Here is a 60,948-nt window from a genome sequence, read left to right as displayed (position 1 = left end):
GTCCTCAAGGGGTTAATAACTTCAGCATTACAACCGATGGTGTCAGATCATAAAAATTGACTTTTTTTCCCTATGTAATACCACCATCCCGCCAGCAGATGGCAGTGTGTGAACAAGGCGCGGCTCCGCTCTCGGCCTCACCCCTGTCTTCAAGATCCAGACGCTTAAGCTGTCACAATAATTGCCTGTTACCGGACTTCACGAATATTCCCCTCCTAATTATCCCGACCACTTAGCGGGTTTTCTAGTTTTCTATCGTGCTCAATTCTGCTCTCATCTAGAGCTGAAAACTTCTCGTTTTGTGTCAGGCACTTTACTTAGTCGCCTCAAAGGTGGGTCCTCCAAAGAGCACCCGGGTGATGTCATTCTTTGTGGTGGCCGCAGTGGCAAGATGGCGGCGGAGAGGAAGCTGCTGGGCGCTGACCGGGGGGAGGCACCGGGAGTGGGGGGCGAAGAAGACGAGGGGCAGAGTCTGTGGTGAGGAGGAGGCTGCTCTGCAGGGGGGAAACACGGCGCCATGAGGGGAGTGAGCGCCCACTGCCACACCGGGGGATGCCATTACCATAGAGACTGCTGATAATGGGGAGGGGGCTGCTGCCCTGGACACGACTGACAGCTTCAGGTGCCGGACGGGGCTCTGCCTGCATGCTGGGGGTTGTAGTCCTTGCTGGCATTCTGGGACTTGTAGTTCTATGTGGCTGGTAAGCCTTGTATCAGTGATGTCACTAGAGGAATGTGTGTGTGATATATATATCTATCCAGCTGCTGGGTAATGTGGTCCTTTCTGTCTGAGGGTCCCCCATTACCTTTTTTATTTTCCGGCCTGGACCACTGTATTGGGGGCATGTTCTCTGAAATTTCCTTTTTGGGGTCTGTACAACTTTCTAAACATTTTATTCATTTTTTTTTTAGGGGGAGGCAGAAAATCTGAGATTGTCGTCGTCATTGACCGTACGGGATAAATATTGTGATATTTTATTAGTTTGGACGGTTACTAAATGTAGCATTTTTTTAATATATATATACTTTTTTTTACATATTATTAAAAAGGGCTCTCCGACAGTAAATTCTTCTTCATCTTCATTATTTTTTTTTAAAGCCGTGGATTGGCTAAAAATAATAAGCGGAGGCATGTCAGCCGTCCAGCGCCCGTGCGGATCCCATGCAGCACTGTCTACCCTGTGTGATCTGACGACGCGGTCACCTGACCAACGCAGCAAATTGCAGGCGGGCTGCGCTGGATTCGTGGGGGCGCTGGAAGGTGATCACTATTTTTAATCCTTTCCTAAACAAAACAACTTACCATTGAACAACCCTTTTAACGTTCCCTGATTGATATATATCAATCATATATATACATCAATTAATAATAATAAAAATATATATGAATGAATATAATTTTTTTTTTTTTTTCCTATTCGTCCCTCTAGGAGACTTGCAATCACCCACCCCCCAATCTTCTGTGAATTCAGTAACAGGCTCATGGGTGTACAAACATGGCAGACACTGGGGTCTTCAATGGGACCCCCAGCTGCTGTGCCAGTACCCAGTGTGGGTGTGTAATCCATACCGTTCGCCATACTTAGACTAAGTCGTCCTATCTTTGGTTTCTCATAATTCACTTATTGTGTGAGGTTTGTCTTTGTATTGTGCATTGGTCTTTTTTTATGCAGTGACCTCCCAAAATTGCATTGAAGTATAGTAATCTTGGGGTGGGGGGGTTGAAGAAGACGACCCCTGTTACTAACTTATGGTAGAAATGCAATCTGATCTAGGGGAAAGGGGGGATTTTCAATGTTTATAAAACTGACTCAAATCCAGTAATCCAGGGGTTGCAAAACTACAACTCCCAGAATGCCCTGCATGCTGAGGATTGTAACTCCATGCCAGCTGTTGGATCTGTCATTGGAACAATGTGTTTTTGTTTATTTAGAGGGATGTCCCATAATAGGCCGCAATGTCAAGTTGGTGGGATCTTTGTCGGACCTCCAACAATTGCTAAAATCATTTAAGTGGATGCCACCCCTTCCTTTATCTTTTTTTTGGGACTGCAGGGGAAAGCTGAGCGCATTCTCTGGCAGTCCCATAGAGAAGGGGCGCTAGTGCTTTTTTCCGATGGTGCATTTCAGAGGCCCATTCTTGGCATTATTGGGGTCCCAGAAGTCAGATCCCAACCACTCTGCAAGTTATCACTTACTCTCTGGATGTCTGATAACGTGTAGCATTGAGAGAAACCCTCATTAGCCTAAGGCTGACTTCAGTGAGTCAGATCGTGGCCACAACGCCGACCCTAAGGGCTTCATTCTACATAAGATGTAATTTAATAAAAAAAAAATCAAAATAAGATAAGTCAATTGGAAATAACCTGCTTGCTTATGGTTTCCATGTGTGAAAAGTCTTATTCATTCTCGCACGGGGAAAAAAAAATTATATTTTGGATCAGATTTTCATCAATGTTTGGTCTGTGACAATTTTTATTATTGGCGTTTCATGGGTGATTTTCTTAACCCCCCCCCCCAAAAAAGTGCAATATTAATAACAATTGTCAGCCATGCTCTGACTGATTTTCATGGACCCATAGATGTATATGGGTAATTTTTGCTCAGTGGCTCTGATCCAGCACCGATGTGTTATTTTTTTTTTTTTTTGAATGGGTAGAGGCGACATAATCTGCAAAAAAAGACCCAAAACGTGCAGATAAAACCCCATAGATTATACTGGGTTCATGTTCTAACCTTGATGATCAGTTGTCTGAATGAGACCTAAAGTTTTTTGTGCATTGTAAACTTTTTTTTGAGTCGTTCTGATGGGTAATCACGTGGTCTGATGCCAAATATGATCCAGAACAGATTTACTTCTCATCAGCTCCTGTTTTATTGAATCGTTTATGATATAATTGCATCAAAAAAGGAAAAAGTTATTTCTCCAGATAACAGTCGTTCCTTCCTAAATACGGAGTCTGTACCACTCCCATCAGCGTTTCCTACAGTCCCAGACTCATCCTGTTCCTTTACGGCCGTCTATAGATCACTGCCGCCCTCTACGCTTGTCAGCCGGGCATTTACCAACAGTTTAAAAGTTGGTCAAACTTTTTCTGTCTGCTTCTGGGAAAGCTGGGTGACACGACATCTTCCACCAGTCTCCTTTTTCCTTCATTCAAAGCTTAAATAATTAAGAAAAAAACTTTTTTAACTAGGAACTGACATTGGGTTCTTCTGCTCCAGAGTCAGGAGAGCAGACAGGTCTCCTTAGGGTGGCACATTTTTATGGCCGCTTAATCCACAACTTTTTTATTTTTCCCAGCGTTGAGAATATTACTTTACAGTTCTGCATTCTCTTGACTGATGTTTTCACCAAGCTCACAACTTTAATCCTTCCTGCCCAGGGGAATACCACACCCTGGTTTGTCCGGGCCTCAGCGATTGTACTGCTTTCTGTCATGAGGCTTTTTATGGCATCTGTGAGTAAGTGTCAGGATAAGTTCCCACGTAGCAAATTCACTGCTAATTTTATTTTTTTGGGGAAGGAAAATTGCATATTTCATCACACGGGCAAAATTGCTGCAACAAAATTTTGGCTGCTATGGAAAATCTGCAACCTCATTCCTGTATGCCTAGAGCTCGGAAAATCATCAGTAAAGTCCTTGGGTGGTCCGACTCCATTTCCAGCTTTATACCTTACAAGATGTGACCCCCCCCTCTAGGAGCTCAGCGCTCTATTTCTTAAGTAGGAGACTCTTTAAGACCCGCATTATACATCAGCAATGAGCTGGGGAGATGCACTGCGGATATTGCTGCGCTGATTAATAAAATATGACCTCCGGCTCCCTCTGCATTTAAAGAAATACATCGGCTTTTAAGGTTCTGTCCTGTGAGTATTCGGTAAATCACGGTGACCTGAAACATCATCCGTTTCTGGAATTCATCAACACCATTAAATATTGCTCTAAACAAAACATAACCCCCATCTTCTTGTTTTTCTGTGCAGGTCATCTATTCTCAGCGACGTCTCCACCCGGGCACGGAACAAGCTCCCCTGCGGGAAAAATATTCTGGTGTTTGGTGAGTGGTGTCCTGTCTACCTCATACAAACCCCCCCCACTCAAAAAATGTGATATATAGGTAATGACAGATGTTATATCTGACTGTGGAGAGGGAGACCTTATGTTGGAGCGATTGCTGATTTTGCTGCAGATTTCATCCTCCATGGCAAAGGGTGCAATTCGCAGGGAAAATCCATAAAAACAATTGACGTGTTGCAGATTTAAAAACCGCGTTACGTGGTAATTTCCATGTAGATTTTTTTTTTTATTATTGAGCATTGAACTTAGCAGACATAAATGACTTTGGGGGTGCGACAACCATCAGGAGAGGCTTTCAGTCTCCGACCTGAGGACATTTGTCTAATTTTTTTTCTCTTTCGGTCAATGCAGGGGAAGATGGATCGGGAAAGACGACTCTGATGGCAAAGCTGCAAGGAGCGGATCATAACAAGAAAGGACGAGGCCTGGAGTATTTGTATCTGAGTATTCACGATGAGGACAGAGACGGTGAGTAACCATCCACACCGCTAATCAGCGAAGGGTGCTGTGGTTTGTACATAGGTCCTTATTTGTTCGGCTTCCTTCATGCATCTGAAAGATCTCCGCGTGCGATCACTGAAGGAAACTTTCTCGCTTACTTTCAGAGGCTAAAGAAACCCCTGTCGTGCTCCTTACAAGATACAGCTGTATATGACTTGTTCATGATCAGGAGAGGTATTCAGTCACTGCTTATAGACAGGAATATGTCAATTCACTGACAGAGGGAAGTAACGCTTCCCCATTCATTCATCCCACCCCCCGACCAATATAAATCACAGAAGGGGGATTACAACTCTCCAGCTGTTGTATAACTACAACTCCCAACATGCTCTGAACTATGCATGGTCTTACCGAATGCGTCTGATATTAAAACTATATGTATCCTGCATCGCTGGGTTCGCAGTCTGGTGACACCTCACGGTTTGGTTTTCGATCTCTCATTTTAATTTTACGGAAAATGGAAAAATATTCCAGCACTTCCTTCCTTATTGATCTTATTTTGTCTCATATGACGATTAAATCTAAGAAATGTATGAAAAAAAGCAATGTCCCCTTCGTCCTGCTCCTAAATTTACTGTGCCTGACTATAAGACAACTGGCTGCAGCAGGAGCCTCCCCCCTTTTTGCTCCGTCTGCAGCAGTAAGGTAAGATTTGTGGTTGAGGCCCTTTAAAAATGACACATTTCTGCTCTAGGTGTGACTGGCATGTCTCGCATAGTTCACAGCTTCATTGCATTTGTGTCATGTGACGGTGCGGGGAGGGGGCGGTATAGGGATGGCGAGGGGTGCAGGACTCGGGGACGGCTGTGGGCGCAAGGTGCGGGGACAGGCAGGACACGGTCACAGCGCAGGGCTCGGAGGGGACAGAGCGGGGCGGGGACAATGCTTTTTCATAGTTCTTTGCACCCTCTCTCTGCGCTGTAGTAGTCGCGGCAGACATCTTGTGTCTTTCTACGTGCAGACGTTTATTTGCATAATCGAGGAGCATCAGCTTCTATTTCCGTGACTCAGACTATTTGCAGCTTGCACTATGCGGCTTGCCTTCTCTCCGCACCTCCTTGCCAGCTATTTACGGCACCCGTCGGTGCCAAGCGGCAGCTGCGTGACAAATTATGGATGATATTGTCCAAAGACAATGAGCGCTTTTACTCCGGGTTCCAGCTCATTGCTCGGCTGCCAGGCTCAGAGCTAATTTCTATGTAAACACGAGAATATATCCATGTTCTGCTGCTGAGAAAGCGCTAATCGTGGCGGAAAGCAAATCCGGAATTCCTGCGATTGCATCTCTGCCGAATGGAGGAACGAGGCCGATCTGATCTCGGGCCTGGTTAGGAGAGTCCTAGAGATCTTCACACATCATTGGTTTTGGTACTGAGCTTCTTTCGGCTTTTTTCTTTCAGATCACACGCGCTGCAATGTTTGGATCTTGGACGGAGATCTGTACCACAAAGGCCTTTTAAAGTTCGCCCTTTCTGCGGACACAATCCGCGACACGCTGGCTGTGTTTGTAGGAGACATGTCCAGGCCGTGGACGATAATGGAATCGCTGCTGAAGTGGGCCAGCGTCTTACGAGACCACATAGACAAGCTGAAGATTTCACCCGAAGAGATTAGAGACATGGAACAGAAGAGTAAGTGTCTCAGGAAGGGATCAGATCTTATTAAAGAGTATCTTAACAAGTAAGAGGGGCAGTCACAAACTCCTGGAGATGCAGCTTCTTCACTGCTATGGTTGGGACCACAAGGTCGGTCATGTTGCGTCCTGCTGCTGGTAAAGAAAGCAGCCATGTTTTTCTAATCCAGAACAACCCACTTTAACATCATACTTTGCAGAGTCTTAAAATGCCAGTTTTGGTGAGACTCTACTCCATCATGAGTGGAAGATCGGTAAGGGGCTCCCATACAAAATGAATAGCTGTTGGACGAAAAATGGTGCAACCAATTATTCGGCCAACATCTATCCTTCACCACTTACAACATGCTTTGCTGTGTTTTCTATTTCCATACGTCTGGTGGGGCTTATCTCGCCAAGAACAAAAGGGTCAACAGTCCAAAATCAGACCTGCCGGATCCTAATCTCCTTCAACATCATGTGTCGGGGGAGAGACAGGAGACCCCATACACATTACTATCTGCTGATATCGTCAGGATCGTCCGATGTCAGTCTAATGTATATGGGGGCCTTAAGGCTATGTGCCCACAATGCAGAAATGCTCAGGATTTTTTCCTGAGTGTTTCTGCATCTCCCTGGCAGAAAAAAAACGCATGCAGATTGTACATGCAGATTCCTGCCAGGGACATGCGGATGTGAAGCGTTCTTCACATGCATTTCCGCATGCGGGTTGACAAGCGCTTTCCAAGCGATTTTAGCATCACTTGGAAAGTGCTTGTCAACTTGGTCACACTATATAAATCCATGCAAACAGCATGGATTTATATAGTGTGACCGAGAGAATGTCAAAAAATAAAAAAATTAATATATACTTACCCTCCGATGGCCCGCGCTGGCTTGCTTCACCGTCCCGGCAGCGGTGGATTGAAGGACCTGCCGACGTCAGTGTCGCGTGACCCGTCACATGACTCTGACGTCAGCGCAGGTCCTTCATTCTATCGCGAAGTGCCGGGAAGCAAGGAGGAGCGCAGCGCGGGCCGCCAGAAGGCAAGTATACAATTATTTTTTATTTTATTATTTTTTTACAGCTTTTTTAATGGTACCTGGGTGTGGATGAGACTCTCCTCTCCTCTACACCCGGGTACCATCCGCACATTAGAACACGCCAATTACGCAAGTACAGATGCAGTCTTGCGGAATTGGCGCGTTCTAATGCAAGTCAATGGCGGCGAAAACGCAGCACTTCCGCAAAATAATTGGTAGTACTGCGTTTTTTTCCGCAGCGGAAATTTCCGCAGCATGTGCACAGCACATGCGGATTATCATTGGGGGACATGGCAGGCCTTCTACCATGCGTTTTTTAAGCGTTTCTGCAGCGTTTTTGCCGCTGCGGAAACGTTTAAAAACGCATCGTAGGCACACAGCCTAAGAATGATTGTCCTTGTTGGCTTTCCACGTGACTGATCCTTTTGTTCTTATTGAAGATAAGCTGCGGATAGTGGCTTAAGGCCCCGTCACACTAAGCGAGATCGCTGCTGAGTCACAAGTTTTGTGATGCAACAGCGACCTCAGCAGCGATCTCGCTACGTTTGACATTTAGCAGCGACCAGGCTCCTGCTGTGAGATTGCTGGTCGTGTCGGAATGGCCTGGACCTTTTTTTGATCTTTGAGGTCCCGTTGGGTAGCATGCATCGGTGTGTTTGACACCTTACCAACGACCTCAGACACAGAAACATAGGCGTGCATACAGTTATACAGATCGTTACGGGTTGCTGCGTCGTTGGGAAGATCTGACTGTTTGACATCTCACCAGTGACCACATAGCGACGAAGCAGCGATCCCTGACAGGTCATATCATTGTCGGGATATCTGTAGCGTCGCTTAGTGTGACGATGCCTTAATTCCACAGTCCCTACTGAGAACACATGCACGGCCCACAAGCGTTAATGTGTATATGGGATTGGCAGGTTTAGCGGCCCCGTCAACTGGGCGCCTGGCGGCCCCGTCAACTGGGCGCCTGGCGGGCCCGTCAACTGGGCGCCTGGCGGGCCCGTCAACTGGGCGCCTTGTCCTCGCGGACCAAGCTTGTAGTAAGTCATTGCTTCATGTTCCTGTGGAATAGAGGAGGCAATGAGGTGGGAAACGTCTTGGCGGGAGCATTGTCTGCGCTGTGTACTGAAGGAGGTAGAGTTACCGCTGAGAATATTCCCTTTCACTGGAACCTGATCGGTCTCTTTTTCACCTAATCTGAGCCCGGACTCCTCCAGCTTCTGGGCATATAAGGGGTTGTGCCTTTTTGTTAGGAAATACTCCTGTTGCTTTGAAATAACACTCTTCTTACCGACTACCTTACGACACTTCCCAGATCCCCCTTTAAACCTGGGTTGACGACCAATATGGCTGCCCATGTGTTCCGCATACTAGAGTGCGGCGATCCTTCCCCTCTGCCTGTAGCCAAGCCGGGTGACCACCGCTCTGACAGCTGGTCACGTCATGTGCCCTTTAAGACGCCATCCTCCCGATGTTCCTGCCTGTGCGTCTGGGTGTGGCGGAGCCTTCCTTGGGGTTTCACACCCCGGGTGCATCTCGCACATGTTTACGCTGGGCCCGGACGCTGCTTGGCAGTCGCTGTTTTGATCCGCGGACAAAGAACATTCCTGCAGATGTCTGGGGCAGCATGTGATTCATCTGGAGACGTGAATACAGACGTTTCTCATTCATCAGGACATCGCCGCAATTGCCAATAAGCAATTGTCCAGTAGCATTATCCCTTCATTCATTTTCATGTGTGAACAATCAATTCCGCCAATGGAGAATGAAGATTTCATGGCTTATTAACTGGGAAATGATCTGTAGAGAAAAGTAAACTGCGGCTGTGCAGCACTGCAGCCTCCTGGGCTTGCTGGGAGTGTTAGTTCTGCACCTGCTGCAGATTGATTCATCTGGGATTTTACTAACTTGGCCAAGAGCAAGGAATATTTGCCGTTTGTTAGAGGTGCAAAAGTTGGATTAAGGGACAGAATTGGAACATTTAGTTCCTCCCTTTAAGTAGTGGCGTCCAATCTGGTGATATCTCTCTTCCTCCTATAAATCCTCGGTGACAAATATGTGTGAAATCATTAAGGTGAAGTAATTTCCCAGCAAACACTGATATTCCCGCGGCCGTCGGCACGTGTCTCTGTGCAAATACTTGCATGTTTGCCTTTGGCGAGCGGCCAGGTCGTTCCATCCTCCCAAAGTAAACTGATCGTATATTGTCTCTGGGTGACGTCACGCCGCTGGTGCAATATATAAATGACTCCATGTCCTCATTCTGGTTTTCGGGGGGGGGGCTAAATTTGGATGTGACTCCCAGTGCGCGCATCCCGTTAATCAGTATTGGATCTATGTGCAATACTGATTATTGGGGGGTACACTGGTGGGTCTGCAGCTGTGCCACTTGCAGGCAGGAGACCTTAATGCATGCGGCTCCAAATTTTGCATAATTTCCAAAAATCTTTGCTTGCTGTTATTGAATGGAAACTATACTGTACATTACAAGGCAGAGCACAGCTAAGCAACATGGGAAGAGCAAGATGGCGGCGTCTCCTCCCGGCTGGATTTCTATGTCCACTCATCTATACGGGCGACATCCTACACCACTGAGGATGAATGAACATGGCTGTGTGTGCAGACGGGGGGGGGGGGGGGGGGGGGAGACACCACCTGCCCCGTCCATCCTCACAATGACATGTCCTGTGGTTGGCACAATGTAGGGTCCTCCTTTGTGTGGCATAGCTGATGGTCTCTAGCACATGGGGGTCCTCTGTGAATGTCTCCATTGTGTGGACATGCTAATTGCACAAATGTGCTGGGCGCTTATTTGCATCTCTTAAAGGAGAAGTGTCTCTTCTTTTGACAATTGCTGCAGGGCTTTCTTCATGATTTTCTGCCAGCGTCCCCCCCCCCCCCCCATTAGTGGGTCTCTGTGATGTCTCCTCCTTGAAGTTTTTTTAAAATAACTTTTTTTTTTTTTCTTTCCAGTCATTAAGGATTTTCAAGAATATGTGGAACCAGAAGACGCCTCCTCGGGGTCCCCGCAGAGGAGAGGTCCGACGTCATCGGTCACAGATGACGAGAATGTCGTTTTGCCGCTCGGAGACAATATTCTCACTCACAATCTCGGCATGCCGGTGCTGGTCGTGTGCACCAAGGTCAGTCCTGTGTGTGACACAACACGGGGGGGGGCTGTCCAACAGCATAGGTAAATGAGAGGTCCTGGGGACAGTGTCATCTACCTGTCCTGTATGAACAGATATGATACCTGGCGATGCCATAGTAAGCACTGCTGGAAAACCCCTTTAAGCTCCTGGGTTCATTAACAGGTTTTCTTCGGACAACCCCTTTTAAATGGAAAGCAATGTGTGTGAGGAAGACCCATCTGCCCATTTAGTCTAGTGACGCCTGCCCAAACCCATGAATCAAAACCCCAGCAAGTCTGAAGTGGGGTCTCATCCAGCCAGCCAAGTCCTGCTGTGTACTGATGAGGGGCAAGTACCCTGAGATAGCTGCCTGCAGATAGGAGTCTGCCGGGAGCCGGACATAACGTACAGCGTCCTGTCATGTGCAGTCCACGTACAGATCCAGCACGGCCTCACTATGTCCGCTCAGGCTCTCCAGGTAATCTGCTCTCCTGTCTTTTCAGTGTGACGCAGTCAGCGTGTTGGAGAAGGAGCACGACTACAGAGACGAGTATTTTGACTTCATCCAGTCTCACATCCGGAGGTTCTGCCTGCAGTGTATCCTGTCACTGAGCTGACACTTCAGTTATCATTCACATAATGTACATACTCCAGAGCTGCACTCACTATTCTGCTGGTGCAGTCACTGTGTTCATACATTACATTACTGATCCTGAGTTACATCCTGTATTATACTCCAGAGCTGCACTCACTATTGTGCTGGCTCAGTCGCTGTGTACATAAATTACATTACTGATCCTGAGTTACATCCTGTATTATACTCCAGAGCTGCACTCACTATTGTGCTGGTGCAGTAACTGTGTACATACATTACATTACTGATCCTGAGTTACATCCTGTATTATACTCCAGAGCTGCACTCACTATTGTGCTGGCTCAGTCGCTGTGTCCATACATTACATTACTGATCCTGAGTTACATCCTGTATTATACTCCAGAGCTGCACTCACTATTCTGCTGGTGCAGTAACTGTGTACATACATTACATTACTGATCCTGAGTTACATCCTGTATTATACTCCAGAGCTGCACTCACTATTGTGCTGGCTCAGTTTCTGTGTACTTACATTACTGATCCTGAGTTACATCCTGTATTATACTCCAGAGCTGCACTCACTATTCTGCTGGTGCAGTCACTGTGTACATACATTACATTACTGACCCTGTACTGATCCTGAGTTACATCCTGTATTATACTCCTGAGCTGCACTCAGTATTCTGCTGGTGTAGTCACTGTGTACATACATTACATTACTGTTCCTGAGTTACATCCTGTATTATACTCCAGAGCTGCACTCACTATTCTGCTGGTGCAGTCACTGTGTACATACATTACTGATCCTGAGTTACATCCTGTATTATACTCCAGAGCTGCACTCACTATTCTGCTGGTGCAGTCACTGTGTACATACATTACTGATCCTGAGTTACATCCTGTATTATACTCCAGAGCTGCACTCACTATTCTGCTGGTGCAGTCACTGTGCACATACATTACATTACTGATCCTGAGTTACATCCTGTATTATACACCAGAGCTGCACTCACTATTCTGCTGGTGCAGTCACTGTGTACTTACATTACTTATCCTGTACTGCACCAGCAGAATAGTGAGTGCAGCTCTGGAGTATGATCTTGTTATCCCCTATTTGCTGCCATGTCTTTCCTTAATTGATCGTGACAGATGGAGCCGCCTTAATTTATTCTTCAGCGAAAGAAGAGAAGAACTTGGATCTTCTGTACAAGTACATTGTCCATAAGACGTATGGCTTCCACTTCAGCTCGCCTGCCATGGTGGTGGAGAAGGACGCCGTGTTTATGTAAGATTTCTCCTGTATCTCATGTCTGTGGTCCGCTCACCATAATACTCCTCCATGGTATAGGCTGAAGCCGTAGTGTGTGGCAATGAAGAGCATCTCCTTCCAGAGTCCCTGGGGTCAGAGATGGCGTCTTCCCCATTGTCTGTGCAGGTTCTGTGCTGCCCTGTGCTTCTTGTTAACCCTTCCTATTGACTCTCTCATTAGTCCTGCTGGCTGGGACAACGAGAAGAAAATAGGGATTTTGTATGAAAATTTCACAAGCGTCAAACCTGAAGATGCCTTTGAAGACTTTATTGTAAAGCAGCCTATAAGAAAGGTAGGGGGTCTCCTCTTCTGTGTGTCGCCCTCTTCTGTGTGTCACCATGAACTAGTCTTAGTGTCGGGTGCTTTCCTTCCCACAGCTTGTCCATGACAAGGAGGTGGCGGCAGAAGACGAGCAGGTGTTCCTGATGAAGCAACAGGTATGTGCTATCACACAGGTGATATACAGGTGTCTTATAAGGTGTAATTCTTGACATTTAGCAGATACATTCACTTAAGCCCCCTTCTCACATAGCGAGATTGCTAGCGAGATCGCTGCTGTGTCACGGTTTTGGTGATGCAACAGCGACCTCACCAGCGATGTCACTATGTGTGACACTTTGCAACGATCAGGCCCCTGCTGTGAGGTCGCTGATCGCTGCAAAGTGTCCTGGACCATTTTTTGATCGTTGCTGTCCCGCTGGTCCGCACACATCGCTGTGTGTGACCAGCGGGAGCAGCGATCAGGCTGGTAACCATGATAAACATCGGGTTACTAGGGGCACACGCGCACCTAGTAACCCGTTGTTTATCATGGTTACGAGCCTGCTAAAGTGAGCGGTAACCTCCCGCTCACTGTAGCAGAGTGGTAACCATGATAAACAAGTGGTTACTAGGAGCGCGTGTGCCCCTAGTAACCCGATGTTTATCATGGTTACCAGCCTGCTCCTGCTTCAGCAGGTTGGTAACCAAGAGCAGGACATCGTGGAAAGATTCTTTCCACGATGTCGCTGCTCCCCTGATCGTTGGTGAGCCTGTCTGTTTGACAGCTCCCCAGCGACCACATAGCGACGCAGCAACGATCCCTGACAGGTCGGATCGTTGCAGCGTTGCTAAGTGTGACGGGGCCTTTAGAAAGGTAATGGGGTTGTTTGACTTTATAAAGGCATTGTCTGCTCTGACCACGGTGCCCTGGTGTGTCTTTGGTGGTCCCGGGCATGACAGGATGTGATGACTTCCTTTTCTTTTGAGGCCTGTGATTGGCAGCAGCGATCATTGGATTTGTCTCTAGTCGTGTCTGCCATTGAAAATGCTGCATATAAAGGCAGCACTATATCTCCCATTCCCAGATCATAGTATCACCTGGTAGATTTGCCTCTCAGGTGTCTGGGAAAGCTGAATATCCTCCACGTTGGGCGCAGTGATAGCCATATTGGTTAATGATCGGCTTTTATACTTGAAAGAGGTTGAATATTTCTTTGCCATTAACTACTAAGTCCTCTGATTAATTTTTTCTCTTTTTCATAGTCCCACTTGGCAAAGCAACCGGCCACTCCGACAAGAGCCTCGGTGAGTATATAGCCTGTGCCAGCATTTAAAAAAAAATATATATATATTATAATCCGTTGCTGCTTTTGTAAGTTTGCCCACTGACAAAGACATGAACAGTCTATAATGTTAAGGGTAGGTTAATTTTAACATTGAGAGATAGAATATCCCAAGAAAAATCAAGAAAATCACATTGTATAAATTTATTTTCATTTTACAGTGAGAAATAAGTATTTGATCCCTCTGGCAAACAACACTTAATACTTGGTGGCAAAACCCTTGTTGGCAAGCACAGCAGTCAGACTTTGTTCGTAGTTGATGAGGGTTGTGCACATGTCAGGAGGAGTTTTGGTCCACTCCTCTTTGCAGATCATCTCTAAATCCTTCAGATTTTGAGGCTGTCGCTTGGCAACTCGGAGCTTCAACTCCCTCCATAAGTTTTCTATGGGATTAAGGTCTGGAGACTGGCTAAGCCACCCCATGACCCTAGTGTGTTTCTTTTTGAGCCACTCCTTGGTTGCCTTGGCTGTATGTTTTGGGTCATTGTCTTGCTGGAAGACCCAGTCACGACCCATCTTCAATGCTCTTACTGAGGGAAGGAGGTTGTTGGCCAAAATCTCGTGATACATGACCCCATCCATCTTCCCTTCAGTATTGTGCAGTCGTCATGTCCCCTTTGCGGAAAAGCACCCCCAAAGTATAATGTTTCCCCCACCATGCTTCACGGTTGGGACGATGTTCTTCGGGTTGTACTCATCCTTCTTTTTCCTCCAAACACGCCGAGTTGAGTTAATGCCAAAGAGCTCAATTTTTGTCTCATTTGACCACATTACCTTCTCCCAATAACTCACAGAATCATCCAGGGGTTCATTGGCATACTTCAGAGGGGCCTGCACATGTGCCTTCTTGAGCGGGGGGACCTTGCGGGCACTGCAGGATTTTAAACCTTTAAGTCGAAATGTGTTACCAATGGTTTTCTTAGTGACTGTGGTCCCAGCTGCCTTGAGATCATTAACAAGTTCCCCTCGTGTAGTTTTAGGCTGATCTCTCACCTTCCTCATGATCCAGGATACCCCACGAGGTGAGATTTTGCATGGTGCCCCAGATCGAAGTCGATTGACAGTCATTTTGTATTTCTTCCATTTTCTTACTATTGCACCAACAGTTGTCTCCTTCTCCCCCAGCGTCTTACTTATGGTTTTGTTGCCCATTCCAGCTTAGTGCAGGTCTATGATCTTGTCCCTGACATCCTTAGAAAGCTCTTTGGTCTTGCCCATGTTGTAGAGGTTAGAGTCTGACTGAGTCTGTGGACAGGAGTCTTTTATACAGGTGACTATGTAAGACTGCTGTCTTTAATGGATGTAACAAGTTGATTAGGAGCGTCTAACTGGTCTGTAGGAGCCAGAACTCAATGGTTTGTAGGGGATCAAATACTTATTTCTCACTGCAAAATGCAAAAATATTTATCTAATTTATACAATGTGAATTTCTTGATTTTTTTTTTTTTTTTTGGATATTCTATCTCTCAATGTTAAAATTAACTTACCCTTAAAATTATAGACTGTTCATGTCTTTCAGTGGGCAAACTTACAAAAACGGCAAGGGATCAAATAATTATTTCCCCCACTTTATATATTTATTGTTATTTATTATAAAAATATTTAATATTTTATATTATTTTATATAAATACATATTTAGGCTGAGTTCACACGATGCGTTTTTCATGCGTTTCCGCGGCGTTTTTGCAGTTGCGTAAACGCCGCGGAAACGCATGAAAAACGCATGGTAGAAGGGCAGCAATGTTCCCCAATGGAAATCCGCATGTGCTGTGCCCATGATGCGGATTTTTCCGCAGCGTAAACGCTGCGGTCAAAAATCCGCAGCATGTCAATTAATTTTGCGGAAACGCTGCTCTTTTGCCGCCATTGACTTGCATTAGACCGCATGGAATCCGCATCACTGTATATGTTGATGCGCTTTTCATGCGGTCTAATGTGCGGATGGTACCCGGGTGTGGATGAGAGGACTCTCATCCACACCCAGGTACCAAAAGAATAAAATAAAAAATATATATATTCTCACCTTCTGACGGCCCGCGCTGCGTCCTGCCGGCTTCCCGGGCACTTCGCGTTTGAATGAAGAAGGACCTTCGCTGACGTCAGAGTCATGTGACGGGTCACGTGACGCTGACGTCGGAAGGTCCTAAAGTCTTCACTGCCGGCAGCCGGGACCGATGAAGCAGGACACCGGGGGCCATCAGAGGGTAACGTATAGATTTATTTTTTATTTTTTGACATCACACACTATATAAATCCATGCCGGTTGCATGGATTTATATAGTGTGAAGTTGACAAGCACTTTCCAAGTGATGCTAAAATCGCTTGGGAAGCGCTTGTCAACCCGCATGCGGAAATGAAAGTGAAGACCGCTTCACATCCGCATGTCCCTGGCAGGAAACCGCATGTACAATCCGCATGCGTTTTTTCCTGCCAGAGAGATGCAGAAACGCTCAGGAAAAAATCCTGAGCATTTCTGCATCGTGTGCACATACCCTTATTATGTTTTATTTGTGTGTGTTTTAATATACATACATACATATGTGTGTGAGGGGAAAAAAAATGTACATGTATTGTATAGTTGTAATAATATAAATATAAATATATATATATATATATATATATTAGTACAGACCAAAAGTTTGGACACACCTTCTCATTTAAAGATTTTTCTGTATTTTCATGACTATGAAAATTGTACATTCACACTGAAGGCATCAAAACTATGAATTAACACATGTGGAATTATATACTTAACAAAAAAGTGTGAAACAACTGAAAATATGTCTTATATTCTAGCTTCTTCAAAGTAGCCACCTTTTGCTTTGACTGCTTTGCACACTCTTGGCATTCTCTTGATGAGCTTCAAGAGGTAGTCACCGGAAATGGTCTTCCAACAATCTTGAAGGAGTTCCCAGAGATGCTTAGCACTTGTTGGCCCTTTTGCCTTCACTCTGCGGTCCAGCTCACCCCAAACCATCTCTATTGGGTTCAGGTCTGGTGACTGGAGGCCAGGTCATCTGGCGTAGCACCCCATCACTCTCCTTCTTGGTCAAATAGCCCTTACACAGCCTGGAGGTGTGTTTGGGGTCATTGTCCTGTTGAAAAGTAAATGATGGTCCAACTAAACGCAAACCGGATGGAATAGCATGCCGCTGCAAGATGCTGTGGTAGCCATGCTGGTTCAGTATGCCTTCAATTTTGAATAAATCCCCAACAGTGTCACCAGCAAAGCCCCCCCCACACCATCACACCTCCTCCTCCATGCTTCACAGTGGGAACCAGGCATGTAGCGTCCATCCGTTCACCTTTTCTGCGTTGCACAAAGACACGGTGGTTGGAACCAAAGATCTCAAATTTGGACTCATCAGACCAAAGCACAGATTTCCACTGGTCTAATGTCCATTCCTTGTGTTCTTTAGCCCAAACAAGTCTCTTCTGCTTGTTGCCTGTCCTTAGCAGTGGTTTCCTAGCAGCTATTTTACCATGAAGGCCTGCTGCACAAAGTCTCCTCTTAACAGTTGTTGTAGAGATGTGTCTGCTGTTAGAACTCTGTGTGGCATTGAACTGGTCTCTAATCTGAGCTGCTGTTAACCTGCGATTTCTGAGGCTGGTGACTCGGATAAACTTATCCTCAGAAGCAGAGGTGACTCTTGGTCTTCCTTTCCTGGAGCGGTCCTCATGTGAGCCAGTTTCTTTGTAGCGCTTGATGGTTTTTACAACTGCACTTGGGGACACTTTCAAAGTTTGCCCAATTTTTCGGACTGACTGACCTTCATTTCTTAAAGTAATGATGGCCACTCGTTTTTCTTTACTTATCTGCTTTTTTCTTGCCATAATATAAATTCTAACAGTCTATTCAGTAGGACTATCAGCTGTATATCCACCTGACTTCTGCACAACACAACTGATGGTCCCAACCCCATTTATAAGGCAAGAAATCCCACTTATTAAACCTGACAGGGCACACCTGTGAAGTGAAAACCATTTCCGGTGACTACCTCTTGAAGCTCATCAAGAGAATGCCAAGAGCATGCAAAGCAGTCATCAAAGCAAAAGGTGGCTACTTTGAAGAACCTAGAATATAAGACATATTTTCAGTTGTTTCACACTTTTTTGTTAAGTATATAATTCCACATGTGTTAATTCATAGTTTTGATGCCTTCAGTGTGAATGTACAATTTTCATAGTCATGAAAATACAGAAATTTCTTTAAATGAGAAGGTGTGTCCAAACTTTTGGTCTGTACTGTGTATATATATATATATATATATATATATATATATATATATATATATATATATATATATATATATATATATATATATATATATATATATATATATATATATATATAAATAATTTCTTTCTTTCCCCATTATAAAAAATAAAAAAATTAAACTCCCAACTTTTTATTTTGATTACACCTACACTCCCCCCCCCCCCCCCCCCCTCTCAAAAATAACAATATAAACAAAATTATGTATTTACTCCCCTCACACTGCTCAGTTGACAAAAAAAGTAAAAAAAAAATGTTCTGGGTTTTTTTTTCCACAAAGTTCTGAATTTATTAAAACTATACAAGTTTGGTATAGCCGTTATTGTACCGACCTGCTGAATCATGTTTCTGTAAAAGCAAAATATTAAAAGCAGTGATGAACTGCCTTAGGTTTTTGTTCCCCTTGGTACCCCATGTATACTATGTAGTAAAGTGAATAGTGTAATTCCAAAAAATTAAAAATGGCTGTCTCTCTACGGGGATTAAGCTAATGTGTATGGGGGGCTTTAACAGCTGCTATACATCATTGGGTCAGCAAACCTGCACTGAGCATTATGGATGTCTCATGCAGTCCTGGGGGTCCGTCGTCCTGTTTTGGCCCCACGTTATGTTTCGTTCTCGCTGATCAGAATCTAGCGAGATCTTTCAGTATTTTTAATTTCTGTGTCTCGGCCAAGTCTCCTTATATATAGAAAGTCTGCAGGCGATGGAACCGCTCATGTCTCGCCTGGTTGTGTATTGTTGGCTTTATGCCAATTAGGTGATCTCCTGAGGGCCGAGTAGCATGACGGTCACAAGATTTGGGGTGCAAGGACTAAACAAGAACCGTCATTCAAAGTTTTAACCCCTTCTTTGGTTTTTGATGTTCGCAGTGAAACATTGTGTCGTTGATTGTTTTGTCCTTTTTATTACAAGTGACAAGAAACTCATTAAACTCGTACATTATTTTGCCTTTTAGGAGTCTCCAGCCAGAGCTCCCACAGGATCCCCCCGAACTCCAGGTCGCACCGGACCCACCGCCGTGCCCAGCTCTTCACCAATGGCGGCTGTCAAAAAGCCGGACCCTAATATTAAGAGTAATTGTCGTGCACACTCTTGGTCCTCCCAATCCATGATATTCACTTGTACCCAAAAACTGGTTAGCGATGTCCAGAATGGCAGCCACAGTTTCTCAATCCCCTACCAGCTTCATGCACTCCTTCCTCTAGAGGTGTTGAGCGTCTGGGGACGTCTTCAGGAAGGGGCACATCTGGCCATGCACATTAGATGGCTGTCGGATACACGAGCCTTTGGCCGACGGCCATCATTCCCGACTCCCATACGCTCGGACAGTCAATCTTATGCTCTTTATGAGAGAGCCGGAGTCAGACTCCAATGTATCGTCTGTCAGGGAAGAGTCGGGAGACCCCCATATAGTGACCGTGCCTTATCCATACTTGCCCCTCATTAATATACAGCATTAGAAGACTTTTTACATTTTTCTCTCGGACGTCAGAAGCAGCCGGTGACCTGGTTCTGTAATCTTCCCTGGTGCATTACATACATTTGTCATTGACTCCTAGCGAGAGGTTTCTCCGTCCGGCCGGGGATGCAGCGTTTCCTCCTCCCTGGCTCGATCATGTATTCATGCCTGCGTTCTTACAGACTCGTGTATTTTTAGCACTTGTGAATAATGGATGCATCGATGTTAAACACGTGTTAATACAGGTTGAACGTGGAGGTCTCTGAAGCCCTGAGATTGTATAATTCATAGGCTGCGGATACTGAGGTTAATGCAATCTCCTTTTAATGCAAAAAGACTAGTAGCGTTGTGCTGAAAGTAGTTGAAGACCTTAGATAGGTGATTGCATAGATGAGGCCTTCCGATAGGCTGTCAATTCCCTCCAGAATTGCATTATGTTTTTGATCACCGTGATACCCCATGTAGAATTGTATTCACCGTGATACCCCATGTAGAATTGTATTCACCGTGATAGCCCATGTAGAATTGTATTCACCGTGATAGCCCATGTAGAATTGTATTCACCGTGATAGCCCATGTAGAATTGTATTCACCGTGATAGCCCATGTAGAATTGTATTCACCGTGATAGCCCATGTAGAATTGTATTCACCGTGATAGCCCATGTAGAATTGTATTCACCGTGATAGCCCATGTAGAATTGTATTCACCGTGATAGCCCATGTAGAATTGTATTCACCGTGATAGCCCATGTAGAATTGTATTCACCGTGATAGCCCATGTAGAATTGTATTCACCGTGATAGCCCATGTAGAATTGTATTCACCGTGATAGCCCATGTAGAATTGTATTCACCGTGATAGCCCATGTAGAATTGTATTCACCGTGATAGCCCATGTAGAATTGTATTCACCGTGATAGCCCATGTAGAATTGTATTCACCGTGATAGCCCATGTAGAATTGTATTCACCGTGATAGCCCATGTAGAATTGTATTCACCGTGATAGCCCATGTAGAATTGTATTCACCGTGATAGCCCATGTAGAATTGTATTCACCGTGATAGCCCATGTAGAATTGTATTCACCGTGATAGCCCATGTAGAATTGTATTCACCGTGATAGCCCATGTAGAATTGTATTCACCGTGATAGCCCATGTAGAATTGTATTCACCGTGATAGCCCATGTAGAATTGTATTCACCGTGATAGCCCATGTAGAATTGTATTCACCGTGATAGCCCATGTAGAATTGTATTCACCGTGATAGCCCATGTAGAATTGTATTCACCGTGATAGCCCATGTAGAATTGTATTCACCGTGATAGCCCATGTAGAATTGTATTCACCGTGATAGCCCATGTAGAATTGTATTCACCGTGATAGCCCATGTAGAATTGTATTCACCGTGATAGCCCATGTAGAATTGTATTCACCGTGATAGCCCATGTAGAATTGTATTCACCGTGATACCCCATGTAGAATTGTATTCACCGTGATACCCCATGTAGAATTGTATTCACCGTGATACCCCATGTAGAATTGTATTCACCGTGATACCCCATGTAGAATTGTATTCACCGTGATACCCCATGTAGAATTGTATTCACCGTGATACCCCATGTAGAATTGTATTCACCGTGATACCCCATGTAGAATTGTATTCACCGTGATACCCCATGTAGAATTGTATTCACCGTGATACCCCATGTAGAATTGTATTCACCGTGATACCCCATGTAGAATTGTATTCACCGTGATACCCCATGTAGAATTGTATTCACCGTGATAGCCCATGTAGAATTGTATTCACCGTGATAGCCCATGTAGAATTGTATTCACCGTGATAGCCCATGTAGAATTGTATTCACCGTGATAGCCCATGTAGAATTGTATTCACCGTGATAGCCCATGTAGAATTGTATTCACCGTGATAGCCCATGTAGAATTGTATTCACCGTGATAGCCCATGTAGAATTGTATTCACCGTGATAGCCCATGTAGAATTGTATTCACCGTGATAGCCCATGTAGAATTGTATTCACCGTGATAGCCCATGTAGAATTGTATTCACCGTGATAGCCCATGTAGAATTGTATTCACCGTGATAGCCCATGTAGAATTGTATTCACCGTGATAGCCCATGTAGAATTGTATTCACCGTGATAGCCCATGTAGAATTGTATTCACCGTGATAGCCCATGTAGAATTGTATTCACCGTGATAGCCCATGTAGAATTGTATTCACCGTGATAGCCCATGTAGAATTGTATTCACCGTGATAGCCCATGTAGAATTGTATTCACCGTGATAGCCCATGTAGAATTGTATTCACCGTGATAGCCCATGTAGAATTGTATTCACCGTGATAGCCCATGTAGAATTGTATTCACCGTGATAGCCCATGTAGAATTGTATTCACCGTGATAGCCCATGTAGAATTGTATTCACCGTGATAGCCCATGTAGAATTGTATTCACCGTGATAGCCCATGTAGAATTGTATTCACCGTGATAGCCCATGTAGAATTGTATTCACCGTGATAGCCCATGTAGAATTGTATTCACCGTGATAGCCCATGTAGAATTGTATTCACCGTGATAGCCCATGTAGAATTGTATTCACCGTGATAGCCCATGTAGAATTGTATTCACCGTGATAGCCCATGTAGAATTGTATTCACCGTGATAGCCCATGTAGAATTGTATTCACCGTGATAGCCCATGTAGAATTGTATTCACCGTGATAGCCCATGTAGAATTGTATTCACCGTGATAGCCCATGTAGAATTGTATTCACCGTGATAGCCCATGTAGAATTGTATTCACCGTGATAGCCCATGTAGAATTGTATTCACCGTGATAGCCCATGTAGAATTGTATTCACCGTGATAGCCCATGTAGAATTGTATTCACCGTGATAGCCCATGTAGAATTGTATTCACCGTGATAGCCCATGTAGAATTGTATTCACCGTGATAGCCCATGTAGAATTGTATTCACCGTGATAGCCCATGTAGAATTGTATTCACCGTGATAGCCCATGTAGAATTGTATTCACCGTGATAGCCCATGTAGAATTGTATTCACCGTGATAGCCCATGTAGAATTGTATTCACCGTGATAGCCCATGTAGAATTGTATTCACCGTGATAGCCCATGTAGAATTGTATTCACCGTGATAGCCCATGTAGAATTGTATTCACCGTGATAGCCCATGTAGAATTGTATTCACCGTGATAGCCCATGTAGAATTGTATTCACCGTGATAGCCCATGTAGAATTGTATTCACCGTGATAGCCCATGTAGAATTGTATTCACCGTGATAGCCCATGTAGAATTGTATTCACCGTGATAGCCCATGTAGAATTGTATTCACCGTGATAGCCCATGTAGAATTGTATTCACCGTGATAGCCCATGTAGAATTGTATTCACCGTGATAGCCCATGTAGAATTGTATTCACCGTGATAGCCCATGTAGAATTGTATTCACCGTGATAGCCCATGTAGAATTGTATTCACCGTGATAGCCCATGTAGAATTGTATTCACCGTGATAGCCCATGTAGAATTGTATTCACCGTGATAGCCCATGTAGAATTGTATTCACCGTGATAGCCCATGTAGAATTGTATTCACCGTGATAGCCCATGTAGAATTGTATTCACCGTGATAGCCCATGTAGAATTGTATTCACCGTGATAGCCCATGTAGAATTGTATTCACCGTGATAGCCCATGTAGAATTGTATTCACCGTGATAGCCCATGTAGAATTGTATTCACCGTGATAGCCCATGTAGAATTGTATTCACCGTGATAGCCCATGTAGAATTGTATTCACCGTGATAGCCCATGTAGAATTGTATTCACCGTGATAGCCCATGTAGAATTGTATTCACCGTGATAGCCCATGTAGAATTGTATTCACCGTGATAGCCCATGTAGAATTGTATTCACCGTGATAGCCCATGTAGAATTGTATTCACCGTGATAGCCCATGTAGAATTGTATTCACCGTGATAGCCCATGTAGAATTGTATTCACCGTGATAGCCCATGTAGAATTTTATTTGTTCACCGTGATAGCCCATGTAGAATTGTATTCACCGTGATAGCCCATGTAGAATTTTATTTGTTCACCGTGATAGCCCATGTAGAATTTTATTTGTTCACCGTGATAGCCCATGTAGAATTTTATTTGTTCACCGTGATACCCCATGTAGAATTTTATTTGTTCACCGTGATACCCCATGTAGAATTTTTTTCAGTATACTTTGCTCTAAAGTGAATAGTGTAATTCCAAACTATTCCTTGTCCCCCATTATAGAAGTGTTGGTTTGTTTCAGGAGAGAAAAAAAAAAGTAACCTGTTGTACAATGTCCGGTATCGCGGACAGCGGTGTTCCCACGTGCTGCACATCTGCAGATATGTATAGTGCAATCCATGGTATGTAATCTACATTTATAGGATTCTCTAATGCTGTATCCATTGTGTTCTTATTAGATGCCGCAGCCAGCGAAGGAGTCCTGGCCAGTTTCTTCAATAGTCTGTTGAGTAAAAAGACAGGATCCCCCGGTAGTCCAGGAGGGCCGGGGTCTGCTCCGAACTCTGGCAAGAAAGCAGGTAGGCTAAATATCGCTTTCAAGTAGTATCCAGGTGATTCCTTTATCTTAGATATTTGTAGCATTTGCACAGGATATATATACACTGTATGGAGAAAAGTATCATCACACACGTCTTAAATCAGTGAATTCAGGTTTTTCATTCAGGCCTATGTGAAGTCACCGAATGCTGAGGAAGATAGTGAATAATCAATGGCTCCATAACGATAGAGGCCAAACCTTGTCTAGTATAACATCAGCACAAACACTGCGTCCCTGCCGGGAGCTTTATATCCGAACAGCTGCATGCAGCCTTACATCACCAAGCACAATGTAGAGCATTGGATGTAGTGGTGTAAGGCCACCAACACTGAACTCTGGTTTTGGAAGCTGCCATGTCTAGCAGAACAGGTGATTAGTAGTCCACATGGCTTCCATCATTGCTGCCATTTCTCCCCGAATTGTGAATGATGGATGTACCTAGTTATACAGAGAATATGTCACCAGCTCCTGCAGCCTCTGTCCAACCTCTTAGGTGCCACCGTCAGTAGTGACCTTAGTGTTTAGGTTGTCACTTTCCCAGATGGCAGATGGATTCTCACGGCTCCTAGGGGGCTTAATGAACATCTCCCTTGGGGGGGGGGATCGGTCCCATCCACTTTAATAAAAAGTTATTCTCTCGTTCTGTACAGGACAGAAGCCTGTGCTGACCAATGTCCAGGAGGAGCTGGACAGAATGAGCCGCCAGCCGGACACCGTGTTAGCCAATTCTTCCCCGACGGAGAACGAGGCCTGACGCAGCTCACGAAGCAAACTCTTACGCCACACTTTATGTAAATGACCAAATAATAACATGTATATTGGACTTAATGATGCAAAGGCTGCTCCGACACAGCGGATACTGTAGGTTTTGTCATGGAACGAGACGTGGGGGCGCGCTACTAGCCCGATTCCACAGTGTTATGTGCCCACCTACGTGAAGCTTGCCTTGAAATATTCCACCCCCTCCAGAGCAGAAAGCGGCTAGTCTAGGTCCGGTCTCTGCACCTATAAAGCACGGGTTGCATCCTGTAAGGCTCGGGTAGTCAGACTATGGTGGTAGAAGCTGCCGGCCCCCGTGGACGGAGAAGGGATGTTGGATCACAAGACGGTGCTGCCGGCTGCGGCGTAGGAAAGCGTAGGTAGGAAGAACTAGCGGAGCCACCGGCCTCTTATACATTTAACCCCCTCCTTTCCTGCGGGATGCTTTTTGCAGATAGGTTTATTAACATATGGCTTTCCAACGGTTTCGGGAAATCCTTTTTGCTTTTTTATTTTACTTTGTATCGGCTGAAGCAAAGAGGAATCAAGGGCAGCATATAAGGTTTTCGGGGGGGTCCGGGTATGGTGGCGATCAGTCGTTCCAAGTGCCTGGAGCGGTTTCAGGATGTGCCACTAGGAGGCGCTTGGAGGATTTCTGCACTTTTATAGAAATAAAATATATATTATATTATTTGCAAGTGCCGTCGGTCCTGACGTCCAGATCCCCCACTGCGCGTTATAAAGTGGGGCTGATTCCGGCCGTGATTGTGTTGTTTTTTTTGTTTTTTTTTTGCCATGGACTTTAAATTTTTTTTTGGATACGGCAGAGAGAAGCGAGGCGAGAACTTCTGCATGTTGTATTGCAGGGTGTGGTATGGGAGCTCCTCATTACTGGGCCGCAATGCAAAGCACTACGGGAAAATATTGCTGCAGGTTTCCTTAAGACAAAACCACTTTGGGCTTCTTTGTCTTGCCTTACACCACCTCCCCCCGGTAAAGAATTTTATATTAATTTATTTATTTTAACATCGACGTTGGCAGGCCATTAAACCTATTACTTGCAGTTTCAATAAATGGTAACAACCGATTTGTAGATTTAATTTTTTTTTTGTATGTCTCAGTGCACCACAAGAAGCCCCTTTACCCTGTTCTCTGGGTCTTTACCTCCATCATTTATGCCCCCCAATCACAGACTGGCATCGGCCGAACACGCCACTCACCAGAGCTGGCGCGGCGGTGTATAGGAGAACCAGCGTTTGTCCGGCCGTCATCTAATGTGCATATGGAGGCTTTAGATTTCTTTTCTCGTGGGTTGTCAGTGTATAATTATTGCATTATTTGTGGTCTCTTATTTGGCACTTTGCTGGGGCATCTGATGCTCAGATACACTGCCTAGCGTTTCAGCACAGTAGGAAAACTCACCATCGTGGGCTCGGGTAAAAGGGCCGCCAATCAGCAGAAGAATGGCAAATGCTGAATCGGCAGGACGAGCTCGGTGCGGAGGCTGAATCGGCAGGCGAGCTCTGTGCACAGGGTGAATCGGCAGGGCGAGCTCTGTGCCGAGGCTGAATCGGCAGGCGAGCTCTGTGCACAGGGTGAATCGGCAGGGCGAGCTCTGTGCACGAGGCTGAATCGGCAGGGCGAGCTCTGTGCACGAGGCTGAATCGGCAGGGCGAGCTCTGTGCACGAGGCTGAATCGGCAGGGCGAGCTCTGTGCACGAGGCTGAATCGGCAGGGCGAGCTCTGTGCACGAGGCTGAATCGGCAGGGCGAGCTCTGTGCACGAGGCTGAATCGGCAGGGCGAGCTCTGTGCACGAGGCTGAATCGGCAGGGCGAGCTCTGTGCACGAGGCTGAATCGGCAGGGCGAGCTCTGTGCACGAGGCTGAATCGGCAGGGCGAGCTCTGTGCACGAGGCTGAATCGGCAGGGCGAGCTCTGTGCACGAGGCTGAATCGGCAGGGCGAGCTCTGTGCACGAGGCTGAATCGGCAGGGCGAGCTCTGTGCACGAGGCTGAATCGGCAGGGCGAGCTCTGCAGGATTTGTGTCCTGTTGATAATATTTATGTGAACGGTAGAAATAAAGCCTCATCTCGTATCCTCGTTATTGCGGCACTGATTCGGCACACATTTCTCTTGGCCGGAGGCTGCAGTGTCCCTAGTGTCAGAACATACAAAGCAGCGACACAGCGAGGCCCCGACCTGCCAGTCCTCATGTGGGCAGCGAAGAGTTGGGTACATTTGCTCCACTTTGCCGCTCATCCTCTGCTGTGTGGATCCAGATGACGAACCCCAAAGGAAGCTGCTCGTGACCTCGATAAAGGGAAGAGAATCGAAAAGATCCCAAAATGTTGCTTTTTTTTAACCTTTGCAGATGTTGCCCTGGACCCGAGTACCAACCAGTAGGGGCATTTTGTAGCCTCGCCCTTGGCAGTAAAAGCAACTGTAAATCAGGATATCCTCCATCTTTGACCCCTCTAGACGGGAATCACTACATCTCTTGTTTGTCACGTTACCTTTGTGCCCTATGCAATGAATAGAGATTGGGCACCGCTGAGAATGCATTTAATGCCAGTGATTGGGAACAAGGCCGTCGCTCACTTGTTTCGATACAATTTTAATTAAAATTGTATCACGTGACCCTCCTCAATACAGGGTGACACCAGTAACGATGATCAGTCCTGATCTTATTACGGAACAACACTGAATTTTCCCCAAATCACTTATTTAGAGCAGGCCTCTGTGTGGCGTAATGGCGCCTCCTGCTGACAAATAAAATAAATGCAGCTAATTCTATTTCAGTATCAAGTAATCTGACTGCACCTCATAATCTGATGGAGTCACTGGTTCTGAGTTACCTCCTGTATTATACTCCAGAGCTGCACTGACTATTCTGCTGGTGGAGTCACTGTGTACATACATTACATTACTGATCCAGAGTTACATCCTCTATTATACTCCAGAGCTGCACTCACTATTCTGCTGGTGCAGTCACTGTGTACATACATTACATTACTGATCCTGAGTTACATCCTGTATTATACTCCAGAGCTGCACTCACTATTCTGCTGGTGCAGTCACTGTGTACATACATTACATTACTGATCCAGAGTTACATCCTCTATTATACTCCAGAGCTGCACTGACTATTCTGCTGGTGGAGTCACTGTGTATATACATTACATTACTGATCCTGTACTGATCCTGAGTTAGATCCTGTATTATACTCCAGAGCTGCACTCACTATTCTGCTGGTGCAGTCACTGTGTACATACATTACATTACTGATCCTGTAATGATCCTGAGTTACATCCTGTATTATACTCCAAAGCTGAACTCACTATTCTGCTAGTGCAGTCACTGTGTACATACATTACATTACTGATCCGGAGTTACATCCTGTATTATACTCCAGAGCTGCACTCACTATTCTGCTGGTGCAGTCACTGTGTATATACATTACTTTACTGATCCTGAGTTACATCCTGTATTATACTCCAGAGCTGCGCTCACTATTCTGCTGGTGCAGTCACTGTGTACATACATTACATTACTGATCCTGAGTTACATCCTGTATTATACCCCAGAGCTGCACTCACTATTCTGCTGGTGCAGTCACTGTACATACAATACATTACTGATCCTGAGTTACATCATGTATTATACTCCAAAGCTGCACTCACTATTCTGCTGGTGCAATCACTGTGTACATACATTACTTTACTGATCCTGAGTTACATCCTGTATTATACTCCAGAGCTGCGCTCACTATTCTGCTGGTGCAATCAATGTGTACATACGTTACATTACTGATCCTGAGTTACATCCTGTATTATACTGCAGAGCTGCACTCACTATTCTGCTGGTGCAGCCACTGTGTACATACATTACATTACTGATCCTGAGTTACCTCCTGTATTATACACCAGAGCTGCACTCACTATTCTGCTGGTGGAGTCACTGTGTACATATATTACATTACTGATCCTGAGTTACATCCTCTTTATACTCCAGAGCTGCGCTCCATATTCTGCTGGTGCAATCGCTGTGTACGTACATTACATTACTTATCCTGTACTGATTCTGAGTTGCATCCTCTTTATATTCCAGAGCTGCACTCAATATTCTGCTGGTGCAGTCACTGTGTACATACATTACTGATCCTGAGTTACATCCTCTTTATGCTCCAGAGCTGCACTCATTATTCTGCTGGTGCAGTCACTGTGTACATACATTATATTACTGATCCTGAGTTACATCATGTATTATACTCCAGAGCTGTACTCACTATTCTGCTGGTGGAGTCACTGTGTACATACATTACATTACTGATCCTGTACTGATCCTGAGTTAGATCCTGTATTATACTCCAGAGCTGCACTCACTATTCTGCTGGTGCAGTCACTGTGTACATACATTACATTACTGATCCTGTAATGATCCTGAGTTACATCCTGTATTATACTCCAAAGCTGAACTCACTATTCTGCTAGTGCAGTCACTGTGTACATACATTACATTACTGATCCGGAGTTACATCCTGTATTATACTCCAGAGCTGCACTCACTATTCTGCTGGTGCAGTCACTGTGTATATACATTACTTTACTGATCCTGAGTTACATCCTGTATTATACTCCAGAGCTGCGCTCACTATTCTGCTGGTGCAGTCACTGTGTACATACATTACATTACTGATCCTGAGTTACATCCTGTATTATACCCCAGAGCTGCACTCACTATTCTGCTGGTGCAGTCACTGTACATACAATACATTACTGATCCTGAGTTACATCATGTATTATACTCCAAAGCTGCACTCACTATTCTGCTGGTGCAATCACTGTGTACATACATTACTTTACTGATCCTGAGTTACATCCTGTATTATACTCCAGAGCTGCGCTCACTATTCTGCTGGTGCAATCAATGTGTACATACGTTACATTACTGATCCTGAGTTACATCCTGTATTATACTGCAGAGCTGCACTCACTATTCTGCTGGTGCAGCCACTGTGTACATACATTACATTACTGATCCTGAGTTACCTCCTGTATTATACACCAGAGCTGCACTCACTATTCTGCTGGTGGAGTCACTGTGTACATATATTACATTACTGATCCTGAGTTACATCCTCTTTATACTCCAGAGCTGCGCTCCATATTCTGCTGGTGCAATCGCTGTGTACGTACATTACATTACTTATCCTGTACTGATTCTGAGTTGCATCCTCTTTATATTCCAGAGCTGCACTCAATATTCTGCTGGTGCAGTCACTGTGTACATACATTACTGATCCTGAGTTACATCCTCTTTATGCTCCAGAGCTGCACTCATTATTCTGCTGGTGCAGTCACTGTGTACATACATTATATTACTGATCCTGAGTTACATCATGTATTATACTCCAGAGCTGTACTCACTATTCTGCTGGTGCAGTCACTGTATACATACACTACTGATCCTGAGTTATATCCTGTATTATATTCCAGAGCTGCACTCACTATTCTGCTGGTGAGGTTACTGCGTACGTACTGATCCTGAGTTACATCGTGTATTATATTCCAGAGCTGCACTCACTATTCTGCTGGTGCAGTCACTGTGTACGTACGTTACATCCTGTATTATACTCCAGAGCTTCACTCACTATTCTGCTGGTGCAGTCACTGTGTACGTACGTTACATCCTGTATTATACTCCAGAGCTTCACTCACTATTCTGCTGGTGCAGTCACTGTGTACATACATTACATTACTGATCCTGTACTGAACCTGAGTTACATCCTGTATTATACTCCAGAGCTGCACTCACTATTCTGCTGGTGCAGTCACTGTGTACGTACGTTACATCCTGTATTATACTCCAGAGCTGCACTCACTATTCTGCTGGTGCAGTCACTGTGTACATACATTACATTACTGATCCTGAGTTACATCCTGTATTATACTCCAGAGCTGCACTCACTATTTTCCTGGTGCAGTCACTGTGTACATACATTACATTACTTATCCTGTACTGATTCTGAGTTACATCCTGTAATATACTCGAGAGCTGCACTCACTATTCTGCTGGTGCAGTCACTGTGTACATACATTACATTACTGATCCTGAGTTACATCATGTATTATACTCCAGAGCTACACTCACTATTCTGCTGGTGCACTCACTGTGTACAGGCATTACATTACTGATCCTGAGTTACATCCTGTATTATACTCCAGAGCTGCACTCACTATTCTGCTGGTGGAGTCACTGTGTACATACATTACATTACTTATCCTGTACTGATCCTGAGTTACATCCTGTATTATACTCCAGAGCCGCACTCACTATTCTGCTGGTGCAGTCACTGTGTACATACTTTACATTACTGATCTGTACTGATCCTGAGTTACATCCTGTATTATACTCCAGAGCCGCACTCACAATTCTGCTGGTGGAATCACTTTGTACATAAATTATATTACTGATCCTGTACTGATCCTGAGTTACATCCTGTATTATACTCCAGAGCAGCACTCACTATTCTGCTGGTGGAATCACTGTGTACATACATTACATTACTGATCCTGAGTTACATCCTGTATTATACTCGAGAGCTACACTCACTATTCTGCTGGTGCAGTCACTGTGTACATACATTACATTACTGATCTGTACTGATCCTGAGTTACATCCTGTATTATACTCCAGAGCTGCACTCACTATTCTGCTGGTGCAGTCACTGTGTACGTACATTACATTTCTGATCCTGTACCGATCCTGAGTTACATCCTGTATTATACTCCAGAGCTGCACTCACTATTCTGCTGGTGGAATCACTGTGTACATAAATTACATTACTGATCCTGTACTGATCCTGAGTTACATCCTGTATTATAGTCCAGAGCTGCACTCACTATTCTGCTGGTGCAGTTACTGTGTACGTACATTACTGATCCTGAGTTACATCCTGTATTATACTCCAGAGCTGCACTCACTCTTCTGCTGGTGCAGTCACTGTGCACATACATTACATTACTGATCCTGAGTTGCATCCTGTATTATACTCCATAGCTGCACTCACTATTTTGCTGGGGCAGAGCCTGTGTACATTCATTACATTACTGATCCTGAGCTACATCCTGTATTATACTCCAGAGCTGCACTCACTATTCTACTGGTGCAGTCACTGTGCACATAGATTACATTACTGATCCTGAGTTACATCCTGCATTATACTCCAGAGCTGCACTCACTATTATGCTGGTGCAGTCACTGTGTACATACATTACATTACTGATTCCGTACTGAACCTGAGTTACATCCTGTATTATACTCCAGAGCTGCACTCACTATTCTGCTGGTGTACTCACTGTGTACAGGCATTACATTACTGATTCCGTACTGATCCTGAGTTACATCCTATATTATACTCCAGAGCTGCACTCACTATTCTGCTGGTGCAGTCACTGTGTACATACATTACATTACTGACCCCGTACTGATCCTGAGTTACATCCTGTAGTATACTCCAGAGCTGCACTCACTATTCTGTTGGTGCAGTCACTGTGTACATACATTAAATTACTGATTCCGTACTGATCCTGAGTTACATCCTGTATTATACTCCAGAGCTGCACTCACTGTTCTGCTGGTGCACTCACTGTGTACATGCATTACATTACTGATCCTGAGTTACATCCTGTATTATACTCCAGAGCTGCACTCACTATTCTGCTGGCGCAGTCACTGTGTATATAAATTACATTACTGATCCTGTACTGATCCTGAGTTACATCCTGTAGTATACTCCAGAGCTGCACTCACTATTCTGCTGGGGCAGAGCCTGTGTACATTCATTACATTACTGATTCTGAGTTACATCCTGTATTATACTCCAGAGCTGCACTCACTATTCTGCGGGTGCAGTCACTGTGTACATACATTATATTACTGATCCTGTACTGATCCTGAGTTACATCCTGTATTATACTCCAGAGCTGCACTCACTATTCTGCTGGTGCAGTCACTGTGTACATACATTACATTACTGATCCTGAGTTACATCCTGTATTATACTCCAGAGCTGCACTCACTATTCTGCTGGTGCAGTCACTGTGTATGTACATTACATTATTGATCCTGTATTGATCCTGAGTTACATCCTGTATTAAACTCCAGAGCTGCATTCACTATTCTGCTGGAGCAGTCACTGTGTACATGCATTACATTACTTATTCTGTACTGATCCTGAGTTACCTCCTGTATTATACTCCAGAGCTGCACTCACTATTCTGCTGATGGAGTCACTGTGTACATACATTACATTACTGATCCTGTATTGATCCTGAGTTACATCCTGAATTATACTCCAGAGCTGCACTCACTATTCTGCTGGTGCAGTCACTGTGTACATACATTACATTACTGACCCTGTACTGATCCTGAGTTACATCCTGTATTATACTCCAGAGCTGCACTCACTATTCTGCTGGTGCAGTCACTGTGTACATACATTACATTACTGATCCTGAGTTACATCCTGTATTATACTCCAGAGCTGCACTCACTATTCTGCTGGTGCAGTCACTGTGTACATACATTACATTACTGATCCTGTACTGATCCTGAGTTACATCCTGTATTATCCTCCAGAGCTGCACTCAATATTCTGCTGGTGCAGTCACTATGTACATACATTATATTTCAGATCCTGATTTACCTCCTGTATTATACTCCAGAGCTGCACTCACTATTCTTCTGGTAGAGTCACTGTGTACATACATTACATTACTGATCCTGTATTGATCTTGAGTTACATCCTGTATTATACTCCAGAGCTGCACTCACTATTCTGCTGGTGCAGTCACTGTGTACATACATTACATTACTGATCCTGTATTGATCTTGAGTTACATCCTGTATTATACTCCAGAGCTGCACTCAGTATTCTGCTGGTGCAGTCACTGTGTACATACATTACCTTACTGATCCTGAGTTACATCCTGTATTATACTCCAGAGCTGCACTCACTATTCTGCTGGTGCAGTCACTGTGTACATACATTACATTACTGATCCTGTACTGATCCTGATTTACATCCTGTATTATCCTCCAGAGCTGCACTCACTATTCTGATGGTGCAGTCACTGTGTATGTACATTACATTACTGATCCTGTATTGATCCTGAGTTACATCCTGTATTATACTCCAGAGCTGCACTCACTATTCTCCTGGTAGAGTCACTGTGTACATACATTACATTACTGATCCTGTATTGATCCTGAGTTACATCCTGTATTATACTCCAGAGCTGCACTCACTATTCTGCTGGTGCAGTCACTGTGCACATACATTACATTACTGATCCTGTAATGATCCTGAGTTACATCCTGTATTATAATCCAGAGCTGCACTCACTATTCTGCTGGTGCAGTCACTGTCTACATACATTACTGATCTTGAGTTACATCCTGTATTATACTCCAGAGCTGCACTCACTATTCTGCTGGTGCAGTCACTGTGTACATACATTACATTTCTGATCCTGTACTGAAGCTGAGTTACATCCTGCATTATACTCCAGAGCTGCACTCACTATTCTACTGGTGCAGTCACTGTGTACATACATTACATTACTTATCATGTACTGATCTTGAGTTACATCCTGTATTATACTCCAGAGCTGCACTCACTATTCTACTGGTGCAGCCAGTGTGTACATACATTACATTTCTGATCCTGTACCGATCCTGAGTTACATCCTGTATTACACTCCAGAGCTGCACTCACTATTCTGCTGGTGGAATCCCTGTGTATCTAAATTACATTACTGATTCTGAGTTACATCCTGTATTATACTCCAGAGCTGCACTCACTATTCTGCTGGTGCAGTCACTGTGTACATACATTACATTACTGATCCAGAGTTACATCCTCTATTATACTCCAGAGCTGCACTCACTATTCTGCTGGTGCAGTCACTGTGTACATACATTACATTACTGATCCTGTACTGATCCTGAGTTACATCCTGTATTATACTCCAGAGCTGCACTCACTATTCTGCTGGTGCAGTCACTGTGTACATACATTACATTACTGATCCTGTACTGATCCTGAGTTACATCCTGTATTATACTCCAAAGCTGAACTCACTATTCTGCTAGTGCAGTCACTGTGTACATACATTACATTACTGATCCTGAGTTACATCCTGTATTATACTCCAGAGCTGCACTCACTATTCTGCTGGTGCAGTCACTGTACATACATTACATTACTGATCCTGAGTTACATCATGTATTATACTCCAAAGCTGCACTCACTATTCTGCTGGTGCAATCACTGTGTACATACATTACTTTACTGATCCTGAGTTACATCCTGTATTATACTCCAGAGCTGCGCTCACTATTCTGCTGGTGCAGTCACTGTGTACATACATTACATTACTGATCCTGAGTTACATCCTGTATTATACTGCAGAGCTGCACTCACTATTCTGCTGGTGCAGCCACTGTGTACGTACATTACATTACTGATCCTGAGTTACCTCCTGTATTATACACCAGAGCTGCACTCACTATTCTGCTGGTGGAGTCACTGTGTACATATATTACATTACTGATCCTGAGTTACATCCTCTTTATACTCCAGAGCTGCGCTCCATATTCTGCTGGTGCAATCGCTGTGTACGTACATTACATTACTGATCCTGAGTTACATCCTGTATTATACTCCAGAGCTGCACTCACTATTTTGCTGGTGCAGTCACTGTGTACATACATTACATTACTTATCCTGTACTGATTCTGAGTTGCATCCTCTTTATATTCCAGAGCTGCACTCAATATTCTGCTGGTGCAGTCACTGTGTACATACATTACTGATCCTGAGTTACATCCTCTTTATACTCCAGAGCTGTACTCACTATTCTGCTGGTGCAGTCACTGTATACATACACTACTGATCCTGAGTTATATCCTGTATTATATTCCAGAGCTGCACTCACTATTCTGCTGGTGAGGTTACTGCGTACGTACTGATCCTGAGTTACATCGTGTATTATATTCCAGAGCTGCACTCACTATTCTGCTGGTGCAGTCACTGTGTACGTACGTTACATCCTGTATTATACTCCAGAGCTGCACTCACTATTCTGCTGGTGCAGTCACTGTGTACATACATTACATTACTGATCCTGTACTGAACCTGAGTTACATCCTGTATTATACTCCAGAGCTGCACTCACTATTCTGCTGGTGCAGTCACTGTGTACATACATTACATTACTGATCCTGAGTTACATCCTGTATTATACTCCAGAGCTGCACTCACTATTTTCCTGGTGCAGTCACTGTGTACATACATTACATTACTTATCCTGTACTGATTCTGAGTTACATCCTGTAATATACTCGAGAGCTGAACTCACTATTCTGCTGGTGCAGTCACTGTGTACACACATTACATTACTGATCCTGAGTTACATCATGTATTATACTCCAGAGCTACACTCACTATTCTGCTGGTGCACTCACTGTGTACAGGCATTACATTACTGATCCTGAGTTACATCCTGTATTATACTCCAGAGCTGCACTCACTATTCTGCTGGTGGAGTCACTGTGTACATACATTACATTACTTATCCTGTACTGATCCTGAGTTACATCCTGTATTATACTCCAGAGCCGCACTCACTATTCTGCTGGTGCAGTCACTGTGTACATACTTTACATTACTGATCTGTACTGATCCTGAGTTACATCCTGTATTATACTCCAGAGCCGCACTCACTATTCTGCTGGTGGAATCACTTTGTACATAAATTATATTACTGATCCTGTACTGATCCTGAGTTACATCCTGTATTATACTCCAGAGCAGCACTCACTATTCTGCTGGTGGAATCACTGTGTACATACATTACATTACTGATCCTGAGTTACATCCTGTATTATACTCGAGAGCTACACTCACTATTCTGCTGGTGCAGTCACTGTGTACATACATTACATTACTGATCCTGCGTTACATCCTGTATTATACTCCAGAGCTGCACTCACTATTCTGCTGGTGCAGTCACTGTGTAAGTACATTACATTACTGATCTGTACTGATCCTGAGTTACATCCTGTATTATACTCCAGAGCTGCACTCACTATTCTGCTGGTGCAGTCACTGTGTACGTACATTACATTTCTGATCCTGTACCGATCCTGAGTTACATCCTGTATTATACTCCAGAGCTGCACTCACTATTCTGCTGGTGGAATCACTGTGTACATAAATTACATTACTGATCCTGTACCGATCCTGAGTTACATCCTGTATTATAGTCCAGAGCTGCACTCACTATTCTGCTGGTGCAGTTACTGTGTACGTACATTACTGATCCTGAGTTACATCCTGTATTATACTCCAGAGCTGCACTCACTCTTCTGCTGGTGCAGTCACTGTGTACATACATTACATTACTGATCCTGAGTTGCATCCTGTATTATACTCCATAGCTGCACTCACTATTTTGCTGGGGCAGAGCCTGTGTACATTCATTACATTACTGATCCTGAGCTACATCCTGTATTATACTCCAGAGCTGCACTCACTATTCTACTGGTGCAGTCACTGTGCACATACATTACATTACTGATCCTGAGTTACATCCTGCATTATACTCCAGAGCTGCACTCACTATTATGCTGGTGCAGTCACTGTGTACATACATTACATTACTGATTCCGTACTGAACCTGAGTTACATCCTGTATTATACTCCAGAGCTGCACTCACTATTCTGCTGGTGTACTCACTGTGTACAGGCATTACATTACTGATCCTGAGTTAAATCCTGTATTATACTCTAGAGCTGCACTCACTATTCTGCTGGTGCAGTCACTGTGTACATACATTACATTACTGATTCCGTACTGATCCTGAGTTACATCCTATATTATACTCCAGAGCTGCACTCACTATTCTGCTGGTGCAGTCACTGTGTACATACATTACATTACTGACCCCGTACTGATCCTGAGTTACATCCTGTAGTATACTCCAGAGCTGCACTCACTATTCTGTTGGTGCAGTCACTGTGTACATACATTAAATTACTGATTCCGTACTGATCCTGAGTTACATCCTGTATTATACTCCAGAGCTGCACTCACTGTTCTGCTGGTGCACTCACTGTGTACATGCATTACATTACTGATCCTGAGTTACATCCTGTATTATACTCCAGAGCTGCACTCACTATTCTGCTGGTGCAGTCACTGTGTACGTACATTACATTTCTGATCCTGTACCGATCCTGAGTTACATCCTGTATTATACTCCAGAGCTGCACTCACTGTTCTGCTGGTGGAATCACTGTGTACATAAATTACATTACTGATCCTGTACCGATCCTGAGTTACATCCTGTATTATACTCCAGAGCTGCACTCACTATTCTGCTGGTGGAATCACTGTGTACATAAATTACATTACTGATCCTGTACTGATCCTGAGTTACATCCTGTATTATAGTCCAGAGCTGCACTCACTATTCTGCTGGTGCAGTTACTGTGTACGTACATTACTGATCCTGAGTTACATCCTGTATTATACTCCAGAGCTGCACTCACTCTTCTGCTGGTGCAGTCACTGTGTACATACATTACATTACTGATCCTGAGTTGCATCCTGTATTATACTCCATAGCTGCACTCACTATTTTGCTGGGGCAGAGCCTGTGTACATTCATTACATTACTGATCCTGAGCTACATCCTGTATTATACTCCAGAGCTGCACTCACTATTCTACTGGTGCAGTCACTGTGCACATACATTACATTACTGATCCTGAGTTACATCCTGCATTATACTCCAGAGCTGCACTCACTATTATGCTGGTGCAGTCACTGTGTACATACATTACATTACTGATTCCGTACTGAACCTGAGTTACATCCTGTATTATACTCCAGAGCTGCACTCACTATTCTGCTGGTGTACTCACTGTGTACAGGCATTACATTACTGATCCTGAGTTAAATCCTGTATTATACTCTAGAGCTGCACTCACTATTCTGCTGGTGCAGTCACTGTGTACATACATTACATTACTGATTCCGTACTGATCCTGAGTTACATCCTATATTATACTCCAGAGCTGCACTCACTATTCTGCTGGTGCAGTCACTGTGTACATACATTACATTACTGACCCCGTACTGATCCTGAGTTACATCCTGTAGTATACTCCAGAGCTGCACTCACTATTCTGTTGGTGCAGTCACTGTGTACATACATTAAATTACTGATTCCGTACTGATCCTGAGTTACATCCTGTATTATACTCCAGAGCTGCACTCACTGTTCTGCTGGTGCACTCACTGTGTACATGCATTACATTACTGATCCTGAGTTACATCCTGTATTATACTCCAGAGCTGCACTCACTATTCTGCTGGTGCAGTCACTGTGTATATAAATTGCATTACTGATCCTGTACTGATCCTGAGTTACATCCTGTAGTATACTCCAGAGCTGCACTCACTATTCTGCTGGGGCAGAGCCTGTGTACATTCATTACATTACTGATTCTGAGTTACATCCTGTATTATACTCCAGAGCTGCACTCACTATTCTGCGTGTGCAGTCACTGTGTACATACATTATATTACTGATCCTGTACTGATCCTGAGTTACATCCTGTATTATACTCCAGAGCTGCACTCACTATTCTGCTGGTGCAGTCACTGTGTACATACATTACATTACTGATCCTGAGTTACATCCTGTATTATACTCCAGAGCTGCACTCACTATTCTGCTGGTGCAGTCACTGTGTATGTACATACATTATTGATCTTGTATTGATCCTGAGTTACATCCTGTATTAAACTCCAGAGCTGCATTCACTATTCTGCTGGAGCAGTCACTGTGTACATGCATTACATTACTTATTCTGTACTGATCCTGAGTTACATCCTGTATTATACTCCAGAGCTGCACTCACTATTCTGCTGGTGGAGTCACTGTGTACATACATTACATTACTTATCCTGTACTGATCCTGAGTTACCTCCTGTATTATACTCCAGAGCTGCACTCACTATTCTGCTGATGGAGTCACTGTGTACATACATTACATTACTGATCCTGTATTGATCCTGAGTTACATCCTGAATTATACTCCAGAGCTGCACTCACTATTCTGCTGGTGCAGTCACTGTGTACATACATTACATTACTGACCCTGTACTGATCCTGAGTTACATCCTGTATTATACTCCAGAGCTGCACTCACTATTCTGCTGGTGCAGTCACTGTGTACATACATTACATTACTGATCCAGAGTTACATCCTCTATTATACTCCAGAGCTGCACTCACTATTCTGCTGGTGCAGTCACTGTGTACATACATTACATTACTGATCCTGTACTGATCCTGAGTTACATCCTGTATTATCCTCCAGAGCTGCACTCAATATTCTGCTGGAGCAGTCACTATGTACATACATTATATTTCAGATCCTGATTTACCTCCTGTATTATACTCCAGAGCTGCACTCACTATTCTTCTGGTAGAGTCACTGTGTACATACATTACATTACTGATCCTGTATTGATCTTGAGTTACATCCTGTATTATACTCCAGAGCTGCACTCACTATTCTGCTGGTGCAGTCACTGTGTACATACATTACATTACTGATCCTGTATTGATCTTGAGTTACATCCTGTATTATACTCCAGAGCTGCACTCAGTATTCTGCTGGTGCAGTCACTGTGTACATACATTACCTTACTGATCCTGAGTTACATCCTGTATTATACTCCAGAGCTGCACTCACTATTCTGCTGGTGCAGTCACTGTGTACATACATTACATTACTGATCCTGTACTGATCCTGATTTACATCCTGTATTATCCTCCAGAGCTGCACTCACTATTCTGATGGTGCAGTCACTGTGTATGTACATTACATTACTGATCCTGTATTGATCCTGAGTTACATCCTGTATTATACTCCAGAGCTGCACTCACTATTCTCCTGGTAGAGTCACTGTGTACATACATTACATTACTGATCCTGTATTGATCCTGAGTTACATCCTGTATTATACTCCAGAGCTGCACTCACTATTCTGCTGGTGCAGTCACTGTGCACATACATTACATTACTGATCCTGTAATGATCCTGAGTTACATCCTGTATTATAATCCAGAGCTGCACTCACTATTCTGCTGGTGCAGTCACTGTCTACATACATTACATTACTTATCATCTACTGATCTTGAGTTACATCCTGTATTATACTCCAGAGCTGCACTCACTATTCTGCTGGTGCAGTCACTGTGTACATACATTACATTTCTGATCCTGTACTGAACCTGAGTTACATCCTGCATTATACTCCAGAGCTGCACTCACTATTCTACTGGTGCAGTCACTGTGTACATACATTACATTACTTATCATGTACTGATCTTGAGTTACATCCTGTATTATACTCCAGAGCTGCACTCACTATTCTACTGGTGCAGCCAGTGTGTACATACATTACATTTCTGATCCTGTACCGATCCTGAGTTACATCCTGTATTACACTCCAGAGCTGCACTCACTATTCTGCTGGTGGAATCCCTGTGTATCTAAATTACATTACTGATCCTGAGTTACATCCTGTATTATACTCCAGAGCTGCACTCACTATTCTGCTGGTGCAGTCACTGTGTACATACATTACATTACTGATCCAGAGTTACATCCTCTATTATACTCCAGAGCTGCACTGACTATTCTGCTGGTGGAGTCACTGTGTGCATACATTACATTACTGATCCTGTACTGATCCTGAGTTACATCCTGTATTATACTCCAAAGCTGAACTCACTATTCTGCTAGTGCAGTCACTGTGTACATACATTACATTACTGATCCTGAGTTACATCCTGTATTATACTCCAGAGCTGCACTCACTATTCTGCTGGTGCAGTCACTGTACATACATTACATTACTGATCCTGAGTTACATCATGTATTATACTCCAAAGCTGCACTCACTATTCTGCTGGTGCAATCACTGTGTACATACATTACTTTACTGATCCTGAGTTACATCCTGTATTATACTCCAGAGCTGCGCTCACTATTCTGCTGGTGCAGTCACTGTGTACATACATTACATTACTGATCCTGAGTTACATCCTGTATTATACTGCAGAGCTGCACTCACTATTCTGCTGGTGCAGCCACTGTGTACATACATTACATTACTGATCCTGAGTTACCTCCTGTATTATACACCAGAGCTGCACTCACTATTCTGCTGGTGGAGTCACTGTGTACATATATTACATTACTGATCCTGAGTTACATCCTCTTTATACTCCAGAGCTGCGCTCCATATTCTGCTGGTGCAATCGCTGTGTACGTACATTACATTACTGATCCTGAGTTACATCCTGTATTATACTCCAGAGCTGCACTCACTATTTTGCTGGTGCAGTCACTGTGTACATACATTACATTACTTATCCTGTACTGATTCTGAGTTGCATCCTCTTTATATTCCAGAGCTGCACTCAATATTCTGCTGGTGCAGTCACTGTGTACATACATTACTGATCCTGAGTTACATCCTCTTTATACTCCAGAGCTGCACTCATTATTCTGCTGGTGCAGTCACTGTGTACATACATTATATTACTGATCCTGAGTTACATCATGTATTATACTCCAGAGCTGTACTCACTATTCTGCTGGTGCAGTCACTGTATACATACACTACTGATCCTGAGTTATATCCTGTATTATATTCCAGAGCTGCACTCACTATTCTGCTGGTGAGGTTACTGCGTACGTACTGATCCTGAGTTACATCGTGTATTATATTCCAGAGCTGCACTCACTATTCTGCTGGTGCAGTCACTGTGTACGTACGTTACATCCTGTATTATACTCCAGAGCTGCACTCACTATTCTGCTGGTGCAGTCACTGTGTACATACATTACATTACTGATCCTGTACTGAACCTGAGTTACATCCTGTATTATACTCCAGAGCTGCACTCACTATTCTGCTGGTGCAGTCACTGTGTACGTACGTTACATCCTGTATTATACTCCAGAGCTGCACTCACTATTCTGCTGGTGCAGTCACTGTGTACATACATTACATTACTGATCCTGAGTTACATCCTGTATTATACTCCAGAGCTGCACTCACTATTTTCCTGGTGCAGTCACTGTGTACATACATTACATTACTTATCCTGTACTGATCCTGAGTTACATCCTGTATTATACTCGAGAGCTGCACTCACTATTCTGCTGGTGCAGTCACTGTGTACACACATTACATTACTGATCCTGAGTTACATCATGTATTATACTCCAGAGCTACACTCACTATTCTGCTGGTGTACTCACTGTGTACAGGCATTACATTACTGATCCTGAGCTACATCCTGTATTATACTCCAGAGCTGCACTCACTCACTATTCTGCTGGTGGAGTCACTGTGTACATACATTACATTACTTATCCTGTACTGATCCTGAGTTACATCCTGTATTATACTCCAGAGCCGCACTCAATATTCTGCTGGTGCAGTCACTGTGTACATACTTTACATTACTGATCTGTACTGATCCTGAGTTACATCCTGTATTATACTCCAGAGCCGCACTCACTATTCTGCTGGTGGAATCACTTTGTACATAAATTATATTACTGATCCTGTACTGATCCTGAGTTACATCCTGTATTATACTCCAGAGCAGCACTCACTATTCTGCTGGTGGAATCACTGTGTACATACATTACATTACTGATCCTGAGTTACATCCTGTATTATACTCGAGAGCTACACTCACTATTCTGCTGGTGCAGTCACTGTGTACATACATTACATTACTGATCCTGCGTTACATCCTGTATTATACTCCAGAGCTGCACTCACTATTCTGCTGGTGCAGTCACTGTGTAAGTACATTACATTACTGATCTGTACTGATCCTGAGTTACATCCTGTATTATACTCCAGAGCTGCACTCACTATTCTGCTGGTGCAGTCACTGTGTACGTACATTACATTTCTGATCCTGTGCCCATCCTGAGTTACATCCTGTATTATACTCCAGAGCTGCACTCACTATTCTGCTGGTGGAATCACTGTGTACATAAATTACATTACTGATCCTGTACCGATCCTGAGTTACATCCTGTATTATACTCCAGAGCTGCACTCACTATTCTGCTGGTGGAATCACTGTGTACATAAATTACATTACTGATCCTGTACTGATCCTGAGTTACATCCTGTATTATAGTCCAGAGCTGCACTCACTATTCTGCTGGTGCAGTTACTGTGTACGTACATTACTGATCCTGAGTTACATCCTGTATTATACTCCAGAGCTGCACTCACTCTTCTGCTGGTGCAGTCACTGTGCACATACATTACATTACTGATCCTGAATTGCATCCTGTATTATACTCCATAGCTGCACTCACTATTTCGCTGGGGCAGAGCCTGTGTACATTCATTACATTACTGATCCTAAGCTACATCCTGTATTATACTCCAGAGCTGCACTCACTATTCTACTGGTGCAGTCACTGTGCACATACATTACATTACTGATCCTGAGTTACATCCTGTATTATACTCCAGAGCTGCACTCACTATTCTGCTGGTGCAGTCACTGTACATACATTACATTACTGATCCTGAGTTACATCATGTATTATACTCCAAAGCTGCACTCACTATTCTGCTGGTGCAGTCACTGTGTACATACATTACTTTACTGATCCTGAGTTACATCCTGTATTATACTCCAGAGCTGCGCTCACTATTCTGCTGGTGCAGTCACTGTGTACATACATTACATTACTGATCCTGAGTTACATCCTGTATTATACTGCAGAGCTGCACTCACTATTCTGCTGGTGCAGCCACTGTGTACATATATTACATTACTGATCCTGAGTTACCTCCTGTATTATACACCAGAGCTGCACTCACTATTCTGCTGGTGCAGTCACTGTGTACATATATTACATTACTGATCCTGAGTTACATCCTCTTTACACTCCAGAGCTGCGCTCCATATTCTGCTGGTGCAATCGCTGTGTACGTACATTACATTACTGATCCTGTGTTACATCCTGTATTATACTCCAGAGCTGCACTCACTATTTTGCTGGTGCAGTCACTGTGTACATACATTACATTACTTATCCTGTACTGATTCTGAGTTGCATCCTCTTTATATTCCAGAGCTGCACTCAATATTCTGCTGGTGCAGTCACTGTGTACATACATTACTGATCCTGAGTTACATCCTCTTTATACTCCAGAGCTGCACTCATTATTCTGCTGGTGCAGTCACTGTGTACATACATTATATTACTGATCCTGAGTTACATCATGTATTATACTCCAGAGCTGTACTCACTATTCTGCTGGTGCAGTCACTGTATACATACACTACTGATCCTGAGTTATATCCTGTATTATATTCCAGAGCTGCACTCACTATTCTGCTGGTGAGGTTACTGCGTACGTACTGATCCTGAGTTACATCGTGTATTATATTCCAGAGCTGCACTCACTATTCTGCTGGTGCAGTCACTGTGTACGTACGTTACATCCTGTATTATACTCCAGAGCTGCACTCACTATTCTGCTGGTGCAGTCACTGTGTACATACATTACATTACTGATCCTGTACTGAACCTGAGTTACATCCTGTATTATACTCCAGAGCTGCACTCACTATTCTGCTGGTGCAGTCACTGTGTATGTACGTTACATCCTGTATTATACTCCAGAGCTGCACTCACTATTCTGCTGGTGCAGTCACTGTGTACATACATTACATTACTGATCCTGAGTTACATCCTGTATTATACTCCAGAGCTGCACTCACTATTTTCCTGGTGCAGTCACTGTGTACATACATTACATTACTTATCCTGTACTGATCCTGAGATACATCCTGTATTATACTCGAGAGCTGCACTCACTATTCTGCTGGTGCAGTCACTGTGTACACACATTACATTACTGATCCTGAGTTACATCATGTATTATACTCCAGAGCTACACTCACTATTCTGCTGGTGCACTCACTGTGTACAGGCATTACATTACTGATCCTGAGCTACATCCTGTATTATACTCCAGAGCTGCACTCACTCACTATTCTGCTGGTGGAGTCACTGTGTACATACATTACATTACTTATCCTGTACTGATCCTGAGTTACATCCTGTATTATACTCCAGAGCCGCACTCAATATTCTGCTGGTGCAGTCACTGTGTACATACTTTACATTACTGATCTGTACTGATCCTGAGTTACATCCTGTATTATACTCCAGAGCCGCACTCACTATTCTGCTGGTGGAATCACTTTGTACATAAATTATATTACTGATCCTGTACTGATCCTGAGTTACATCCTGTATTATACTCCAGAGCAGCACTCACTATTCTGCTGGTGGAATCACTGTGTACATACATTACATTACTGATCCTGAGTTACATCCTGTATTATACTCGAGAGCTACACTCACTATTCTGCTGGTGCAGTCACTGTGTACATACATTACATTACTGATCCTGCGTTACATCCTGTATTATACTCCAGAGCTGCACTCACTATTCTGCTGGTGCAGTCACTGTGTAAGCACATTACATTACTGATCTGTACTGATCCTGAGTTACATCCTGTATTATACTCCAGAGCTGCACTCACTATTCTGCTGGTGCAGTCACTGTGTACGTACATTACATTTCTGATCCTGTACCGATCCTGAGTTACATCCTGTATTATACTCCAGAGCTGCACTCACTATTCTGCTGGTGGAATCACTGTGTACATAAATTACATTACTGATCCTGTACCGATCCTGAGTTACATCCTGTATTATACTCCAGAGCTGCACTCACTATTCTGCTGGTGGAATCACTGTGTACATAAATTACATTACTGATCCTGTACTGATCCTGAGTTACATCCTGTATTATAGTCCAGAGCTGCACTCACTATTCTGCTGGTGCAGTTACTGTGTACGTACATTACTGATCCTGAGTTACATCCTGTATTATACTCCAGAGCTGCACTCACTCTTCTGCTGGTGCAGTCACTGTGCACATACATTACATTACTGATCCTGAGTTGCATCCTGTATTATACTCCATAGCTGCACTCACTATTTTGCTGGGGCAGAGCCTGTGTACATTCATTACATTACTGATCCTGAGCTACATCCTGTATTATACTCCAGAGCTGCACTCACTATTCTGCTGGTGTACTCACTGTGTACAGGCATTACATTACTGATCCTGAGTTAAATCCTGTATTATACTCTAGAGCTGCACTCACTATTCTGCTGGTGCACTCACTGTGTACATGCATTACATTACTGATCCTGAGTTACATCCTGTATTATACTCCAGAGCTGCACTCACTATTCTGCTGGTGCAGTCACTGTGTATATAAATTACATTACTGATCCTGTACTGATCCTGAGTTACATCCTGTAGTATACTCCAGAGCTGCACTCACTATTCTGCTGGGGCAGAGCCTGTGTACATTCATTACATTACTGATTCTGAGTTACATCCTGTATTATACTCCAGAGCTGCACTCACTATTCTGCGGGTGCAGTCACTGTGTACATACATTATATTACTGATCCTGTACTGATCCTGAGTTACATCCTGTATTATACTCCAGAGCTGCACTCACTATTCTGCTGGTGCAGTCACTGTGTACATACATTACATTACTGATCCTGAGTTACATCCTGTATTATACTCCAGAGCTGCACTCACTATTCTGCTGGTGGAATCACTTTGTACATAAATTATATTACTGATCCTGTACTGATCCTGAGTTACATCCTGTATTATACTCCAGAGCAGCACTCACTATTCTGCTGGTGGAATCACTGTGTACATACATTACATTACTGATCCTGAGTTACATCCTGTATTATACTCGAGAGCTACACTCACTATTCTGCTGGTGCAGTCACTGTGTACATACATTACATTACTGATCCTGCGTTACATCCTGTATTATACTCCAGAGCTGCACTCACTATTCTGCTGGTGCAGTCACTGTGTAAGTACATTACATTACTGATCTGTACTGATCCTGAGTTACATCCTGTATTATACTCCAGAGCTGCACTCACTATTCTGCTGGTGCAGTCACTGTGTACGTACATTACATTTCTGATCCTGTGCCGATCCTGAGTTACATCCTGTATTATACTCCAGAGCTGCACTCACTATTCTGATGGTGGAATCACTGTGTACATAAATTACATTACTGATCCTGTACCGATCCTGAGTTACATCCTGTATTATACTCCAGAGCTGCACTCACTATTCTGCTGGTGGAATCACTGTGTACATAAATTACATTACTGATCCTGTACTGATCCTGAGTTACATCCTGTATTATAGTCCAGAGCTGCACTCACTATTCTGCTGGTGCAGTTACTGTGTATGTACATTACTGATCCTGAGTTACATCCTGTATTATACTCCAGAGCTGCACTCACTCTTCTGCTGGTGCAGTCACTGTGCACATACATTACATTACTGATCCTGAGTTGCATCCTGTATTATACTCCATAGCTGCACTCACTATTTTGCTGGGGCAGAGCCTGTGTACATTCATTACATTACTGATCCTAAGCTACATCCTGTATTATACTCCAGAGCTGCACTCACTATTCTACTGGTGCAGTCACTGTGCACATACATTACATTACTGATCCTGAGTTACATCCTGTATTATACTCCAGAGCTGCACTCACTATTCTGCTGGTGCAGTCACTGTACATACATTACATTACTGATCCTGAGTTACATCATGTATTATACTCCAAAGCTGCACTCACTATTCTGCTGGTGCAATCACTGTGTACATACATTACTTTACTGATCCTGAGTTACATCCTGTATTATACTCCAGAGCTGCGCTCACTATTCTGCTGGTGCAGTCACTGTGTACATACATTACATTACTGATCCTGAGTTACATCCTGTATTATACTGCAGAGCTGCACTCACTATTCTGCTGGTGCAGCCACTGTGTACATATATTACATTACTGATCCTGAGTTACCTCCTGTATTATACACCAGAGCTGCACTCACTATTCTGCTGGTGCAGTCACTGTGTACATATATTACATTACTGATCCTGAGTTACATCCTCTTTATACTCCAGAGCTGCGCTCCATATTCTGCTGGTGCAATCGCTGTGTACGTACATTACATTACTGATCCTGTGTTACATCCTGTATTATACTCCAGAGCTGCACTCACTATTTTGCTGGTGCAGTCACTGTGTACATACATTACATTACTTATCCTGTACTGATTCTGAGTTGCATCCTCTTTATATTCCAGAGCTGCACTCAATATTCTGCTGGTGCAGTCACTGTGTACATACATTACTGATCCTGAGTTACATCCTCTTTATACTCCAGAGCTGCACTCATTATTCTGCTGGTGCAGTCACTGTGTACATACATTATATTACTGATCCTGAGTTACATCATGTATTATACTCCAGAGCTGTACTCACTATTCTGCTGGTGCAGTCACTGTATACATACACTACTGATCCTGAGTTATATCCTGTATTATATTCCAGAGCTGCACTCACTATTCTGCTGGTGAGGTTACTGCGTACGTACTGATCCTGAGTTACATCGTGTATTATATTCCAGAGCTGCACTCACTATTCTGCTGGTGCAGTCACTGTGTACGTACGTTACATCCTGTATTATACTCCAGAGCTGCACTCACTATTCTGCTGGTGCAGTCACTGTGTACATACATTACATTACTGATCCTGTACTGAACCTGAGTTACATCCTGTATTATACTCCAGAGCTGCACTCACTATTCTGCTGGTGCAGTCACTGTGTACGTACGTTACATCCTGTATTATACTCCAGAGCTGCACTCACTATTCTGCTGGTGCAGTCACTGTGTACATACATTACATTACTGATCCTGAGTTACATCCTGTATTATACTCCAGAGCTGCACTCACTATTTTACTGGTGCAGTCACTGTGTACATACATTACATTACTTATCCTGTACTGATCCTGAGATACATCCTGTATTATACTCGAGAGCTGCACTCACTATTCTGCTGGTGCAGTCACTGTGTACACACATTACATTACTGATCCTGAGTTACATCATGTATTATACTCCAGAGCTACACTCACTATTCTGCTGGTGCACTCACTGTGTACAGGCATTATATTACTGATCCTGAGCTACATCCTGTATTATACTCCAGAGCTGCACTCACTCACTATTCTGCTGGTGGAGTCACTGTGTACATACATTACATTACTTATCCTGTACTGATCCTGAGTTACATCCTGTATTATACTCCAGAGCCGCACTCAATATTCTGCTGGTGCAGTCACTGTGTACATACTTTACATTACTGATCTGTACTGATCCTGAGTTACATCCTGTATTATACTCCAGAGCCGCACTCACTATTCTGCTGGTGGAATCACTTTGTACATAAATTATATTACTGATCCTGTACTGATCCTGAGTTACATCCTGTATTATACTCCAGAGCAGCACTCACTATTCTGCTGGTGGAATCACTGTGTACATACATTACATTACTGATCCTGAGTTACATCCTGTATTATACTCGAGAGCTACACTCACTATTCTGCTGGTGCAGTCACTGTGTACATACATTACATTACTGATCCTGCGTTACATCCTGTATTATACTCCAGAGCTGCACTCACTATTCTGCTGGTGCAGTCACTGTGTAAGCACATTACATTACTGATCTGTACTGATCCTGAGTTACATCCTGTATTATACTCCAGAGCTGCACTCACTATTCTGCTGGTGCAGTCACTGTGTACGTACATTACATTTCTGATCCTGTACCAATCCTGAGTTACATCCTGTATTATACTCCAGAGCTGCACTCACTATTCTGCTGGTGGAATCACTGTGTACATAAATTACATTACTGATCCTGTACCGATCCTGAGTTACATCCTGTATTATACTCCAGAGCTGCACTCACTATTCTGCTGGTGGAATCACTGTGTACATAAATTACATTACTGATCCTGTACTGATCCTGAGTTACATCCTGTATTATAGTCCAGAGCTGCACTCACTATTCTGCTGGTGCAGTTACTGTGTACGTACATTACTGATCCTGAGTTACATCCTGTATTATACTCCAGAGCTGCACTCACTCTTCTGCTGGTGCAGTCACTGTGCACATACATTACATTACTGATCCTGAGTTGCATCCTGTATTATACTCCATAGCTGCACTCACTATTTTGCTGGGGCAGAGCCTGTGTACATTCATTACATTACTGATCCTGAGCTACATCCTGTATTATACTCCAGAGCTGCACTCACTATTCTGCTGGTGTACTCACTGTGTACAGGCATTACATTACTGATCCTGAGTTAAATCCTGTATTATACTCTAGAGCTGCACTCACTATTCTGCTGGTGCACTCACTGTGTACATGCATTACATTACTGATCCTGAGTTACATCCTGTATTATACTCCAGAGCTGCACTCACTATTCTGCTGGTGCAGTCACTGTGTATATAAATTACATTACTGATCCTGTACTGATCCTGATTTACATCCTGTAGTATACTCCAGAGCTGCACTCACTATTCTGCTGGGGCAGAGCCTGTGTACATTCATTACATTACTGATTCTGAGTTACATCCTGTATTATACTCCAGAGCTGCACTCACTATTCTGCGGGTGCAGTCACTGTGTACATACATTATATTACTGATCCTGTACTGATCCTGAGTTACATCCTGTATTATACTCCAGAGCTGCACTCACTATTCTGCTGGTGCAGTCACTGTGTACATACATTACATTACTGATCCTGAGTTACATCCTGTATTATACTCCAGAGCTGCACTCACTATTCTGCTGGTGCAGTCACTGTGTATGTACATTACATTATTGATCCTGTATTGATCCTGAGTTACATCCTGTATTAACTCCAGAGCTGCATTCACTATTCTGCTGGAGCAGTCACTGTGTACATGCATTACATTACTTATTCTGTACTGATCCTGAGTTACATCCTGTATTATACTCCAGAGCTGCACTCACTATTCTGCTGGTGGAGTCACTGTGTACATACATTACATTACTTATCCTGTACTGATCCTGAGTTACCTCCTGTATTATACTCCAGAGCTGCACTCACTATTCTGCTGATGGAGTCACTGTGTACATACATTACATTACTGATCCTGTATTGATCCTGAGTTACATCCTGAATTATACTCCAGAGCTGCACTCACTATTCTGCTGGTGCAGTCACTGTGTACATACATTACATTACTGACCCTGTACTGATCCTGAGTTACATCCTGTATTATACTCCAGAGCTGCACTCACTATTCTGCTGGTGCAGTCACTGTGTACATACATTACATTACTGATCCTGTACTGATCCTGAGTTACATCCTGTATTATCCTCCAGAGCTGCACTCAATATTCTGCTGGTGCAGTCACTATGTACATACATTATATTTCAGATCCTGATTTACCTCCTGTATTATACTCCAGAGCTGCACTCACTATTCTTCTGGTAGAGTCACTGTGTACATACATTACATTACTGATCCTGTATTGATCTTGAGTTACATCCTGTATTATACTCCAGAGCTGCACTCACTATTCTGCTGGTGCAGTCACTGTGTACATACATTACATTACTGATCCTGTATTGATCTTGAGTTACATCCTGTATTATACTCCAGAGCTGCACTCAGTATTCTGCTGGTGCAGTCACTGTGTACATACATTACCTTACTGATCCTGAGTTACATCCTGTATTATACTCCAGAACTGCACTCACTATTCTGCTGGTGCAGTCACTGTGTACATACATTACATTACTGATCCTGTACTGATCCTGATTTACATCCTGTATTATCCTCCAGAGCTGCACTCACTATTCTGATGGTGCAGTCACTGTGTATGTACATTACATTACTGATCCTGTATTGATCGTGAGTTACATCCTGTATTATACTCCAGAGCTGCACTCACTATTCTCCTGGTAGAGTCACTGTGTACATACATTACATTACTGATCCTGTATTGATCCTGAGTTACATCCTGTATTATACTCCAGAGCTGCACTCACTATTCTGCTGGTGCAGTCACTGTGCACATACATTACATTACTGATCCTGAGTTACATCCTGTATTATAATCCAGAGCTGCACTCACTATTCTGCTGGTGCAGTCACTGTGTATATACATTACATTACTGATCCTGTATTGATCCTGAGTTACATCCTGTATTATACTCCAGAGCTGCACTCACTATTCTCCTGGTAGAGTCACTGTGTACATACATTACATTACTGATCCTGTATTGATCCTGAGTTACATCCTGTATTATACTCCAGAGCTGCACTCACTATTCTGCTGGTGCAGTCACTGTGCACATACATTACATTACTGATCCTGAGTTACATCCTGTATTATAATCCAGAGCTGCACTCACTATTCTGCCGGTGCAGTCACTGTGTATATACATTACATTACTTATCATCTACTGATCTTGAGTTACATCCTGTATTATACTCCAGAGCTGCACTCACTATTCTGCTGGTGCAGTCACTGTGTACATACTTTACATTTCTGATCCTGTACTGAACCTGAGTTACATCCTGCATTATACTCCAGAGCTGCACTCACTATTCTACTGGTGCAGTCACTGTGTACATACATTACATTACTTATCATGTACTGATCTTGAGTTACATCCTGTATTATACTCCAGAGCTGCACTCACTATTCTACTGGTGCAGCCAGTGTGTACATACATTACATTTCTGATCCTGTACCGATCCTGAGTTACATCCTGTATTACACTCCAGAGCTGCACTCACTATTCTGCTGGTGGAATCCCTGTGTATCTAAATTACATTACTGATCCTGAGTTACATCCTGTATTATACTCCAGAACTGCACTCACTATTCTGCTGGTGCAGTCACTGTGTACATAAATTACATTACTGATTCCGTACTGATCCGGAGTTACATCCTGTATTATACTCCAGAGCTGCACTCACTATTCTGTTGGTGCAGTCACTGTGTACATGCATTACATTACTGATCCTGTACTGATCCTGAGTTACATCCTCTATTATACTCCAGAGCTGCACTCACTATTCTGCTGGTACAGTCACTGTGTACATACATTACATTACTGATTCCGTACTGATCCTGAGTTACATCCTGTATTATACTCCAGAGCTGCACTCACTGTTCTGCTGGTGCACTCACTGTGTACATGCATTACATTACTGATCCTGAGTTACATCCTGTAGTATACTCCAGAGCTGCACTCACTATTCTGCGGGTGCAGTCACTGTGTACATACATTACATTACTGATCCTGAGTTACATCCTGTATTATACTCCAGAGCTGCACTCACTATTCTGCTGGTGCAGTCACTGTGTACATACATTACATTACTGATCCTGTACTGATCCTGAGTTACATCCTGTATTATACTCCAGAGCTGTACTCACTATTCTGCTGGTGCAGTCACTGTGTACATACATTACATTACTGACCCTGTACTGATCCTGAGTTACATCCTGTATTATACTCCAGATCTGCACTCACTATTCTGCTGGTCCAGTCACTGTGTTCATACATTACATTACTGATCCTGAGTTACATCCTGTATTATACTCCAGAGCTGCACTCACTATTCTGCTGGTGCAGTCACTTTGTACATACATTACATTACTTATCCTGTACGAATCCTGAGTTACATCCTGTATTATACTCCAGAGCTGCATTCACTATTCTGCTGGAGCAGTCACTGTGTACATACATTACATTACTGATCCTGAACTGATCCTGAGTTACATCCTGTATTATACTCCAGAGCTGCACTCACTATTCTGCTGGTGCAGTCACTGTGCACATACATTACATTACTGATCCTGTACTGAACCGGAGTTACATCCTGTATTATACTCCAGAGCTGCACTCACTATTCTGCTGGTGCAGTCACTGTGTACATACATTACATTACTTATCCTGTACTGATCTTGAGTTACATCCTGTATTATACTCCAGAGCTGTGCTCATTATTCTGCTGGTGCAGTCACTGTGTACATACATTACATTACTGATCCTGTACTGATTATGAGTTACCTCCTGTATTATACTCCAGAGCTGCACTCACTATTCTGCTTGTGCAGCCAGTGTGTACATACATTACATTTCTGATCCTGTACCGATCCTGAGTTACATCCTGTATTACACTCCAGAGCTGCACTCACTATTCTGCTGGTGGAATCACTGTGTATCTAAATTACATTACTGATCCTGAGTTACATCCTGTATTATACTCCAGAGCTGCACTCACTATTCTGCTGGTGCAGTCACTGTGTACATAAATTACATTACTGATTCCGTACTGATCCGGAGTTACATCCTGTATTATACTCCAGAGCTGCACTCACTATTCTGTTGGTGCAGTCACTGTGTACATACATTACATTACTGATTCCGTACTGATCCTGAGTTACATCCTGTATTATACTCCAGAGCTGCACTCACTGTTCTGCTGGTGCACTCACTGTGTACATGCATTACATTACTGATCCTGAGTTACATCCTGTGTTATACTCCATAGCTGCGCTCACTATTCTGCTGGTGCAGTCACTGTGTACATAAATTACATTACTGATCCTGAGTTACATCCTGTAGTATACTCCAGAGCTGCACTCACTAGTCTGCTGGGGCAGAGCCTGTGTACATTCATTACATTACTGATTCTGAGTTACATCCTGTGTTATACTCCAGAGCTGCACTCACTATTCTGCGGGTGCAGTCACTGTGTACACACATTACATTACTGATCCTGTATTGATCCTGAGTTACATCCTGTATTATACTGCAGAGCTGCACTCACTATTCTGCTGGTGGAGTCACTGTGTACATACATTACATTACTGATCCTATATTGTTCCTGAGTTACATCCTGTATTATACTCCAGAGCTGCACTCACTATTCTGCTGGTGCAGTCTCTGTGTACATACATTACATTACTGATCCTGTACTGATCCTGAGTTACATCCTGTATTATACTCCAGAGCTGCACTCACTATTCTGCTGGTGCAGTCACTGTGTACATACATTACATTGCTGACCCTGTACTGATCCTGAGTTACATCCTGTATTATACCCCAGAGCTGCACTCACTATTCTGCTGGTGCAGTCACTGTGTACATACTTTACATTACTGATCCTGAGTTACATCATGTATTATACTTCAGAGCTGCACTCACTATTCTGCTTGTGCAGTCACTGTGTGCATACATTACATTACTGATCCTGTACTGATCCTGCGTTACATCCTGTTTTATACTCCAGAGCTGCACTCACTATTCTGCTGGTGCAGTCACTGTGTACATACATTACATTACTGATCCTGTATTGATCTTGAGTTACATCCTGTATTATACTCCAGAGCTGCACTCACTATTCTGCTGGTGCAGTCACTGTGTACATACATTACATTACTGATCCTGAGTTACATCCTGTATTATCCTCCAGAGCTGCACTCACTATTCTGCTGGTGCAGTCACTGTGTACATACATTACATTTCTGATCCTGAGTTACATCCTGTATTATCCTCCAGAGCTGCACTCACTATTCTGCTGGTGCAGTCACTGTGTACATACATTACATTACTGATCCTCTATTGATCCTGAGTTACATCCTGTATTATACTCCAGAGCTGCACTCACTATTCTCCTGGTGGAGTCTCTGTGTACAGTACATACATTACATTACTGATCCTATATTGATCATGAGTTACATCCTGTATTATAGTCCAGAGCTGCACTCACTATTCTGCTGGTGGAGTCACTGTGTACATACATTACATTACTGATCCTGTATTGATCCTGTGTTACATCCTGTATTATACTCCAGAGCTGCACTCACTATTCTCCTGGTAGAGTCACTGTGTACATACATTACATTACTGATCCTGTATTGATCCTGAGTTACATCCTGTATTATACTCCAGAGCTGCACTCACTATTCTGCTGGTGCAGTCACTGTGTACATACATTACATTACTGATCCTGTACTGATCCTGAGTTGCATCCTGTATTATACTTCAGAGCTGCACTCACTCTTCTGCTGGTGCAGTCAGTGTGTACAGGCATTACATTACTTATCCTGAGTTACATCCTGTATTATACTCCAGAGCTGCACTCACTATTCTGCTGGTGCAGTCACTGTGTACATACATTACATTACTGATCCTGAGTTACATCCTGTATTTGACGCCAGAGCTGCACTCACTATTCTGCGGGTGCAGTCACTGTGACATACATTACTGATCCTGAGTTACATCATGAATTATACTCCAGAGCTGCACTCACTATTCTGCTGGTGCGGTCACTGTGTACATACATTACATTACTGATCCTGTACTTATACTGAGTTACATCCTGTATTATACTCCAGAGCTGCACTCACTATTCTGCTGGTGCAGTCACTGTGTACATACATTACATTACTGATCCTGTACTGATCTTGAGTTACATCCTCTATTATACTCCAGAGCTGCACTCACTATTCTGCTGGTGCAGTCACTGTGTACATACATTACATTACTGATCCTGTACTTATACTGAGTTACATCCTGTATTATACTCCAGAGCTGCACTCACTATTCTGTTGATGCAGTCACTGTGTAGATACTTTACATTGCTGATCCTGTACTGATCCTGAGTTACATCCTGTATTATACTCCAGAGCTGCACTCACTTTTCTGCTGGTGCAGGCACTTTGTACATACTTTACATTACTGATCCTGTTCTGATCCTGAGTTACATCCTGTATTATACTCCAGAGCTGCACTCACTTTTCTGCTGTTGCAGTTACTGTGTACATACATTACATTACTGATCCTGTACTTATACTGAGTTACATCCTGTGCTATACTCCAGAGCTGCACTCACTATTCTGCTGGTGCAGTCACTGTGTGCATACTTTACATTACTGATCCTGAGTTACAACCTGTATTATACTCCAGAGCTGCACTGACTATTCCGCTGGTGCAGTCACTGTGTACATACATTACATTACTGATCCTGTACTGATCCTGAGTTATATCCTGTATTATACTCCAGAGCTGCACTCACTATTCTGCTGGTGGAGTCACTGTGTACATACATTACATTACTGATCCTGAGTTATATCCTGTATTATACTCCAGAGCTGCACTGACTATTCTGCTGGTGCAGTCACTGTGTACTTACATTACATTACTGATCCTGTACTGATCCTGAGTTACATCCTGTATTATACTCCAGAGCTGCGCTCACTATTCTGCTGGTGGAGTCACTATGTACATGCATTACATTACTTATCATGTGCTGATCCTGATTTACATCATGTATTATACTCCAGAGCTACACTCACTATTCTGCTGGTAGAGTCACTGTGTACGTACATTACATTACTTATCCTGTACTGATCCTGAGTTACATCCTGTATTATACTCCAGAGCTGAACTCACTATTATGCTGGTGCAGTCACTGTGTACATACATTAAATTACTGATCCTGTACTGATCCTGAGTTACATCCTGCATTATACTCCAGAGCTGCACTCACTCTTCTGCTGATGGAGTCACTGTGTACGTACATTACATTACTGATCCTGTACTGATCCTGAGTTACATCCTGCATTATACTCCAGAGCTGCACTCACTCTTCTGCTGGTGCAGTCAGTGTGTACATACATTACATTACTTATCCTGTACTGATCCTGAATTACATCCTGTATTATACTCCAGGGCTGCACTCACTATTCTGCTTGTGCAGTCACTGTGTACATACATTACATTACTGATCCTGTACTTATACTGAGTTACATCCTGTATTATACTCCAGAGCTGCACTCACTCTTCTGCTGGTTCAGTCAGTGTGTACATACATTACATTACTTATCCTGTACTGATCCTGAATTACATCCTGTATTATACTCCAGGGCTGCACTCACTATTCTGCTTGTGCAGTCACTGTGTAGATACTTTACATTACTCATCCTGAGTTACATCCTGTATTATACTCCAGAGCTGCACTCACTCTTCTGCTGGTTGAGTCACTGTGTACATACTTTACATTACTGATCCTGTACTGATCCTGAGTTACATCCTGTATTATACTCCAGAGCTGCACTCACTCTTCTGCTGGTGCAGTCAGTGTGTACATACATTACATTACTTATCCTGTACTGATCCTGAGTTACATCTTGTATTATACTTCAGAGCTGCACTCACTATTCTGCTGGTGCAGTCCCTGTGTACATACATTACATTACCGATCCTGTACTTATACTGAGTTAGATCCTGTATTATACTCCAGAGCTGCACTCACTCTTCTGCTGGTGGAGTCACTGTGTACATACTTTACATTACTGATTCTGTACTGATTCTGAGTTACATCCTGTATTATACTCCAGAGCTGCACTCACTATTCTGCTGGTGGAATCACTGTGTACATACTTACATTACTGATCCTGTTCTGATCCTGAGTTACATCTTGTATTATAATCCAGAGCTGCACTCACTCTTCTGCTGGTGGAGTCACTGTGTACATACTTTACATTACTGATCCTGTTCTGATCCTGAGTTACATCCTGTATTATACTCCAGAGCTGCACTCACTTTTCTGCTGGTGCAGTCACTGTGTACATATTATACATTACTGATCCTGTACTGATCCTGAGTTACATCCTGTATTATACTCCAGAGCTGCACTCACTTTTCTGCTGTTGCAGTTACTGTGTACATACATTACATTACTGATCCTGTACTTATACTGAGTTACATCCTGTGCTATACTCCAGAGCTGCACTCACTATTCTGCTGGTGCAGTCACTGTGTGCATACTTTACATTACTGATCCTGAGTTACATCCTGTATTATACTCCAGAGCTGCACTGACTATTCCGCTGGTGCAGTCACTGTGTACATACATTACATTACTGATCCTGTACTGATCCTGAGTTATATCCTGTATTATACTCCAGAGCTGCACTCACTATTCTGCTGGTGGAGTCACTGTGTACATACATTACATTACTGATCCTGAGTTACATCCTGTATTATACTCCAGAGCTGCACTCACTATTCTGCTGGTGCAGTCCCTGTGTACTTACATTACATTACTGATCCTGTACTGATCCTGAGTTACATCCTGTATTATACTCCAAAGCTGCACTGACTATTCTGCTGGTGCAGTCACTGTGTACTTACATTACATTACTGATCCTGTACTGATCCTGAGTTACATCCTGTATTATACTCCAGAGCTGCACTCACTATTCTGCTGGTGGAGTCACTATGTACATGCATTACATTACTTATCATGTGCTGATCCTGATTTACATCATGTATTATACTCCAGAGCTGCACTCACTATTCTGCTGGTAGAGTCACTGTGTACGTACATTACATTACTTATCCTGTACTGATCCTGAGTTACATCCTGTATTATACTTCAGAGCTGAACTCACTATTCTGCTGGTGCAGTCACTGTGTACATACATTAAATTACTGATCCTGTACTGATCCTGAGTTACATCCTGCATTATACTCCAGAGCTGCACTCACTCTTCTGCTGATGGAGTCACTGTGTACGTACATTACATTACTGATCCTGTACTGATCCTGAGTTACATCCTGCATTATACTCCAGAGCTGCACTCACTCTTCTGCTGGTGCAGTCAGTGTGTACATACATTGCATTACTTATCCTGTACTGATCCTGAATTACAT

The 60,948-nt window shown here is 43.4% G+C and overlaps 1 protein-coding gene across 2 annotated transcripts; it reads left to right on the top strand.

Moving 5' to 3' along the window:
• The first annotated feature begins 325 nt into the window (after positions 1–325).
• Positions 326–26,123, top strand: DYNC1LI2 (dynein cytoplasmic 1 light intermediate chain 2). Of its 2 annotated transcripts, none has more exons than XM_073659165.1 (13): positions 326–477; positions 3,988–4,061; positions 4,433–4,549; positions 5,983–6,213; positions 10,218–10,387; positions 10,879–10,972; positions 12,120–12,255; positions 12,460–12,571; positions 12,657–12,716; positions 13,804–13,845; positions 19,119–19,236; positions 24,125–24,244; positions 24,915–26,123. In XM_073659165.1, exons 1-13 carry the CDS (start codon positions 392–394, stop codon positions 25,016–25,018), a joined length of 1,464 nt encoding a protein of 487 aa, XP_073515266.1. In that variant the 5' UTR covers positions 326–391; the 3' UTR covers positions 25,019–26,123. The 2 variants fall into 2 exon arrangements, with proteins under 2 accessions (XP_073515266.1, XP_073515265.1); XM_073659164.1 differs by lacking the exon at positions 326–477 and adding an exon at positions 493–701.
• The last annotated feature ends 34,825 nt before the right edge of the window (positions 26,124–60,948 follow it).

Source organism: Phyllobates terribilis, unplaced genomic scaffold (assembly GCF_046119375.1).
Source record: "Phyllobates terribilis strain yellow unplaced genomic scaffold, ASM4611937v1 Scaffold_13__5_contigs__length_258822181, whole genome shotgun sequence".
NCBI lineage: Eukaryota > Metazoa > Chordata > Amphibia > Anura > Dendrobatidae > Phyllobates > Phyllobates terribilis.
The sequence above is the reverse complement of the archived record's forward strand: the minus strand, read 5'-3'. Positions and strand labels throughout refer to the sequence as shown.

Excerpts from the sequence above, each read along its gene's own strand:
- DYNC1LI2 (XM_073659164.1), top strand. The coding sequence starts at position 580 with ATGGGGAGGGGGCTGCTGCCCTGGACACGACTGACAGCTTCAGGTGCC. Across the intron at positions 702-3,987 it reads CTTGTAGTTCTATGTGGCTG|GTCATCTATTCTCAGCGACG; the intron begins GTAAGCCTTGTA and ends TTTTCTGTGCAG. Across the intron at positions 4,062-4,432 it reads GAAAAATATTCTGGTGTTTG|GGGAAGATGGATCGGGAAAG; the intron begins GTGAGTGGTGTC and ends CGGTCAATGCAG.